The sequence below is a fragment of the Choloepus didactylus genome, chromosome 1, assembly GCF_015220235.1.
Source record: "Choloepus didactylus isolate mChoDid1 chromosome 1, mChoDid1.pri, whole genome shotgun sequence".
Classification (NCBI taxonomy): Eukaryota; Metazoa; Chordata; class Mammalia; order Pilosa; family Megalonychidae; genus Choloepus; species Choloepus didactylus.
The window spans coordinates 83,275,299-83,347,387 of record NC_051307.1 but is presented as its reverse complement, the minus strand read 5'-3'; the positions used below and the strand labels follow the sequence as shown (position 1 = coordinate 83,347,387).

Genomic DNA, 72,089 nt, shown 5'->3' with positions numbered 1-72,089 from the left:
TGCAAACAACTGCCAGAAAATTCAAGAGAATGCTTGTCCACCCTTATACACATATACCCAAGGATGTGCTTCATGGTCCAATGAAGTAGCTGAAATGAATAGTCATGGAAGGCCAAAGGCCAAAATTTTATTATCTGTTTATTATAGTCATATTGAATTGTATTATATATTTGAAAGTTCACCAGTGGCCAGTGGCCGCTGAGGGAATTTACTTTCAATTATGCTCTACTGTTGAATGATCTGACCATTTGAAATCTGTACATAAAATGAAATTATTATTTATGGTACTTGGTAAAAACTGACCTCCCTCAGCTCAGCAACACAGTCTTTATTCTGTGGCTTAAACTTTATCCATCATCATCCAGTATTTATTGATTGTCCATTTGATTCATAACATTATATAAAGGTGCATCAAGAAAAGCTTATTGAAATGAATCAAAGGAAAATTTGATCCATAGACTCAGAAAGAGGTAGGAACTTCCTTCAGCAGAGAACCTAGCAGTGATCATACTGAAAGTAAACAAGATATTTCTGAGAAACCTATGTGACAAAATTTAAGTATCCTATTTTCCCCACCATGTGTAAGGTGTGGGAGCGGAGTTGGGTACTGGTGGTGGACCCAGATAGGGATGGTGGGGAGATGGGGAATTTCCATATGATATTGCGGGGTGGTAAAAGAACATACAGGAAATGTTGGCATTCTCTGAAGCCATCCTTGGATGAAGCAAGACTTGTCCTCCTAAGTCAGTCCCCTTCTCCCCTCCTGAAGTGTGAATTAGTAGCACTGCAGGAGCAGAAGTAGAACCCCTCTTAGGTTGCTTATTCTTCCTATTGGTTAGGCTCTATTTGCACAGTAAGAAGTTACGCCTGCCTCATATCTGCTGGCTTTTACCCTTAAAGGACTTTTGATAATAAAAAATATAAGTTCCATTTCTAACCTATTTTAGTTTAGGTCTTTATTTTCCCATTGATACAGAGAAGCTGTTCATTCTGTGGAATACAGAACCAGGAGAAAGACCAGTTCAGAGTTCAGCAAGTTCCTTTAGGGAACCCAATGTCTCTGCATAAAATTTAGCAGAAGCCCCTGCCTGGGATTGCTGCACTCATGGGCTATTTCCATAGTCCTTATCTGTAGTGTCAGACTATGAAATATTAACTCTTTAACCCTAGTTCTTATTGCTGCTTTGTAGATATCTCAGATACTACAGGAACCTAGAAATTACAAACCTTGCTTCTTCACCTTTGTAACCTGGGTTCAGGGATACTTACCTGGATTATTCTCTATAACTTTTCCTTGACCTTTTGTGACCCACACTAACCGCCTAGCAAGATTCTACCTTTTGTTGGCTTACGACTCTGATCACTAACTGCTAGCTCGATAGCCACCAAAGTTCAGTGGCAGAAGTTTAGGTCACATTTTCTCCTAGAATATAAGGCGAAGTCTCTGACCAGAGCCAAGAACCATCTCCATTGTAAATAATTTATTCATAATGGCACAGATGAAAAAACGATATGACCACAGTCTAGGTATCATTCAAAGTACAAGAGAAATGCACAGATAAAAAAAAGTACCATAAAGGGCTCTTAATGAACTTTGTGATTGCACAAAAATATGTATCTTCTTCAGGTCCAAAATGGGAAAAGGGGAAGAAGTTGCTGAGGAGAGAGCTCATTCAACTCCTCATTCTGCAAGAATCAGTTTCCATAACAACCGGCTTTCTTTCTTGTATTTATATTCCCATGTTATCTTTTCTTGTCACTCTTAGACCATCCCTTGCCGTAACAACAAATAACATGCAAAAGACAGCTGAACTATTGTTGGTAAGTCACAACATCTTTTGCTTTGCAAGCAGATGCATTAGTCTCTCAAAAGATAAACAATACATGAATGACACTTGGCCATGCAAAAGTTTCACTAAATATCTGTGGAGATATTCATTCCTTCATTTGTTCATGTAAATTAGTGATTTTTAATGGTTTGCCCACTAAGTCATAGCAAAGTCCCATTAAATGTTTGAGCTAAATAGTTTTGTTTCCAAAGACTATTTTCTTTCTAGACCACCTTGCTGAAAACCATATAATTTCCCTGTTATTGTAACTAAGGCCCTCTCAGATATGCTATTTTTTATTTTTTACCACTTGTTTAATTAAGTCATTAAAGTTTATGATATTTTCACTTGTGAGCATTTGGAAACTATAATTTCTAAGGTGAAAGTTTGTATATAAGTATCTCTGTCATTAGTTTCTTTTTCCTGCCCCCAAGTCAGAAGAGCTAATGAATCAACTGACAGAGATCAAAGTTACCCATATAAAATAAACCCATTCAAGAATGTTACAGTGTGAGGAGAAAGCTTGTCTGGTAGATGTAAACACAAAGAAAAAACCATGCAGGCATGAAGTAGATTTCTGTTCAGACATCATATCCAATTTGAAGATCAGTTTAAATTATTTGATCATAAACTTCTAACCAAATGCGTGGTGTCAATCCTTAAACCCATGACACAAATGAGCAGCACAAACATAAATGTCTTTTAATCTATCCTGCTTAGCATATCACAAAGGAGGAGACATGACAAAGCACAAAGAGATGGGAAGCTTTACTCAAAGTCAAATACAACATAAATACTTACAAGGCATTTCTGTTCATTTTTAAGTCATTTATTCAGTTAGACAATCAGTCATCCCCTCAGTTTGTTGGGACTGGGGTAATCAAATGAAATGATTTATTCCTGCTTCTCAAGGGGAATATCCTCTTGTGGGAAGACAGGCATACAAATAGCCACAAAATGACTTCATATATACAAATTGCAATGGGTACAGAGCATGTCTGTGGCCTCCCATGATTGTGCAGAGGATATAAACATTGTAACCTAGAAGATACCCCTTAAGTATATGTAAAATGAATGGCTGAAACACTATGTGATTTCTTCCATATATTATGAATTTTTTCTCTCCGTCAATTTCTACATGTATCCAAAAGTATCTGAAAGCTTGAAGATTATTTCTGGATATAGTGACATGGTGACATCAAGGCCCTAGATGACAGTGGACATAGTTCCAGAAATAATCAAGCCAAGCCTCTTTCATGTTTTTTTTTAGCCCAGACTCCCTGGACCTACAAACTGTTTGACTAGGACAAAGCTGAAGATTGGAGATTTGGGTAGTACAACTCCTCTCTCTTTTTCATCAGGCCAATTATAGTTTATAGCACTCAGCTGAATATCCTGCAATGTTTTGACAACCTATTCTGCTCAATGGTTAATTTTGCTGCATTTGTTATGAAATTTCCATTCCCTGCAGGGAAAAAAGTACCTCTTTCTCATGGGGGAAAGAAAATGTAAATTTTCGTTTTTTGATTGTGGAACGATTTATCTTATTTTTAGGGTATAGGTGATGATACTTATACTTTTGGCAAATAATTCTTAAACTTAAGATCAGATAATAGATGTTAACTACATGGCTGGATCGGTAAAGGTATGGAATGGTTTACTGTTGGAAGGTTCAGGAGAGAAGTGGGAGAATGACTGAACTAAAAAACAACAACAATAATGACTTCTCATATATAGGGATTTTCCCCCATCATTTATATTCAAGAGCATATACAATGGAATGCACAGAGTTCAAATGAAGCTATAATGGTCAGGCCTATGTGTCCACATTTCATTCCTATATTACTAAAAACAAAAGAATATGTTGAAAGCATGGCATATGGAAGAGAATGATTTAAAATAAGAGTAGAAAAGAGAAATCATGTGAAAGATGGTACAAAGTGGAATTGTTTCCCTGAGGAAGAGAAGACTAAAAAGGAAACCTTTGAAGAGAATGCATAACAATTGCCCTACCTATCTGATAAGAATACAGTCTGTTGAGCCTACAGCCTCATTGACTGTAGAGATTGTAATATCAATCAAGCTATCAAGGAAAATATTTGAATAATTACCATAAAAAAATTCTTAAAATAAGACAGAAGCTGTATTCAGCTTAAGGTATTCATATACAATCATATATGTATATTTAATCAGGAAAAGACACTCACTTTTACCCTAAAGACTTGAGATTTCTAGGAACGGGGCTATTTTATTTCTCTGTAGCAAAGATCCTGAGAGGAGAAGAAAAGAAAACTACCACCTCTGGACTTGTGTCTCCCCTGCCTTTCAGGAATGCCCACAATTTACCGAGAGTTGAGAAAAAGTGTGGCACCTATCTTGAACATCACTGAAACCCCACCTACTATTTGCAGCCATCATTGTCAATATCAACCTGAACTTCTTGAGGTCCCTTCTAGTTCTAGATTTCTGCAATGTTGTGATTAAGGAGAAACCTACTGATTCTATGTTCAAGATGGAAAACTAATATACTTTTGTGGGGGATAGAGGAATAAAAACATGAGCGAAAATAGGGATATACGAAGATACATAGTGTTCCAGTTTGCTAATGCTGCCATTATACAAAACACTAGAAATGGACTGGCTTTTATAAAGGGGGTTTATTTGGTTACAAACTTACAGTCTTGAGGCCATAAAGTGTCCAAAGTAAGGCATTAATAATATGGTGCCTTCACTGGGGAAAGGCTATTAGCATCTGGAAAACCTCTGTTAGCTGGGAAGGCATGTGGCTGGTATCTGCTTGCTCCCAGGTTGCATTTCAAAATGGTATTCTCCAAAATTTTAATGTCAGCTTTCAACAGCTGTCTTCAAAATGTCTCTCTAAGCTTCAGCAGCTCTTTTATAGGACTCCAGTGATTCAATCAAGACCCACCCTGAATGGGTGGGGTCCATATCTCCATGGAAATAATTTAATCAAAACATGCCCACAATTGATTGAGTCACATCTCCATGGAAACAATCAAAGGATTTAAACCTCATCAACACTAACAGGTCTGCCCCCACAAGACTGCATTAAAGAACATGGCATTTTGGGGGACATAATACATCCAAACTGGCACATATAGAAAAGAAGAAAAAGATTAATTACATGATAAAGATCTGTGACAGGACTCTGAAAATGAAAAGTAGTTCAGATTTGGATACAGAAGAAAAAAAAAAAATAAGTTCTCTAGGAGATATATTCTGAATTTTGTACCATGAAAATATCTTATGCATTCCATATGGATGGACTGAGAAAAATGTGAGTTTTCAATAATTGTATTGAGAAGTAATCATTGCACAGGCAAATTAGACCATGTGGTGAAAAATAACAACCATTCCCCCAAGATCCCTAAACTAATCCAAAACACTGACAACATCAAATGCTGATTAGATGTTGTGAAGTAACAGGAACAGTCATTCATTCCTGGTGGGAATGAAAACTGATACAGCCACTTTGGAATATAGTTTGGTATTTTCTTGCAAAGTCAAACATAGGCTTACCATACAATCCAGTAGCTGAGCTCCTAGGTGTTCACCCAAAGAAAATGAAAATTTATGTCCACACACTTGCACATGAATGTTCATAGCTACTTTATTCATAATTGCCAAAATTTGGAAGCAACCAAGATGCCCTTCTATACAGGAATGAATAAACAAGCTGTGACATATCCATAAAATGGGACAGTACTCAGTGACAAAAAGAAATGAGCCATCATGCCATGAAAAAAACATAAAGGAACCTTAAATACATATTGCTAAGTGAAAGAATCCAGTCTACAAACTTCATGTTTCCAGTCTACAAACTTTATGATTCCAACTATATAACATTGTGGAAAGATAAAACTATAGAGACAGTAAAATGATCAGTGGTTGCCATGGGTTTAGTAGGGATGGGGAAGAAGGATGGATAGGTAGAATATAGGACATTCTTAGAGCAGTGAAATTTTATTGTATGAAACTGTAATGGTGAATACATGACAATATCCATCTGTTAAAATCCACAGAACTTCACAACACTGAGTGAACCCTAATCTAATAGTCTAATATAAACCATGGACTTTAGTTACTAATAATGTATCAATATTGCTTTATCAGTTGTAAGAAATCTACCACACTAATGCAATATGTTAATAATAAGGGAAATTTTGGGGGGTGGAGGAAAATGGGAACTCTGTACTTTTAGTGCAATTTTTCTATAAACCTAAAACTGTTTTAAAGGTAAAGTTTATTAATTAAAGAGCAAAAATAGTATGTAGCACACACACATACACACACAATCACAAAACACTGGGAATAATTACAGAAACTGGTTGGTCTCTGGAAAGACAGTAGGGACATGTACATACATAACAATATGGACTGAAAAACTGTGTTCTATATCATTCCGAAGTGTGGTCCCAGAAGGAAGTAATGTGCTTTAAAAGTGTACACTGTTCCTGGAAGGCTGTAGTGAGACCTCACTATATGCTGTGGTGTATAGCATGGGACTCAGCAGTGAAAGAGAAATAGAAAAAGTTTATGATTTTCTAGGAATAGGCGTATATTTGACTTGTGATATACTGAATTTAAGATGGCAGTGATGAACTTTTTAAAATACCCAATTAGGAGGTAAACAGTGTGTGTGTACATGTGTTGTGGGTGTGTGTTAGAGGGAGGGAAAGAAAGTGCGGGATGAAAGTGACAGAGAGAGAGAAACCTTTGGAAAGAAGAAAACAAATTGAAGCTGTAGTTATTTGAAAATTTTTCTGATGTGATTTTCACATAAGGTTTGTTCCTTTGTTCTTTTTATAATGGTAGATTTAAGAGGAAAAATAACTATTCAAAAAGCTGTGGTTAAATCATAATTCTTTATTCTGACAAATTAAATGAGAGTATTAAAAATGAGTCTACTTTTCCAGGAATAATACCTTGAAGACTAGAATTTATATTTTTCTTGATACATTAAATACCCTTTTCATTTTATCTCCAGAACAATCTCAGGGGATAAGTATATAAGATGCTTAGCACAAGACTTGGCACACTCTAAAAGCTAATAAAACATTGATATCTCAGATGGCAAAATGATGACAGAGAAGCCAGATGGGAGAGGCTTAAGAAATTATAGAGCTAAAAAACTGGTTATCTAAGACAATTGTGAGTCACTGAAACTTATTTTGTGACTATTACCAACAAGCAAAGCATGAATGTGGATTATGGAGGGAAGCCATGGGTTAGCTTATGCAGGGATAGTGGAATGAAACACTTTTACATCCAGAAGTTGAGAATGGAAAATATTCTTTTCTAGTGGGGAATGTGTTTCATGGTTAGAAGCTACAGAGTGAAAAGCAGGGAGTAATTAAATGTTTCTTCCCATCCCAGTCATCCACAGTTTATCATTTCCAGCTACCGTGATGATTCTGCATTCAGCATAAAGATGGCAATCTGGCAGGTTTGTGAGCCTTGAGACTCCAACAGATTGGGGCTGAATTCTTGCTTGTTTGTCAAGGCAACAGAGCATGCCCCTGTCAGTCAATACACCTTTTCTTGCCTTGTTGAAACCATTTCTATTTATGCCGGTGTCAGTTGCATTTTGCAGATATGATTTCAAAATATTGTAACAAAAGTTGCTATTAATTTGAGTCATTTTGGTAGGTAGGCTCTGCTGTTGTAAATTGTGATTCTAAATGTATGATCTACAGAAACAAGCCCTTGTTGAAATATGAAGGCTAGTTAACTACAAAGGAAGTAAAAAGCTATAGAATCAGTCATTCAGTCAGTCTGATGACAATATTTCTTGTGTTATTACTAAGCACCGAAATCATAACTTATGTTTTGGAGGAAAAAAAACAAAAACAAAAACACTGGTTTATCCCTCCAAGAAATTTCTCTAATCAGAGAGGAAGAATGTATCCCAAATGTACCCTGTTTTGGCATATTCCAGACTTAATCAAATTCTATAGGATGAGAAAAGTAGTGAATACAAAATACCATAATATGGTTCATTCTTGAATAAAAATGTAACTTGATGGGTTAAGGTCAAGGACATTATGTGATGATGAGGTTTCACTACTAAGTTCTCATATGTTGTATGACACAACTTACTGGTTTTCCAAATACTGAGGGAGAATGATTATAAATAAGTGTCTTCCTCTTACAATTGAATAAAGTTGTATATACTCCAAATAGTTACTTTCCTTAAGTGCCTAAAATTGTCTTTGACTAAGTAAGCATGAGCCTTCCAAGAGGCCTGGCCAAATCCACCAGTTGGAATAGTGAGGCAAAGGGGAGGTGTGACAGTTCACAGCACAGTCCTCTTACATCGTTGGGGCAATCATAAAGATGCAACATCTTCCCACTGTGCAACACACCCCTCCATAATACTGACCACCACAGTGGTTGAGGAGGAGGGCACAGGCATTAGTAGATAATATAGCACAATGTGCAAGGGTTGCTTGCTTCTGTTTCTATCAATTGTTCTATGCTAAAGGTTAGAATAATTGCTCTAGAAAACAATCAGTGAATATCTCCCTAGTGAAGTTGTAGTGTTTGGGAGGCATGAAGGAAAGGTAAAGAAATGAAGGAAAGAGAAAATCACTGTTTTGACCCCTCTCAGATGTTTGACTAGCAATCTCGACATCTTAAAATGAGTCTAATGTGATACACATTTTTCAGCCCTGTCCACCATTCTTGTTTCTTTTTCAAAAGCATTTTTTAGCAGGGACTCGAACAGATATTTGCATACTGACATTCATAGTAGCATTATTCACAATTGTCGAAAGATGGAAGTAACCCAAGTGTCCATCAACCAATGAATGGATAAACGAAATGTGGTATGTATACACAATGTAATATTATTCATCCATAAAAAGGAATGTGGTTCTGTTACATGTGATAGCATGAATGAATCCTGAAGACATGTTGAATGAAATAACCCAGACACAAAAGGAGAAATATTGTTATATCTCACTGATATGAGATAATTAGAATAATAAAACTCACAGAGTCAGAAACTAGAATATAGTTTACTAGGGGCTGGGTGAGGTAAGGAATGGGGAATTAATGTTTAAATTGCACAGAATTTCTCTTTTGGTCAATGGAAAAGTTTTGGTAATGGATGGTGGTGATGGTAGCAAAACATGAATGTAACTAATAGCACTAAATTACATATTTGAATGTGGTTAAAAGAGGAAATTTTAGGTTGTAAATATGTTACAAAAATAAAAATTAAAAAAACTAACAAACATAAGACTCTACTGTAAACAGGACTAAAGTTAATAGTAAATCTTTTATAAATGTTCTTTCCTGAATTGTAACAAATGCACCATATTAACGCAAGGTAGTATGGTACAAGTGAACTCTCTATTTTATGCATGATTTTTCTGCTAACTTACAACTTCTATAATAAGAAAAAACATTTTTTTCTAATTTTTTTCACTTGTATCTTGGCTTCCCTATCTTTCTGGGTTTCCAATACAACCCTTCCTTCTTCATTTTTATTCAACCATTCCCCTTGGTGAAAGCTTGAATGAGTTGACAAATTTTCTGAGTTTTTTTTCTGAAGTTAGTGTTTAAAATGGATAGTTGCTTGAGTTGGGTTATCTCCAGTGTCAACTGGTACCAACAGGTTGGAATTCTTTACTGAGAGAGAGTGAATATCTGGGACCCTCAAGGAGAATCAATATGTTTTGACCCTGTTTGAAATTGCCAGGGATGTGTAGAATATGCAACATGTAAAATGATTAGCATGTATACAGTGAAAAGTGGACCTGGTTTAAGAATTCTGCACTAAAGTTGGTACCAAGATTCTAGCACCTCATCTTCAGTGATTTCTCTCTAACTGTTACATGATAGATTAAGGGTTTATTAATAATGTATTACACTAATATGTGCATTTCCATTTAGAAAGTATCATCAGATAGAAAATCTCCTGTTGATTGTTTTTTATTAGAGAAGCTTTAGGTTTACAGAAAAATCATGTAGAAACTACAGAATTTCCATATAACCTTCCCATTATTAACACCTCACATTAATGTGGTATATTTGTTACAATTGATGAAAGAATATTATTATAAATGTACTGTTAACTGTAGTCCATGGTTAACTTAATGGTCACTGTTTGTGTTGTATAGTCCTATGGTTTTGTTTTTTTATTTCTATTCTATTAACATACACACAATCTAAAATTTCCCTTTTCTCACATTCAAATATATAATTCAGTGCTGTTAATCATATTCACAATGTCGTGCTACCATCACCACCATCCATCACTGAAACTCTTCCCTTACCCCAAATAGCAACTCTGTACAATTTAACCATTAACTCTCCATTCCTGACCCCCACCTTTGCCCCTGGGGACCTATATTCCAGTTTTTGTCTCTATAAATTTGTTTATTCTGTTTATTTCATATCAGTGAAATCCTACAATATGTGTTCTCTTGTGTCTGTCTTATTTCACTCAACATGATGTCAAGGTTTCATTTTATGGCTGAAAAATATTCCATTGTGTGGATATACCACATTTTGTTTATCCATTCATTGGTTGATAGGCACTTGGGTTGCTTGCATCTTTTGGCAATTGTGAATAAAGCCACTGTGAATATTGGTGTGCAAATATCTGTTGGAGTCCCTGCTTTCAATTATTTGGGGTATGTATCTAGAAGTAGGGTAACTGGGTCATAAGGTAATTCCATGCTTAACTTTCTGAGGAACTGCCTTCTTGGGGTGTAGTCTCATCAGTCATGACATCCAAACCCAATTGTGTGTAGGGAGGTCCACCTGTATGTGAAGAGTGACTGCCACACATACATTATCACTGATTTTGGCAACCAGGCAGATATGTTTATAAGGTAGTTATCATCATCTACATTTTACAGATGAGGAACCTGGAACACACATGAAGGGCTGTGTGCGTGTGTGTGTGTGTGCACGCACACAGGGTGTTATATTTGGCTAAAAAGCTTGAGGAAGAAACTGGAAAGGAATTTGTTCTTACAACCTTAAGCAAATCCTTTTTAGCTTTTCCTAAGAAACATTGACTTGAAATACCAAATGACTATGGTTGAGTTAGATGTTTTGTAAAAGTTTCATAAGGTCCTTGATAAAGTGTTCCACAGACAGGTGTAATGAAAATTGATATTTCACAAGTTCCTGCTTGTTCCGAATCAAATTGTGTCCTTCAAATATATAATAGCTCACTTTCAAAACAGTTTCTAGGTATGTTCCCTGAAGAAATAGATTGGGGAAACTAAACTACTGGCTGAATTTTCACTCCCTGCCGGCTTAGGGAAAGCTTAATTAAAATATGTTGCCTTTTAGAATCCTCATCAGAGCTTCAGTAGCAGTAGAATGGGATTTTCAGACACTTTCTTTTCCTTATCTTTCCTCCCTTCCCCCACTTTCAGGACACCATCAGAGCAGTGGAATGAGCTCCTGTTGTCATTAATAACTCCAAAGACATTGTCTATCTGGCATAAACATGGCATAAACAATCCTGTGGGTATTTTGGCCTCATCAGGTAGAAGAAGGCTTACCATGTGGGGCACAGAGGATATCAACAGTAAGAGATATTTGAGAACTGAAGCCAGAGCTCATGAAATGTGCTATACTTCTCAAAATTTTCCATAGAAACATTTCACAGTACTTTGTTAAATGACTGCTGATCAAGAAATATATCTTTCAAGCACATGACATTGTTTTTCGTACTATTTGCAGCTTGTTACTTTTAAAACACAGTGTCGTTTTCTAGATAACAATTTCTTTCCAAAGTATTAAATCACTTTAGTGATCATATTACTTTATAATTGTTTTCTTACACAAACATTGTTTGCCAACATCATAGTTTCCTCTTGTCCTTCTTAACTATATTCTATAGTTTTAGTCTTTGTGCATTTTCGTTCTACAAACTCACTTCCAAATGTCTACTCTTTTCACACTGTTGGCATGCCTAGTGCAAGGGAGTCTGTCTTAGGGCTTCTGCCCTTGCTCAGGAAAGAGTTTTCTTTTCAGAAGATTGTCATGACTTGGAATGGGATCAAAAAAACAGCCCCAAGTTGTATGTAGTAAATGTTTGACTGTAACTGATCAGGGGAGCTAGAAGACAGACAAGAAAAGTATACTTCCTTGAATTCCAAGAAATCTGACATTAATTGCTTCAGCATCAAATAAAATGAAAAAGGAGATGACTATTAAATGCCAGATTATTATATTATGCAGTGCCAAAGTAAATCGTTGTACTATACTTGTAGCTGTCTGCCTGTGGTATCTACCTAATTACTCGTGATCTCTATGCATTCACTGTAGTAGAACAAGCATTGTAATCTGTGCATGTAGTAAACTAAAGAGGAAGGTACTGCGGAAGAGATGAGGAAAATGGGCTTTCAACAATTGAGAACACATTTATTGAGAACCTACTCCTGGAGACTTTAGAGTATGATTGATTTCCTGCTAGTGACTTCAGAAAGTTCCTCAAAAAGGCCATGGAACATTGACTTTGGGAACAGTACTAGGTATGTTTTATCAGAGCATTTTATGTACTTTTTTATTAAATACAGAACACATCACTTCCACCAACCTACTCTCCAATGCTTTGTGTGTCAGAGTTGAAAACAAGATATTCAGATTTAGAATATGCCTCTTCATCTAGTTTTTGCATAACTCTAAGGCAAGTCACTTAATTCCTCTGAACCACAATTTTCTCATCTTGAAAATAGGCATATTATACTCTACCTATCTCACAGAATCTGTGTAAAAATTGAGTAAAATAATGCTTTGAGACTGTAAGCTCTACACAAATATTAATTGTTGTTATTTTTCTCCAATGTAGAATTTCAGAGTTGGAATCAACTTATTATTTTGGTGGTCACTTTTTATTGGATACAAGTTTGTTTGGTTTGGTAGTAGTGCAGTGGTTGTTGAAAGTAGCAATGTTTTAAAGTATTCATTTTATGAAATTTAGCTAAACAAATAAACCCTCCTTTTCTTATTTTCTGAACTATGTTAAAATGAGGCCTGGACACTATGACCTAAGGAAGGGGCAAATACATACTAGACTGCATACTTTAACCTAAAACAAAGAGCACTATCTCTATACAGCTGCAGCACCATTAATTAAATCAAAATTTAATGAGCTGCAAAAGACTTTGTTCCCTGTGGACTAGCCCCAAGCTATTAACATTAAGAATGCCCTGAAGATCTCAAAATTATTATCAAAAATTGGTGAGCTTCCAGAAGTACCATAGAGGCACTTAGCTTACAAAAATTAGGAAGGGTAAGGGTGGAAGAAACATATATTTATACCAGCTTTCACATCACAATGAAAACTAAAACATTTATACAAATCTTATTGCTGACATTTAGGGAATCAAAATGTAATGGATTCAAATCAGCTTTGTTTTGAAAGGACTAAGCTTTCAAATCAAAGAATAAATTAATCCATCAATTAGTTAATTAAATTCAGTGAAGTGGGCTGATATAAATTCAGGGGTCTAGTGTAGGGAAGGATCAAAAGCATACTTCCTAAGTGTCATAAATGTGATTTTTTTTTCCTAGGCAAAGTGTTTCAGTTGAAACACTGAACTCCTATACTCATCATTTCATCTAATTTAGTCCCAGAATTTTGGGCACTCAGGTATTATTCTCACTAAGTAAATGAGGTAGCAATGCCTAGAGGTGCAAAGTGACTTCACCAAGGAGATACAGCTACCGAGTTCCAGAACGCAGTGCCAGAATTCAAGCTTTCTAACTGAGTAGTTTCTCTCCACATTAGAAAAATTTTAATGACGGGGAGAAAGCAGCTTTTCTTGGATAATTTCAGTAATAGCATTCTCAGAAAAATAAAGTCATATCTTCCTAGAAGATTCAGGTGAGTTTACCCCAGAAGATAATGAAACATTTGCCTGGTGACCTGCATCTGTGACATGACCACGAATGGATGCAGTTGCATCAAACTGTATGATTCACTCCCTGTCTGGTGATCTGGCACCCAAGAATCCCACCAGGGAGTGTCGAGCTCTTTTTTTAATATGTCTGTGATTCAAGTCCCAGTGGTTCACCTGTTATAACTACCACAGCTGCTTTGGTAAACTAGAAACAATTTCATAGACTCATAATCTTTACCCAATCTCACTCTAAGGAAACATCAGAGAAAGTATGTTTAGTATTATTATTTCCATTGTTAAAACATACTGTTCATGTGATACATGTTTTTAACAAAAGTATTTTAAAACAACTTCTTCATATTTAACCCTGGAATTACACTTTTTACTGAGACCCAATAGATCTCAGACAAGTAAATGTGTGAAACATTTATACATTTATGTTGGTTTTTTCCCTTGTTAAAATATATTGGATTTACTCATCTAATATTTTGTTTTGAGACACCAAGTGGATTATTCTGAAATTGAACTGATTTCTTAATTGAGATGAAAAAAATGAATTTTATTACAAAACATTGCCATTATAAAGGAATATGAAAATAAACAATAAGAATGCAAATAAAATATTATCCTTGTTTGACCTTTAGTCAATTGATTCATCAAGCCAGAAGGCCTTGATTTATCTGTCCTTCATGTGGATTCAGTGATAGATGCCCAAATGCAACTGTAGACCCTCCAAGCTCTCATCTTATCATTTGTGCTTTACTTCTTTAGCAGAATTTGAGATGAAGATCCCACTTGTGCTGACCTTCTAGATAAATCTTTGGATGGTAAATAAGTCCAAAATCCCAATCTTGGGTTAAAATGGTGCCTTAATATTTCTTCACATAGCTGTTAGCATAGGGTAAGGAAAGACAAGCACTAATAGCTTAGGCTTAAGTGTATCCTGCGTTTCTCTCATCAAAAGAAAGATAAATTTATTGAGAAAATTTCTTCATAAAGTAAACATTGTGAGAAGTTTTCTGTGTTTCTTAGATACATTATGGTTTTAGAAGCCATTAGAATTAGACCCAAAGGTAGATAGAGGAAGTGGCATGATAGAATAGAGAAGTTACCAGCTTTGAATGAACAGAGATGAAATCCCGACTTTCTATCTGAATATTCCTGAACATGTTCCTTAACCTCTTGAACGCTTGGTTTCCTCATCTACAATGCCAGCAATGTCATTTTGCAGAGTAATTGTTAAGGGTAAATGGTACTTGTCTTAAACATTCAGTACAGGTTCAATTTTATTATTGATAACTCTAAGACTAGGTCTTCCTTGTGCAACCATAATACTACAAATTGACGCTAACAATCACCGCAACAATTGAACCATCCATCATCATCCCTTCTTTGGGCATGCGGTTCGACTACTGAATACCTACATGCAAAACCTCCCCTAGGTACAGATTTTAGAATAAATTGTTCTAATCAAAGTGATGAATATATTGTTATAGCAGTTATTTTCTTCTTTCTTATGAAAACAACAATAACTAAGTTAAGTTTGTTTTTCGAACTGCCATTCTCAAAGCCATCAATTCACATACCAGGGCAGACTCGCTCAAGAATTAGTTCACCCTCCATGCAGGCACTGTGGTACATTTTGAGGCAAATAAAGTGTCAAATACAAAACTCCCAAAACCTTGAGCCTTATCTCCAAATCATTCTGGGAAAACAGTACCAAATCAAAACCTGCTTTTCCCCTTTGAATATGGCCCATGTAAACCTTCTCTATCAGAGGTCAAACCCAAGAACCTTCTGAAAAGGAGTCAACACCTTTTCCTGTCTGTCCCTTCCGCCCTCATTTCTTTTTTCTATAGCAAAAGTACCTTACTAAAGCATCCTGCCGCTTGAAATTTGGAGTAAAAGTTGTGGCTGACTAAAGAGGGCAATAAACATAAATGATACCTGTGGGTAATAGATTTGAAATTGCTGTATTCCTTGGTAAATGAACATAATTACAAGTACCCTGATTCCACCGGGCTACAATACAATTATTACTCTCATTTCCAGAATAAAAGGGAAGAATTACAACAGTGTTGCCACAATTCCGCAACATGAGAAAAGAGATCTCACCAGAAAGATAGCAGTAGTTCTGCAAAATTTTCTTAGCTCTCATTTCACATTGGGAGACTGTGTATTTATTTATAAGTCTAAAAGAACACAAATCTACATGATTAAATCTGTGTAAATTACAATACATCACCATTATAGTAAGGCTACTGCAGGGTTCCTTAGTAAGTAAAAAAAGAAAAAAAGAGGAAAGTAATGAGTGATATCGCTTCACTGTAGCAGTGGGCAGGTTACCATATATTTTGGAAGTAATTAAAGACAACTGAGTGATACTTCCCAGCCTAATGAGTGATTCTGCCACAGCCTCTCAGCAGGGAGGCCCCTGTGTGTTACTGCGCATTTCAATAGTATTTACTGTGGTAATGAGTGTTATTGCCGTGGTGTAACAGCAGGGTGCACTGCGTACTGTGTTTCCCAAGAGCTCTGTCATAATTAGAAGTCAAAATGGGATTGCTGTTTTGCTAGACACCAATCAGGATCTATTCCTATATTATTCCATAGTAATTAGCAAATGACATAGTGCTATTTCCCAGGGTATTTACTTTGGACAAACAAGGGCAATATTTTTAAATTCAATTGATTAATTACTTTTTTCCCCTCTTGAGGTCTAATGACATTGTTTCTAATTTTGTTATAAAATATATCATGTAAAATTGTTATTGACTTGTAATCACTGGCTCTTATTCCATCTTTGCCCTTGTTTCTCCCGGGCCTCAGGGTGAGGTTGCCATAGCATTGGCAGCCTGGTTCAACTCTACAGTGCAGGCAGGAAGGGAGAAGTGGAAGATGGAAGGATAAAATAGACCTGTCACATGTGGTCTTCCGTTAAAATTTACTTTACCAGTTGCATTTGAATATTCTGCATTTCCATGCCCCTCCTTGGTTTCTAAGAAGAGTGGTAATATATCAATCCAGGGATGTTTAGTCAGAACAAAGCCTTGAATAGGTCAATATTTTGATTTGTCCCCAAATGATGTAAATACAGAGAACTGTCTTGGTTTCAAATATTTTGATCTATTGTCCACATGGATGACTAAAACGTCCCATGAATTCTCATGTTTTCACTTTTGAATCATTGCTGTCTTTTTCCCTTGATGATAGTATGGGGAAAATGTGCTCCACATCAGCACAGGGGAGCTATTTTGGGTGGGGGGTCTGGTTCTGGTTCTACCATGGTAGAGGTTTCATTTGACCAGAGAGCATCATGGTGACAGGTGTGTGTGCTAGAGTTGGACCACCTGGGTTCAAGTCCCAACTTCACCACTATGAGCCGGGGTCAAGGGCAAATTCCTCAAAGTTCCTAAGCCTCAATTTCCTTAGTTGTAAAAATGGGGGACATAAGAGTACCTGTTCATAGGTTTGTTAGAAGTTTCATGAGTATATGTATGATAAATGCTTGTCAAAATACCTGTACAGAGGAAATTCTCATTAATTTATTTAATTTTTTTACACAAATTTATTTATTTATTTATTTGTTTATTTATTTATAGCATAATTAAGGCTGCTTCCACAATCCTGACATGAAGTGTCTTGTTTCCTCAGTTTTCCACTTCACTCTACACACAAGACAGGCAATAAGTCTGAATCCCTCCTGTGGTGGAAATAAGAGAGGAAAGAAGCTCAGAATGATCAAATACAAAGTAAGGAAAATCAATCCACCTGTTACGCTACTGTTTATAGCACTCTGTGGAATTAAAATCTGCAGTGGCAGCCAAATGAGAGAAAGCCGGTATGAGGCAAACCAAAGAGTTATGCAAGATGCTCTCCTCTAAGTGCCTGTGCGAGGGAAACTGAGTTCTCTCACTTACTTAGGCTTTATTCAAAGAAATGGTTTTAAGTCAAACAACACTTATCTGTCTAATTTTACCATATACTATGTAGTACCCCCATAAATTTCTTCACTTGAAACTGCTTTATATGTTCAAAAATCTTGAAGCTAAAAAAAAAATGTCCTCCCTTTGCATTATACCACAGAGAGACTGAGAAAGTGAAAGTCTCAGAACAGAGAGGCTGGAGCTTCTAGTCTGTTCCTGACAACAAACTGCCAAGAACAAGAAAGTGAACCTTCTAAACTGATGTTTCTGTGCAATGCTAGACCTAAGGCATCTTATGGAATCTCCACACTTGTGGAGAACTGAGACACTTGAAAAAGGACTCCGAATTCCCTGCAGTTAGTGTTGAAACTCTCTAAGGAAGGAAGCCGTTGCTGACAGCAAACAACTCATGAACTGAATGCCAAGGGATCCAGAGCAATCAGTTGATGACACAAACTGGGCAGATCAGAAAATTAGGAAGACCTAGACATTCTTCCCTGGAGCCCCGAGTCTATGGCTTGCAACACCCCACTATAGAGCATCTAGAAGTGTTTAACATTAACATTTAGACTAATTGTTCAGTAAATCCAATGTTTTTTTAATTCCAAGAGTGGCTTCTTATAGTCTTAGTTAACCCTTTTATTGTCTTTATAAAAATCTGGATAGAGATTTAAACCAAGCAGACCAAGATGACAGCTGATGCGACAAGGTTTCATACATGCAGAGATGCCAGGTTTGGTGGGCAGGACTCTTGCAGGGTTGTTCCTTCATGCAGCTTATTTCTTGTCTAGGTGTGCCACGTGGCCCATGGAGCCCTGCAAATCTAGTCCCTCCTAATGCTGGGCCCTCCGTCATTTCACTGTGGCATGTCTGTCCATCTTCGTGAGCACGATTTTTTATTAATCAGAGAAACGTTTGGGCCTTTAAAATTGAAATGGATTTCAGTCTTCTTTATATATTAATTATTGATAAATGGAGCCTGGGAGACAAGGAAGAAGCCTGGCATGATTAAAGACAGATAGTTTTTAATTTTATGTCTCTCACAGTGACAGAGAAATTTAGTTTAATAGGAGCAATTTTTCAAAGAAGATGCCATTATGAGAGAGGGTGTGTAGAAAATGAGCAAAGTACTCTGAGAAAGAAAGAACTTGTAAGGGACCGTGGATGCTCCCGTAGAAATTTCCTAGAAGGTGTTATCAAGAGGTAGGGATAGAAGTCTCTTGACAATTGTATCTGTCCTTTTGCTGATGTGAACTGTAACACTGGAACTAGATCCCGATTGCATTATTTTCAAAAGGCCTATATTTCCAACTAAGACAATTTACTATCTTTTACATTATTTCATTCACTACTAAACTGTACAAAGTCTTAAACAGCCTGGATTATACAACATCCCAAGCATCACATAAAAATGTCATGTAACATAGTAGAAAAACTACTGCGTAAATAGGATTGCTGAGCTCTGATCTAGCCTCACCATTTATTAACTTGCTTTGTGGAAGTCACTTAACCTTCTGTAGTCTCAGTTTCTCCAAATGGAGACTAGAGATATTATCCCTTCCACCTGAGCCATAGATAGCTTCTGAGGATCAAATGAAGAAATTACCCTGAATAGTTCTGAGCTCCTTAGCTCAAACAATCTGAGATTTTCTGGTAAATGAGAAATAAATCTCTATAAAAACAAACCGGCCAGCAGCATAGGTACATCAATTACCAATCATTTCATGCCAAAATATTTCTTTTTTTATGCTCCAATAAAAAAGACTTAATCCAGTTGAGCATCACAACTATATTTAAGTCCTGCTATATTCCAGGGTCTGTACTGGGGTCTGGAGATTAAAACAAACAAAAAATACAAAACAGAACTATATTCTCCACCCTGAAGGAACTCACCTCCTCAGATCTCATTCAATGTTGAAGTGTCTTCCTTTTTCTGAGTTTCTATAAAATTCAGAGGATCGCCTCTCTGCCTTTAAAACAATGAGCCCTCCAGAGTTGTATTTTAAAGGGTGAAAAGCAGAAAGGGTAAAACATTAAGATGGAGAGCAAAGGAAGAAGGAAGAAGGAAGAAAGAGGAGATGGGGTGTCATTTGCTCTTGTTTAGAAGCTGGAGTTCAGCAGGGTGCTGGGGCATCACTTCAACTCCGACTACGTGATTGACAGATTAAAAAGTTCCTAAACATAACCCTGCCCTGCCCATTTTACTGATTATTTCTTAACTGCTCTTCCATAATAATCTTCCTAAAACCTTTTCATTCTGTTCTTAAATGCTGCTCAAAAGCCTTCAATGGCTCTCACTGGCAACATGTTAAATCCCGTCTTTCCGTCCTCTTTTCCTCCTTCCAGTTTCTCTCCCTCTTCAATTTATTTTATGTTTGGACATGTATCATACCTCCTCAATAGTATTGTCAGCTTCCTTAGAGTGTGAAGCCTGCCTTGCACAATTATCCCCCTATAACTTGCATCTACTAGGGAATCAATAAGTATTTCTGGATTGATTACAACCCTGTAATTTAGCACTTGGTTTTCGTAGTTATATTCCCTTCTAATTTTGGCATACATAACTATTTTCACATTGGATTGTAGTTTTTTTTGAAAATAATAATGTTGCTTGAACTTTTTATGCACCTGAAGGCCCTATCAGCATTAGATTTTAAAGATGTATTTGTCAATTGATTGATACTAGACTGTAATTTTTCTTGGTAATAAAGCCATTTTCTTTAGTGAAGTTCACAGAAAGTATTAATGAGATGACCTTTCTAGGTCTCCCCTTTTCCTTTCTTCTAGCAACACTACATATATGTGCACACAGAGATGCACGCAAATTAAGCTGGAATTAATTATTATTAAAGCTGCATTCTGCTCAATGTGCCACAGCCCCAAGTTTGCTGTTCTGGGCACCAGAGCCTCTATCTGTGGTCTGCTGAGCTCCACCCAGCCCAGTTCCTATTTATAACAACACCTGAAAGCATACTCTAACTGGGACTTTATGACAACAATAAATGTAGTTGTTGAGAAAGACTAAACCTACACATGTAATGAGAAGTGCATGCAGTTTATCACACAGATAGCTTAAACATACAACTAATTACAGACACTGTTTAAAACTCAGACAGAAATGGGAAAGAGATTAATTGTCCTTCTGGCCTAGTCTGAATTCTTATTTTTATTGTTTAAGTTCTGCATATCTTCTTTTGTGCGTTCCACCTTCTTCTTGTTCCCTGCCATACATGCTGGGATTGGTCAGGTCCTTGTACTGAGTTCTTATTACTATTTTCAGAAAATTCTAATACTTTATCACTGTATTGCCAAGGAGGCTTTGCTTCCCTCCAATGAGCTTTGCATAATATTGGCTGCCAGCCTTACTTATTAGGCTAGAAAATGCTGTGCTGTGCTCCAGTTCACCCTTTCTCTTATCTGAGGTTTCTGGGTTCTAGCCAGCAGCATCTAAGCTCATCTTCCTTTTTTTTTTTTTTTTTTGTTTTTTTCCTCTCCATAAGTTAAGTTGGAGTTAGCTGGAATATGAGCTGAAAATAAAATACATTCATCCTCTAGACAGACAGTCACAAGCATAGTTCCTGTGCCACACTATGAGAGAACTTCCTTACAGCAAATGTCCATATGTGTGCATTTGTGTAGATGTAGTGTGCGTGTGTGTGTGTGTGTGTGTGTGTGTGTGTGTATGATACCGTTTAATTATTGCTTGTGGTATTGGGTGCACATGCAGAGGAAATGAGCTCTTTGTGAGTTACCAAGGCAAGACAGTTTCTAAGGGCTCTCAGACTTTGAATATAGACAAAGCACTTCTCATTACTTTCGTTACTACCCCTGAGGGTGAGTGAAGAAGTACAGGCCCAAAAGATACTCGAACTTAAGAACAAGGAGTATAGGGCATTTGGCTCATTGGTAGTTACAGGTTTGATTTTAAAATGCAGAAGAAAGATACCCTAGGTCCAATGTAAGCTAAACCCCAGTAAAAATTGTGACCTATACCTAATGCAACATTTGTATGGAGCCCAGTGAAAGGCTGGCTCTGACTCAGTAATTTCAAACACAGTTGGCCTCTTTCATTCTTTAATTATCCTCACCAATTTCAAGAACTAACATCAAATTTAATTATGTAGACTTCATCCTTTGGTTTTGTGTTACAAATGCTGGCTTATCTAAATGTTAGATGGTAGGGGTTTTTTGTTTTGCTTTGTTTTGTTTTTCCCTTTCCTCTGAATGGAGGTATTTGTTCCCAGTTATTATTGTCATAATGACCCTGCCAAAAAATAATAATATTAGAGGCTGTGAGGGTCTCCAGCCAAGCTATTGTGGGACCCCTGATGCCAGAGCTAGATTGCCTGGCCGAAAATCATATCTCAACATAACTGGCTACAATGACAAAAAGAGAGAGCGAGAAAGAAAAGAAAGAGAAAGTCAGCAGGTCTGATAGGAAGGTTGCAGGCATTTATATCTAAATGGTCTCCGAAAGTACCATTTTTCTCCTAATGACACAGGATTAGGAAGGGAATATAACTGAGGTTTTATCAAATGTTCAAATAAATGGCCTGACCACCCTCCCTCCTCCCACTACCCCTTTTTCTACCTTATATAGATTTAAGCGTAATGGCGTTTAAGGATTAAGAAAAGCAAATTTAGCAGGAGGCTGAGTGTCTTTTTTGGTCTTTTTTTACCCTTCCCTGCTTGTAAAGTAATTAACTTTTTGAATAATCTCTCTTGCAATGCTGGTTAAACTACTCTTCTTTTTCCCATTGCTCAACATTCTTAAGGCAAGGCTTGGCCAAGCACCTTGACAAAGTATGACAGAGAGGGCTTTCTGGAAAGTGTATGAATTTATCCTGGGTATGCATTAGTGTACTTTTGAGGTGAGACAGGAGGATCTGAGTATGATTTTGTTTTTTTGGTTTTTTTTTTTTGGCTTAGTGACTCTCTCCAGACAGCTTTCTGTGGTGTCTGAGCAATGCAGATGAGTGAGGAGGGAGGAATGAGTGACAGATGATTAAAATTTGACCTTCGTTAACTTTTAGGATTTGAAACCTCTTCTTATATCTTCATATCCTGTCTTATTTCCCCTAATTTTCTCCTAATTATTTCTTCCTCTAAAAATACTGTACCAAGTAATATATTATAGAATATATTATAGAATGGTTGTTCATGGGCTGTATGATTTTAGGAAAAAATTCCTAAATTTCTCTGGATCTTAGTTTTTCATCTATAAAATAGGGATACTGTTCTAGTTTGCTAATGCTGCCAGAATGCAAAACACCAGAGATGGATTGGCTTTTATAAAAGGGGGTTTATTTGGTTACACAGTTACAGTCTTAAGGTCATAAAGTGTCCAAGGTAAGTCATCAACAATCGGGTACCTTCACTGGAGTATGGCCAATGTTGTCCAGAAAACCTCTGTTAGCTGGGAAGGCACATGGCTGGCGTCTGCTCCAAAGTGCTGGTTTCAAAATGGCTTTCTCCCAGGACGTTCCTCTCTAGGCTGCAGTTCCTCAAAAATGTCACCCTCAGTTGCACTTGGGATATTTGTCCTCTCTCTCAGTTTCTGTGGAGCAAAAGTCTGTTTTCAACAGCCATTTTCAAAACCGTCTCTCATCTGCAGCACCTCTCTCGGCTTCTGTGCATTCTTCAAAGTATCCCTCTTGGCTGTAGCTCCTCTTCAAAATATACTCTCAGCTGCACTGAGTTCCTTCTGTTTGTCAACCTAATCCAAACATTCCAACTTAATCCCCAATAATATATGTCTGCCTCACAAAATCGCATCAAAGAATATGGCTTTTTCTGGGGGACATAATACATTCAAACCAGCACAGATACCAAGAGCAATCTCAATAAGACCCATGTCAGAGTAAAGTGTCCCTTCATTATATTAAGTGTCCAGCAGACAAATGTTAGTTCCCATCCCCAAACCATGCTACTATCTTTTTCTCTTTATTCCTCAATAATGTTATCTACCACTAAATTGAATTTCAGGTAAATATTACATAGGTAGAAGGTACAACTACACTAAGATTTCATCTATGCTATTTTATATCCATTGCTCATGTTTCAATTTATTCAAAAAAAAAATAGAGCTAAAGCTAGGTAGTGGTTCCACAAAACCTATTCATTGTGGTTGAGAGCTGGAAACAATCAGGTTTTGGCTTTCTTTTCTCCATCACTTGCCAAGTATCCTTGGAAAGGAATCTTTTGCTTCTGATCCCAGTTACAAAGATACCATCCACTTCTGTGGTTACTGTGCCTTTGGTTAAGAATAGAGTTTCTGAAGGTCTAATGAGATTATATATATATATATATATATATATATATATGTCCTGAAGAGTGACCATTTCCTTTATTGATTTCTTCATTACACAGAAAGGAAGAAATTAAACTGAGATCTAAATATATATATATATGCCTTATTGAATCTCCTCGAAATATTATGTTCACTGATTTTTATATGAAATTTTGAGTACTTTATTTTCACCTAGTGATGTGAAATGGAAAATTAGTTTGACGATTGCCAGTGGCAAGTCCTCTGGTTATGTAGATAACTGAACAAGTCTCTCTGTGGTGATCTAAGCCTCTGAAGACGGCCTCAGCAGCCCAGGTATCCAGCCAGCACTTGGATGGAGATGCGTGTAAATATTTGTAAAAGAAACCTCAAGAGCTGGGACCTATTAGCATGTGCTTTCATTTCTTATCTTCACTAGCAAAACTCTTCTCTGTGGTACCCCTCCCAGCCAAATACCCTATTTGTTTTTCCAACAACTTACCTTCTCCTTATTGCACCTATTCCTTTCCATCTCTCCATCACTGCGGTTCTCTAGATACAATGCTCTGGATTCCCCCTGTAAATATTATCCTTCCTTCATTCATTTCTTTGCATTCCCTCTCATTTCCAGGTACACAACTATCATAACCACAATGTCACATTCATTTACTGTTGTATTTATGTGTCTCTGTCTTCCTTTGGTGAGCTGAATTCCTTGACCATGACTCATCCATGTTTCTATCACCAACAACTAGTATGATGTACAACACATAGTAGGCCCTCAACAAATCCTAGTTTACCAGGCAATTAAGATAACTTCAAACACCATTAGAACTGTTGTTTCACTCATGTCACAGGCACCTATATTTGCTCCCTTTACTGATAGGCCTCTCAAGTCCCTGAGTTTGGAAAGTGGAAGCTGCACCAGTTGTGAGTGCAGATCGGTGTATGGGTTGGGAAAATGGGTATTTTGCTTTAATTTTTCTAATAAGGTGAAATTACCTATAACTTGGTAAGGTGTAAAACACTCTCCTACACGTTTCCTTTTCTTTATTGATATGTAATCCTGCCCTTTACTTATAAATCAAAGCTACAAATATTAATTCAGTTATGCATAAGTAAAAAACCATTGAGTGAAATTTAAAAGAGCTCTGATGTTATGTTGGTATCTACTGTCACAGCTATCAGAGCCTCTGCTCACTAGTGTGTGAGAATGTGTGAGTAGGTAGATGCGTATGGAATATATTTGGGCTTACATCTTGCAAATCTGGAATCCTGCAAAGTTGCTAGGACTTGGGGCAGGAGCCCTGGAATGAGCTCTTTCTTAAAAACATGATTATCCTTTGGAAATTCACCAGCTGTGTGATGTCTCAGTTTCCTGAGACTGCTTCCTCATCCTTAAAGAGAGGCTAATGATATATTTACTGAACAAAATTTGGGGGATAATTATGAGGTAAGCAAATGACAAGTATTCTGTAAAATAATATTATATATAATATCAGTTATGGGGTCAATATGTGGACTTCTACACTGATGTACTTACAAAAAGAGTCTCATTGTGAAACACTCATATATCCTCTTCCAAGGGAGGGAGGTAGTGAAGAGAGAAGCCAAAATTTAGTGAATGTCTATGTGGAAAATGCATCGTGTATGAATGAGTCACTTGTTCTGAGAAGTTCCTTGCTGAATTTTTAAGTAATTCTACACAGACAGCCCACTCATTGACATCCAGTTCTAGCTCGTTTTAATTCTTTACTTTCTTAAATATTAAGTGCATCTCTCCCTGGTTAGTAATAACTGCTTAATTGTTAAATTGATGTTAGCTCTGTCTGAGCACTCCAGTAAATCTTAAAATCTTTTTTTGATAGGAATTTCTTGAAATCCTTATTTCTTTAGGAGTGTGCAGGAAAGTACAGAGTCAGGTTCCTTAAATAAGAGGGTTGCAATGTGTACCACTTGGTTACTGATTTCTGGCTGCTGACTGGAGAGAAATGGTGCAAATCTAGATATCACGATACTCCAGAGTAAAGCTATAGGCTTGGAAAATGAGAGAAAGAGAATGAAATTGACCTCACTCTTCTATCTTCTTTCCTTTTGTAGCTACTGCTGTAACCTGTTCTCTTCCAATAGCAGCGTATGTAGTTTATCCAATTGGGGGAGAAAAAAGAAAACCTCATGTTTCCCTGTGGGTGACTTAATTAAAATTATTTTCAGTTCTGTAATGCTGTATGTTTTATTGCTCTTCGTGGGACTCTGACATTGATAACCCTGAGTACCTCATTTTAGGTACAATTTAGCATCATTTCAATTATACCCACTGCTATCTAGATAGAGTTAACAACCTGGAGTTATTGAAGAATGCTAGCTGTAAAGGCTGTGAAGTGGCAGAGAAATTAGGGGCAACCATTTTTAACCTTATAAGGTCTTTGTCACTAATGTTCTCCTAAAGAGAACAATATGAACTGAACTGTCTGCAGAACCCCTTGTGTAGCAGAGGCCCTAAGGCAAGAGTCATTGTCTAGATAAATAGCAGGAAAGGCTGGGATGAAGGAATGCATTGATCCTCCTCCTTGGTGAAATGCATGGAAGTTCAGTCTATGTGGGATTGCACAGAACCCAGATGTCCTGGCTACATGTGCATCTCAATGAACAGTATCTGCAGGGCCCTTACCTCCTAGGACAGCACAGAGCAGAACTCGCAAGTCTTCTAAGAGATGGAACAGCAATTTCCAGGCATTCGTTTTAGCATTTGAAGTTAATAAATATCCCATGCTTGGAGGCACTATTTTGATTATTTGGCAATGCTAGATCAAGGAAATAATTTGCTCATTTATTTATATACATACACACATGCACACAGTACATACACATTCACACACACACACACACAACCCCATTATATGCTAGGCATAGACACTTTGGGAATTCAAAAAAGGAAATTGACATGGTTCCTTTCCTCACAATTATAATTTAGTAGATTCTTGCATCATCTGCATAAAAGGATTGTTAGAGTCATGGAGTGGCTAATGTCCTAGAGAGAATGTAATGGGAAAAGAGCAGAAGGCAGAGTTCAGAACTGTGGGGGTCAGCCTGCGTTTAAAATGCAAGATGAGGGAAAAAGCCAGTAGAGAGACAAATAAGAATTGGCTGAAATGACAGCAAACAATGTAGTATCAGAGAAATGCTAGAGGAAGAAAGAGTTCAAGAAGGACGTAGGCATAACAAAGTTTCAGAGAGGCCAAAGAGATTCAAAACTGACCAAATGCTATTGCATTTGTCAATCAGGAAAACGTCGGTATCTTTGAGAAGAGTATTTTGTGTTTTTTTGTTTGTTTTTAATAGATTGTGGGACTGTAGATGACTTACATACAGTTAAAGAGTGAATTATGGATGTGGAAATAGATATGCTGAATAGATTCTTTTAAGAAGTTTGGTGTTAAGGGGGAAAGTTTATAAGAGGTAAAGATCATATGACAGAGTAAGTGGACATGGATGCTGTGCTGGGTATGTGGTGTGTGGTGGGTGTCACACTTGTACTATGGACATATTGGGGATGGGAGTGTGGTATGTGTGGTGTACTGAAGCCTGTATGTACCCCAGAAAACCATGTTCTTAAATCTAATCCATTCCTGTGGGTGTGAACCCATTGTAAGTAGGATCTTTTGTTGAGGTTACTTCAGTTAAGGTGTGGCCCACCTCAGTCAGGATGGGTCTTAACCCTATTACTGGAGTCTCTTATAAGAGAAGGAAATTCAGACACAGAGAAAGAAAGCCAGAGAGAACAGTCAGAAGTTGAACATCAAGGGAACTCAGAACAAAGGGAGAGACCAGGAGATGCTGCCAATGTGCCTTGCTATATGATAAACTAAGGACCAAGGATTGTGAGCAGTCAACCCCAAAACACCCATCTTCAGGAAGAAAGCATTGCTTTGATGACACTTTGATGTGGACTTTTTCCCAGCTTTAAACTACGAACAAAGAAATTCCCATTGTTTAACAGAACCCATTTCATAAAATTTGCTTGAGCAGCCTAGAAAATAAAACAGATTTTGGTACCAGGAGAATGGGTGCTACTATTAAAAATACCAAAAATATGGAAATGGCTTTGTAATTGGGTAATGAGTAGAGGCTGGAAGAATTGTGAGGTGCTTGAAAGAAATGGCCTAGATTGCTTCGAAGAGATTGTTGGTAGAAATATGGATGTTAATAGTACTTCTGATGAGGCTTAGCAGAAAATGATGAACGTGTGATTGTAAACTGGAGGAAACATGCTTTCAAGTGGCAGATAACTTGGCAAAATTGAGTTCTTAAGTGGGATGGAAGGCAGGACTCAAAAGTAATGAACTTGGATATTTAGCTGAGATGTTCAAGCTAAATGTGGAAAGTACCACCTAGTTTCTCCTTGCAGCTTATAGTAAAATGCAAGAGGAAAGGGATAAACTGAGAACTGAACTCCTGGACATAAAGAAATCAGAAATTGATGGTGCAGAAAATTCTGAGCTTTTGTAAAGCGAATCCCAAAGAACAGTGCTCCATATGAGGATTGAACTGAACGTGGAAACAGTCATTTCGGGGGAAGTCAAGATTGGAAATGATGTTATGCAGGAAAGACCTATGGAAGGCTTTATTGTCTGATGGCTTGGACCCCTGTGAACTACATGCAAAACCAACATGTTTTATGCAAAACTTGTATGATCAGAACCATGGCCAGCCTGAACTAAAAGGGACAAAGAGGGGACAAATTAAAGGAAGAGTAGCTTCAAAGGCAGAACTGTGGATGCCAACATGTGGACTGAAGAGATTTCCTCAGGAAAAGAGAGCAGGCCCACCCATATGTGTGGAAAAGGTGAGCCTGCCCAAAGCTCAGATGAGATGAGCCTCTGTTCCCAGGATTACAGAAAGTCTGGCTCCTACTCCAATGCTTGGAGAGGGTGGAGGCTTTGTCCCAGAGTTCTGGGAAAAACATTGTTTCTGCACAAGCACTTGGAAGGGGTGAGGCTGCCACTTCATCAGGTCTGGAAAACAAAACATAATTCCGTAGATAACTCTCAGACCTTAAAAGCTAATGGTGCTTACCCTGTTGGGTTTTATAATTGTGTGGGACCCATGACTTGTGTCTTCCTTCTGATTTCTCCCTGTGGGAGTAGAAAGGTTTATCATATGCCTGTTCATCCATTGTATGTTGGAAGCAGATAACTTGTTCTCTAGGGTTCACAGGTCCACAGAGAGGGGGGAGTTGTATCCCAGGACAGACCACACCCATAACCAATTTTGATGAGACTTTGTATTAAGCATTGTTTCTGAAATGACTTAAGGTTTGGGGGATATTGTTGTGGAATGAATGTATTTTGCATGTGGAAAGAACATGTCTTTTGGGGGAGCAGAGGATGGGGTGTGGTGGTTAGAATGTGTGAAAGCATGTTCTTAAAACTAACCTATTCCTGTGGGTGTGAACTCATTGTAAGTAGAACATTTTGATGAGGTTGTGTCTGTTAAGGTGTGGCCCACCTCAGTCAAGCTTGGTATTAATCTTGTTACTGGAGACCTTTATTCGAAGAATGAAATTCAAACAGAGAGAAAGAAAGCCAGAGGAAGCAAACAGAAGCTGAACATCAGCAGAACCTGAAAGAGAAGGGAGAGACCAGGAGATGCCACCATTTGCCTTGCCATATGACAAGCCCAGGACAGTCGGTCTTTGGGAAGAAAGCATCACCTTGAGGGCACCTTGATTTGAACTTTTTGTCAGCCTCAAATTGTGAGCAAATAAATTCACATTGTTTAACCCAACACATTTCATGATATCTGCTTGAGCAGCCTAGGAAACTGAAACAGTGGGAGAGACAAGAAAGTCATGGGAGGAAACAGAGAAGGGAAGAAAAGGAGAGAGGAAGAGAGAGAGAGAATGTAAAATGCAATGGAGTGGTTGATAGAGCCAGGTCTGGGATGAAGTGGAGGATATGGACTTTAGTGGGAATAATTTATATGCTTGGGAATGGGAGAATTCTTTTCCTTTGATAAAAAGATGGAGAAAGAGCAATGACATTTGTGAAATGTGGATGTCAGTTGACAGGTTTGAATCATCCACTGAGCCTTCTGGGCTTGAGGAATGCCTAGAGTTGTGGTGTGAATTGCAATAGACAACAGACATGGACAAATGAAAGGATTATTGATATTGTATGGATCCATTTGAAGATATAGGGTAAGCATTTTCACAGCTTTATGCTTATTCCTGTGATAATAATAGGAACCAGTAGTCGTGTGTATACAGCCAGGAGGATGAGCAAATCTAGAGGTCTTGATTTTTATTTAATAGATATTCTGAGTACCTACTACATATTTCAAACACTGAATTTGGCTCTGTTAAACTCTTACTTTTTTTTTTTAATGACAGCCATGTCAGATAACATTCATATTGTTTGATGAATGGGAAACTAGACCTAGAGAGGTAAAGCAACAAGCTTCAGATTTCCCAATCAGTAGGTAACAGATATAGAATAGTGTGCCTCTTTGAATGTATTATGTCCCCCAGAAAAAGCCATATTCTTTGATGCAGTCTTGTGGGGCAGACTTTTTGGTGCTGATTAGATTTGCATGGAAATGCACCCCACCCAAATGTAGGTGATAACTCTGATGAGATATTTCCATAGAGGCGTGGCCCCACCCATTCAGGGTGGGCCTTGGTCAGTGGAGCCATATAAATGAGCTGACAAACAGAAGGAACTCAGTGCAGCTGAGAGTAACATTTTGAAGAGGAGCTACAGCCAAGAGGGACACTTTGAAGAAAGCACAGGAGCTGCAGATGAGAGACAGTTTGAAGACGGCCATTGAAAGCAGACTCTTGCTCCAGGGAAGCTAAGAGAGGACAAATACCCCAAGTGCAACTAAGAGTGACATTTTTGAGGAACTGCAGCCTAGAAGGGAACGTCCTGGGAGAAAGCCATTTTGAAACCAGAACTTTGGAGCAGACGCCAGTCATGTGCCTTCCCAGCTAACAGAGGTTTTCTGGACACCATTGGCCATCCTCCAGTGAAGGAACCCAATTGCTGATGTGTTACCTTGGACACTTTATGGCCTTAAGACTGTAACTGTGTAACCAAATAAACCCCCTTTTATAAAAGCCAATCCATCTCTGGTGTTTTGCATTCTGGCAGCATTAGCAAACTAGAACAAATAGCATAGTGGCTAAAAGCTTCCTGTCTGCAGTCTGGTTGCCTGGGATCAAATTCCACTCAGTTCTGTTATGTGACTTTGGGCAAATTACTTAATCTCTGTGAGTCTTAGTTTCTGTATTTGTAGAATGAAGCTAATAATAGTATTTCATTTTTTTTATGTGAGATTAAACGTGTTAATACTTATAAATCACTTGTAACAATACTTGGCATATTTTAAATGCATAATATTAGCTACTAATATCTTCATCATTATCATCATCAATTTCCCAAGTTTAAATTCAGTATTTTTTCTACTTTGCCATAATTTCCCAAGCTGTGCCCCACAAACCATAAATTACCTGAAGTATTATCCGATAAAAGGTGAAACCATGGTCACAAAAACTTGGGAATTGAGAAGTTAGTCAAATTCACCTAACTCCTCTACTGCAGGACTTCTTAAAACCAATTAGGCTATTATATACTAGTGATTCCTAGGTTAAGAATGTAATTTAAAACACTATTTACAAAAAACCTACATAGATTTATTTTTTCCCTTCAGAAAACCTATTAAAATTTTGAGAATTATTATTTTCTGCGGAACATACTTGCAAAAAATGTTTTTTTGCACTACAGCTGCAAGAGAGAAAAATTTCAAAAAGACCATCCCATGCTTGGCATGAGCTAGGTTTGTTGGAAAGCAAAGTCAGAGAAGGGCTGACAAGCCTCTAAGAACTGTCAGCGTTTGTAGGAGTCATGCTTACAATGAGGGCAGAGAGCAGATTCAAGAGATGGCAGAGTAGGAGAAGGAAGTGAGAAGGTAGGAAAAGAGATAAAACTACAATATCAATATCCCGGAGGTGGACCCATTCCTCAAAACGGAAAGGCCTGCTGTGTGAAGTCTTGTGTGCATCTCAGTTTTAAAGGAGGTAAAAGTCACTGGAGTTGAAAATGCGAAGGAAATGTGAGGTCAGGGTTACAGATGTTTCAACATATGCATACAGATAGATTATGAATACCTGTTATTTCATAATTGTGTAAAGACAAAGATAGACAGACACAGAGGCAGGGATAGAGAGCCAGAGAGCTAGAGTGAGAAATCAAGAGTGAGAGAATGGGAGAGAGGAAAGAGAGGGAGACAGGCTGGCTTGTACAAATCTAATTTTTAAAATGGCATTTGAAATTTATTAATTATTGTAATCAAGATCTAATAAAACATCTCATTTCTTTTTGCAGCTTTTACTCACCTTTAAGTAATTCCCTTCTTTGTTTATGAATCTGGGGCCAATTTTTAAATTGGAGAAATGAATTTGAAAGCACTTGGTGTCAGAATTTAAAGATTTTTTTCTTGTATGTGTCTGGCTTGCTAAAGCTGCCAGAATGCAAAATACCAGAAATGGATTGACTTTTACAATGGAGGTTTATTAGTTCACAAAATTGCAGTTCTAAGGCCATGAAAATGTACTAATTAAGGCATCAAGAGGTAGATACCTTCTCTGAGTAATGGCTGATGGCATCTGGGGTTCCTCTGGCACATGGGAAGGCACGTGGCTGATTCTGCTAAACCTTCTCTCCCGGGTTTAGCTTCTGGTTTCAGTGGCTTTCTCCAAAATGTCTCTGGGCTTGTCTTGGCTTCTTTCTTAGCTTTTTCCAGTGGGCAAAATCCTTACATATCTTGGCTTCTCTTAGATGTCTCCAAAATGTCTCTGCCTTTTATCCTCTCAGAGAGGACTCCAGTAAAGGTGATTAAGACCCACCTTGAATGGGTGGGGTCACATCTCCATGGAAACAACCTAATCAGAAGGTCCCACTCACAATAGGTCTTCCCCCACAAGTTTGGTTCAAAAGAACATGACTTTTCTGGGGTACATAACAGATTCAAAGCAGCACAGTATGTATGACAGTGTACCATGCAAACTGAAGATGTTGGTAGTTATGTGAAGAATTTTGGGATAGAGATACTCAAAATAAAGTATTCTCAATTATCTGACAAAATTTTAGCAAATAAGGCAGGAGATGAAACTGTCAGCAGGTAGCTTTTTGTATGGTTAATCTAGACTGCCAGCACAGAAAGGATGTCTGAGAAGTCAGAGAATGACAGGACAACTTTATGTCTTTACCATCAAAAACTACATTCATTATAGAAACCTATAGCAATGTCAGAGATATTCTGGCTTTGTGATATTTCAGTAGATGTGTTTATTAACCAAAATGGTTATCTACAGTTTTGGGAGGAAAGCAAGTAATCTAGCATGGACACAATCTCTGAAAGTTATAGAATTTAGAAATAACAGATATTTATTGAAGTATAACAATAATGAGAGTCTGTTAGCTATAATTAGTATTTCCTTCCTTCCTTCCAATAATACACTTGTCTCAAATACCAACCTTCATCCAGACACTGTAGAGTGGGCACTTGGGATCCAAGGTGAGTAACACTTAGCTTCTCATTTTAAGCAACTCGAAATCCAATGAGGAGTTAAGCCTGATTTAAATTTTGCTTTAATTATTGAATGCTGTCTATGTATCAGGCACTATTCTAGGATTGTGAAAGGGTAGTTACTACTATTTATTATAAAATAATATCAAAGTCATAGTTGAGGTGGTATCAAAAGCTAAGGAAGTATAGAGAAGGAATGCCTAAATTAATCTTGGAAAATGCAAAAACATGACATTTTAGTTTCAAGAAGGGTATAAGCAAAAACATGAAGACTTCAAAGAGCTAGATATATTTTGGGAACTGCAGGTAATTCTGTGAACCAGGAACAGAGGAGAGGATGTGATCGGAAGTGACAGGAAATGAGGCTTGTTTTGGTTTCCTAAGCTGCCAAGCAAATACCATGAAATGGGTTGGCTTGAACAATGGGAGTGTATTAGCTTACAGGTTTGAGGCTAGCAGAAAGTCCAAATCAAGCATCAGCAAGGCAATGCTTTCTCTCGAAGACTGTGGCATCCTGGAGCTGGCTGCCAGTGATCCCTAGGTCCTTTGTCACATGGCAAGGCATATGGTGGCGTCTCCAGGTCTCTCCCTTCTCTTCTAAGTTTCATTGCTTTCAGCTCCTAACTTCCTGTAGCTTTCTCTTTCTCTGTCTAGATTCATTTTGTTTATAAGGGACTACAGTAAATAGGATTAAGACCCATCCTGATTGACTGGGCCACACACCTTATCTGAAGTAACCTCTTCAAAATGTCCTGCTTACAATGGGTTCACACCCACAGGAATGGATTAAATTTTAGAACATGTTTTTCTTGGGTACATACAGCTTCAAACCAGTGTAAGGCTGAAGTGGTGAGAGTAGAGGGGTGGGAGTTGGTATTGGGAACTGGCCGTGATGTAGAAACTTTAGAGAAGAAGGGTACAAATTAAATTCAAAATGAGTCAAAGGATGCAGAAAGGCTGAAAGGAAATGGGTAAGCATAGAGAACTACTTGAGAGAAAAAGTGGCTGCAGGAAATGGATGGTTCTATAAGTGTATAAGTTAACCTGTGTGGGTTGGAGGCTATAGAGCAGATATATAGGAAAGATGGATGCATTTAAGGGTCATAGACCAAGACAGAGATCTTAAAACTGCACAGAGCACAAGTTTTACTTCACCGAGTAAATGACAAGGAATTCTTAGGACATTAGAGGAGATGTGTTGGATCTGAAGTCTATGTACTCTAGACTATGTGTCCCACGTGTATTTGACGAGAACGCAAGGCGTCAGGCAGGAACCTAACTGGTGCCTAAGGGAGTTGAAAGATCACATATAATTCAAGGATTCCACCTAATTAATTCCCTAGGGCAGCCCCAAATAAGCTCCACAGACTGATGCTATTCCTTAAATAGCATTAACATTGGCTTCTGTAAATTGATTAGGGAATTAATGAGCAGTTAAAGTGGCCACTCTTAAAAAATTGGTCATTTATGATGATTACTATGTTGTTTGTATACTGTAATGTACCAAAATAGCTATTTTTCAGCACTAAGAAGTAAAATATTCAAGATAACAGTAGCCAGCAAGAGAAATTTCCTACCATAAAATTATCATTTGGGAAAAAATCCACTTCTACAATAATTATTGCAAATATCTTAGCCCAGGCTTGAAAATAAACCTTCCTCTATGGGCCTAAGACAAATAATGATTTATTTAGTCTGAATGTGTAGAAATAAACTGATACTGTGTGTTTTTTTAACAGTACAAAAGGAGAGGCTGATTCTCCCCCCATCCCCCTGCCAAATAAATATGTGGAACAATAAAATATTGAAACAATATACACATATATGTTTCAGTGCTGAGCTAACACTCAAATAACCATTGTTTTACATGTCAGGCTTATACAGATACATTAGTAAATAAAATAATTCATTTTCATTTTTATGAGCTAAAAAAAGAGTTACCCTTGGCTCTGATTTTGGCTTTCTGCTTATGGTCAAGCCATTTTCCAGCAGGCAAAACCCTTGCTAACCAACAGAAAAATTGCATGCTGTTGTCAGTAATAAAATGGGCTTTCAGTATTGTAGACTGAAAGAAAGTGTCATTGGTTAACGTTTTTATAGAGAGATAATTATGAGAGTAGATCTTGTGTAATGTGTTTCTTAGTCACTACCCTCGAATAACAGAATTTACTCTTGTATAAGTTTTTGTAGTCGGTTCCTGTAAGGTGGCATGGGTGACAGAAGGTCTTCCCTATATATTTACTTTGGAAAAGTTAAAATGGATTACTTTCAACAGAAAAAGAATATGTGTTAAGATTCTAAGTGGTGAGTAAAAAAATAATAATAATGCAAAAGTACTTTTAAAAACATTCTTGAAATTTAACATAAAAAAATTCACAGGACCAAATGAAAGACATTGTGTATGTTATGTGTGTGTTCATGCATGTTCAATTATTAGATAAAATATCCAAAGTCCTGGGTTCTATCTTGACCTTGCCATACATCCATTTATGTAATTCATTTTCCTGTTACCTGAGCTTTGATTTATAAATTAGAAATGCATATTATTCTTGGGATTGAAAAAATAATGCCTGAGGATTTCAGACCATTCTAAGACTCACTTTCTACTTCAAATAGGCCCTTTAAGAAAAAAAATAAAGAGAGCAAGAGAGAAATTAGCTATTTGTACCATCTATGTTAATATGAAATCATATGAGAGATGAGCATCTGTATATTCCCTCAAAGCCTAGAAATTTAAGTCAGTTTAAAGAACAATGAAAAAGTAGCCTGTAATTATTCTGCCTGCCTTACTGATTCCTCTCTTCCTTCTTTGCTCAGTAGAAGAGAGAATTAAGGATGTGTTACATCCCTCTGGAAAGAGGGAATGGAAGAGAACATAGAAACCCAATGCCTACATAAAGTTTTGCTAGGCTGCCTCAGTCTCCCTGCAAAAGATAGGATGTAGTTAGCAAGAGTTAACACTTAGCTAAGACATTCCGCATATGCTTTTAGTAGTAAAGTTTCCGTAAACTGGCCTTGCATTCCGTAAACTGTCATTACAGATGAAACTCAACTCATTGTTTCTTTTGCTCCCTCCCTGTATTCTGGGGAAATAGGGTAATCTGTCAGCAGATAGGTAGTGTCTACTTGTGTAGGTTTTTTCAGGGGTAAGAGACTAGAGAGACCTGATTTCCAGTTAGATGAGAGTTCTTGGAATGACCACTCCAAGCTCCAGGGAGCTGTCTTCCTTCATTGCCATCTCCCATTGGCTCAGTTTTAAACGCATTTGATAATATTTATGGTTTATGGACAGTAACTTAGTATTTTTAACATTTATGAGACTTATGAAATTGTTCTTTAGATTTCTCAGGGATAGAGAGACAACAGTAGAATAAAACAATTAACATTACAAACTCCATGTCTTGCTAAACCTGATGGTGTCCTACTTGAAAATCAATGAGGAGGCCAAACATTAACAAAATGGAAAAGTGTTACAATTGTGAATCATGATAAGCCTTTCTGAGAGCTTTAAACAGCCCAGTTAGTTTGAAACTAGATACTTTAAGGAACCGGAGTCTGCTCATGATCCACTCCTAACCTTCTTACATTTTGGTGGCTGTTGAAAATACTTAGTTTCTGCATTTATCACTGTGAGTTACATCTTCCTCTGAGAAGCAGTAGAGAGGCCGCATTTCTAATTCCACTGAGGATTTTACTAATACAAAGGACTCTATACACTCTACATAAAATAAACACCTGATTCTTGTACATATACTTCTTAGGTTGAATAGAGTTAGCTAAAAGAATTTTATTTTCCGCCTTCTCTCCTTTGCTGGCTTTAACCCCATGTAGATGGACTTGGGTCACTTCTTGCCATCTTAGAATGTATTAAACAATATGTCTTCACTGTTACCCTTTCTTACTTACTGTTTTAATTTCTTTTTTTCTCTCTTTCTTTCTTCCAGGTAAGTCCTGCTGCTTTCTAAATCTTTCCAGAATGTCCATTAGAAAAACGGTAAGTCTCCCCTGTAATGTGGCTTCATTTTCCAGGGTGCAAAGAGACTACCATGTTTTGTTTTGTTTTACTTTGCATTTTCAAGCTGCATTTGGACAACTTATTTCTTGGCTTTTGTTCATTCTCACTAAAGAACACTCAGCCATGAGTGGGGTGACAATTTTCTGTTTGATACTTTGATAGATCCTTGCTACTTTAAGCTTTCAGAGAGTCATTCTTAAAACTTCCTAGACAATTGAGAGTCTGATGATGCATCCTGAATTAGAAGGCTGCTCAGCTTCTCCCAGGCATTGAACTTTGGCTGGTCAAAGATTACAGATGGTACATGATTGGTTTGGAGTATTAAAGGAGCTTGCATTTTTGAGCATCAGACTTTAGAACCCAGGAGGTAATTACTATCCTAGCATTGGCAGATAAATAAAACTTTTTCTTCAAACATTCCATGACAAGGCTGGTGAAGAAAATGTGAAAAGTAACAGTGAAAATTTGAAGCCAAAAAATCATAAAACCTGTCTATTTGTTTAGTGCTTCTGAAGGAAGGATATTGGCACTGCAGTTTTCATCTACTGGAATTAGCTTTATGGTCCATTTAAGGAAACACAAATTTAGCTTTGAATATTGCAGTCCTTCATATTCAGAGATGACGCAAGTTGCAAGGAATTTTGATTCATCTTCCTTAAGATGAAAGTGTGTATAACAAGCTAAATTATGACTTCTTACTGTTGTCAGCTATTTTATTTTGTATCCTTGGTTTCACTGCTGTGTTGACATAATTATACTTATACTAGAATCACATTTCTGTGCAGTTCCATGAGACCATTTCAAAAGCTTCTCTCATGAGGTTGAGCATTGATTTGATGGCATGAAAACAAAATAACAAGGAAATGAAAGAAGATTTAGTTGAGATCACAAGGAGCAAAATAAGAGAAACTTCAAGTCTCAATCCTTTTTTTTTTTCTGGAATTATCTTTTAGAGAAAGAAAAGAAAACATTAATGTTTAGATGGTAGCTCATGGCGTTTATATTGCATATGATAATTTCATCAAGTCACATATATTTTGTAATAACTGCTTCCAATAACTCACTTAAAGACAAATCACAGACAATATGTATACTTCTGCATGCTACTCTTAAAAGGTAACATTGAGTAGGAAAATCAAGAACTGACTGGAATACTTACCCTGTTATTTCAGTCTCTTTCATCCTTGTATAATTTTCTTGTGGGTTAACAAATATCAAGGTCTTCAGTTCCTCATACATTTTTCTTCCAGTATCATTTAGTCCTCTATCTCTTGCAAATAACAGAAAATTCAATACAAACTTGTTTAAACAAAAGGTATATTTATGGGATCGTGTAGCTAAAACAATGCAGGGGTAAACTGGTTTCAGGTACAGCTTTACATAAATACTCAAATAACTCCATCAGGACCTTTACTGTTTCTCAACCTTGCAAATGTGTTACTCTGGGGTTGGCCTCTTGGTTTCTATAAACTTGGTTTCAAATCCTACAGAGGAAAGAAAATGAGAGTCGCTGTGATAGTAGTCCCCTCCAGAGACCCACGGTATCTCATTGGCTCTGATTTTGTTCTAAACTTGTCTTTAAGGGGAATAAAATGAACTGATTGACTTAGGTTTAAGCTATGTGCTTTATTCCTGGTACCATAGGGTGGGTAGAGCCCACCCAACCTCAGGAACAAAAACGAAAACTGGTGAATCCCTAAAAGGCTGGACTTGAACTATGGTGAATGGATGCTGAAAAGCCAAGATATAAATTAATTAGTATCTTCCTCATAAACTACCACTGTTTAGAGAATTCAGCAGTCAACAAATTCCTGAGGATGTTATAGGCCTATTTAGAATGTGGTTACTGCTAGATTTTAGCAATCTACTTAGGTGAAATTAGGCATTATTATATTGTCTTTGAACATCATATCTAGATGAAGCCAAGCTGCATAGTTCATTGAAGGCTCTAATTTGTCAAAGACTTGCTGAAAGACCATTTATTCCCTTTGATCTAGATTATTCAATTTTCGTGTAATCTCTCAGTTTTTCTTCTTAAAAAATGCAGTGTTTTTTTGGACATAGGAAGATTATACCAAGATTAATAATGTAAAAGTTAGGTGAATAAGGTTAAAACTGATTTATTGCATTAATATTTTATCTACACGATGTATTTTTAAAAGAAAAGTTACGTTGTAGTACTAAAAATATATTTTTTTCAATATCTTATTAGGTATAGGATTCTTAAAATATATCCAGCATTAAAGATTCTGCTTGAAAAGATTCATCTTTTCATTCCCCAAAGCACCTTAAACCATGTTTTGCACATGATATGTACACTGTATTCTTGATTAATAAATAAAGAATGAGGAATAAATTTTCTGGAAGGCATTTTCATATATGAATTTACAATTAAAATATCAGAAATTTTAAAAATATATATAATAAACAAACCGTTTATGTGTATGTGTGACTTTTAATCATAAAAAAATAAAACTTACGTTCAAATTATGAGATTTGGCAACAACTCTTTTTGAAAAAGAGAACTTAAAATATGAGAAGACTAAAATAACACAGAACAGCTATAAAACGGCTAGGAAAATTAAAAGCAGTTAAGAAAAATCAGTCCTAAATCCTAGTGAAATATACCCAGCCCAGGGCCTTCTCCATAGCAAAGGCCTTCTATTCAGGGGAAAATGTTTTTCCAGAACCTTGTCCCAGAGTTGCAGGGAAGAGCATTTCTCTCATGGGAGGCTGCTCCAGCTTTTCTCTCTTTTCTGAGGGGTGATAGAGGCAGGGGCCATACAAGAAGAAACATTTGTGAAGGTCATAGGCCAGAAACAAAAGCCTGTTAAAAGACTGAGATGTATTTGGAAGATATTAAACATCCCCTCTCCCCCATATCTTACCACCAACAGAGTTCTGATATAATAATATTAGGTTACAACTGAAAGAGCTCTAAGACTGATTCTCTCTAAAAAAGGCCAAAAAAAGGACTGTATAGGAATATTTAAATTTTGCACCTAAAGCTATAACAAATGTTAAACAAAACTCATTTCCTAGCCAGATGAACAAAAACCTTCACACTAGAAGACTATTTACCTCAGTTCCTATGACCCAACACAACATGTCCAGTTTGAACAAAAAAAATTATGAAGCATGCCAAAAAAAGAAAAGCAAGGAAAACACAGCCTGAAGAGACAAAACAGGGATCAGAATCAGACTCAGGTATGACACAAGTGGTGGAATTATCAGACAGTCAATTTAAAATAACAATGATTCCTATGTCAAAGGCTCTAAAGGAAAATGTGGACAACATGCAAGAACAGATGGGTAATCTGGAAGACTGAAGTTCAAAGTATCAAAGGGAAATACAAGAAATCAGAAACACTGGAAGAAGATTGAAGAATGTCTTTGATGGGCATATTTGTAGACTTGACATGGCTGAGGAAAGAATTACTGACCTTGAAGATAGGTCTAGAGAAACTTCCCAAACTGAAATGCAAAAAGGAAAATATAATGAAAAAAATAATTAAGATGAAAAATGTGTATATACTTTACAAAATGTATTAATATTTGTAAGTTCAATATAAAGATGTTTAACAAATCCCATGAGTAGGCTACTCTGCATGTTTGAGAATGGAACATTGGGGCCCCAAAACACATGGAATTATTATTAGAAATTATGATAGAGGTTTAAACTCATGCATGACAGATTCTTAAAAGATTAAAGGTAGAGCTACTTTTGATGTTCTGTTGTGGAGAAAAGTGGTGCATTTCTGGAAAACATCTCTCAGTTCTACTGGAAAGAATGGGTATAGCCTGGTCTGCAGCTTCTTATCTCTCAACAGTTTATTACAATAGGAGACTCGACCAGATCAGAGTAAAATGACTGATCAGCAGAGATTTCTATGGACATCTGTGATGGTATAGGGCCCAAATGGCCTTCCAGGATGTACAGGATTGACTTCAAAAGAGGGTTCGGGAAGCATAGAGATAGGAAGAAGACCAGTGGAAATGAGATAGTTCAGAAGACAGCTGAGTGTGGGTGGCAATTGTTTAAGGAGCTATAAAGCCTTAATAAGTAACAGTTTCTTGTAATTTCTAAAAAAGAATTATGTAAAAACTTTGGTATATAAAATTAATCTTAGTGATGCCCCACAAAAATGTATGCTTTTATTTTCCCAGCAGAACAAGTATGTTTGTGCTGAACTATAGACACCACCTCACTGAACCGTTAGTGATCAGTTGGCCACATTCACATGGTAGCTAACTATATAAATTCCATAAAGCACTACCCACACAAGGGCTTACAACATGTGATCTTTGCCTCATTAGTATGACATTTTAATTACTTTCAGTATGTGTAAAACATTGCACTCTTTATCACACAGCTAATGATCTGAAACTTATTTTGATAATATATTCCTCAAAAGTGGAGGTAGAGTGGTAGCAGTATATTTAATGACATATCTTTGAAATTCCAAGTAGTAGAAAATATTTCCATTTTATTAAGTTCTTAAGGGAATTATGAATTTTAAATATTGTTTTACTGTGTAGTTTCCTCCCAAAATTGGGGGATGCAATCTAAACTTTAAAATCTATTGAAATACAACTAGAAAATTTAAATCTATGTAGAACGTAGAGGGTAAGAAAGGAAACAATTCATCTAGGGTAACGTAGTTATTGTGATTGGTTAATGAATTTAGCCCTGAGCTTCCTAGCAGTACAGGCAATAAAAGCAAATACAGTGGATTACGGAATTCATATTATTAATTAAAGAAAACATGTCATTTCTTGCAACATTTTTCCTTGCACTATATTTTGAAATAAAGTATTTATGTTGGTATTGGAAAACATAGAGATTATTTCCTTTATCGATAAATTCTGTAGGAAATGGGGAGATGGCCTTTGATTAAGGCCAAGTCCATTATTATAACTCACAGGTGCCTCTCTACATGGCCTAAGCTAACAAGGTCCAGGTATATTGCTTTCATTTGCTCTAACTTGATATAAACCTGGAGAAGAAGATGGATAGCGTGTCCTTTAGACTGTCTTTGTGGCACTAGTTCTTACAGTTGCTAGAAAACCCTCCCTGGTCAGTGTATGGATAGTTTCCTTTTGTGATGCTGATTGCTTTGAATTGGGTAAGGAATTGTGTAGAGATCCTACATAGCTTAAAACTATCTCTCATAAATGTAGACTTTAAGTCCCCCAGAATATTCAGTTACTTATTTTTATTTTTAATTTTTTAGAAAACCATTACAACATATTTATTTCAAACAGACCATACATATTAAAAACGATCCCTGGTTTTTCTTTTGAAAGGAAGGAGTTGATGACAAAACGTGCCAGTGATTTTTATGAGGGTCATTTTCAGGGAAATGGAGGATGTGGTAAGGGTCATTTGGGCGGCAGCTCATTAATTTTCAGATTCTTCCATGATCCGGATGATTGGTATTAACTCGGAACAGTGAATAGCACCTCTCGCCTCAATTATCTTCACCTATGTCTCATTCCTTTCCTGAATTGTTTCTCAGGGACTTGTTTCTGCTTGAAATACAGGAGGGGAAGAGGATTTCCCAATTCAAATGTAGAGGCGTATATCCTTTGACACAAGGCAGTTTTCATAGGCTTGTGATAATGAAGGGCAGGGGGTGGGTTTACTTGTGACTTTTCTTGTGTCATATTCTACTCCCTCACAGCCTCTCTCATTTCTCCTTCATAGCCCTAGTGTCTCTTTGTTAAAATAATTATTTTTCTCTGTGTGAGATTCTGTCATTAGATGAAAGGTCATGGTTATAATATGAATCCTAGCTAATAAATACAGTGCAAAATGGATTGAAATGCATGCAGCAAAAAGGCTTTCCAATTAAACAACACTTTTCCAAGCCTACACCAAACAAGCAACCATATAGACTCTGATTTCTCTTTACTTATAATTAGCTGCCACTGAAAGTTAATTACTTTCAGGATCAAAGCAAGCAAAACTAGAAATAAAATGGAAGAATTCCTTTTAGATTTAAAGTTTAAATAAATGTTTGCCTTAGGAGCAGACCATATGCTGAATCCATCCCAGAGGGAAAATGAATTTAAGGTTCTTCAATATATATAGACCAACTTTAAAGTTCAGTGCAGGTGGTCATAGAAATAAGGCAGATTTTATTTCCTTTGGGAGTACCAACTGAGAGATTTTGTAAGGGAGTAGCAAAGACTCTTTACATATCCCTTTTTTTTTTTTTTAATTTTATTTTTTAAATTTTATCAACAGAACTGAGAAAGATTGTGCCTTTTGGAAGATTTCTTTTTGAAATGCTTTCTTCTAGGAATACTACTAGAAAAACTCTGATTTGATTTTGGATTTCTCTGAATAACAGATCTGCCTTTTCATAAAAAGTTAATTAATTGTCAGGGGGTGAGTGATTCTAATCATGCACTCGTCTACTTCTAACCAGTATTCTTTGGGTCATGGTAAACATTTTTATTGTTTCATGTTCCTAAACTTACTTTACCTTTGTTTCCCAAGAAATTGGCCCCAAAAACCAAATCTGGAAAGCCAAATGACAAGTCAGTAATCACATTTTTTCAGTTTTTTTCTTAAAGCAGGTTAGGATCTTTTTCAAAATGCATGATGAAATAGAATGAGCAGACCATGTGATGATTATGGCACAATTAAGAGGCTGTATGCCCAAGGATGTTCAAAATCTGGGACTAAGTATAGATGAGTTGGAGGTCACACTGCTTGTCTCTCTATCCTAATGTTAAGTTAAGGTGCTTATTCTGAGGTCTGGGCTGGTCAGTAATGTGAATATAACTAGTCTTTAAATACTTATTTAGCCATCATTCCCATCATCCCCAGAGCTTTCAAGAGGCTGCCACTCTTCATCCCCAATTCTTCAGTCATATTCTGCCTGACCATTAAGCTACTAATAACATTAAACTAAGATTGAATGAGTACTTGCCATGTATGTGCCTGGCTCTGAGCTCAATTTTTTCACATGTATCCAAAAAAATTCTAATAATAATTACACAATACAAAAACAGTCATTATCCCCATTTTATCAAATGGGAATCCTGGCTTAGAGGATAAGTAATTTACTAGTCTGCACGACTAGTATAATATTCAGTCCAGATTTAAGACTAGGCTTGTTGGGATGGAAAACTTGTAACCACTGTGCTACCAGAACAGTATAGTCTTGTTTTAAAACACAAAAGCAGTCTGATCTAAAAATAGCTGGTGCATTGGGATCATGGATAGCAGTTAACATATTACTGAAATTTTGCCTTAAACTTAGATGGTTAAAAGCACAGAGAGAGAGAAAGAGAGAGAGAGAGAGAGAGAGAGAGAGAAAGTTTGGAGTTTTTGAGTGACCAAAGATTTAGCCAATTACCAATAGATCCTGATACAATAAGCAACAAATGTGCTTTTGTCATACTTTTCTAGTTAGAAAAACCTAGGATAATTTAATAAGGAATTTATTGCTGAAAATTATTTAAGTCTGAGAGAAGACATAATGCTTTTGAAATCTTCCAGATATGTTTTAAATGGCTTATGAGAGAGCTGTGAGTTTTACAAATCATTTTCATTAAATGTGGTCTATGTAGGACCAGGCTTGTTCTGTCTCCAGTTATTCATGAACAGAAGAATGTTATGGATGTGCTAGAAAAGCACCTAAATGCTTGGTAGATACAGATTCAAAGGCAAGAGTGGTGACAGAAGTTAAGAAAGATCTGGTCAGGGACACTGTGAAAACTAGGGAGGTGAAATAAGGGGAAAGAGGAATTACAGTAGGAAATTTGGGACAATAGGAAGAGCTCAAAGACGTAGCTGATAGATAAATTCTCCTTTCTGGAGAAGAGAGGTTCTGTCCCAATGTCAGAGCAGAAGTCACATCCAGCACCACAGCTGCCCTTCTCAGCAAATGGCTCCTTGGAAGCAAACATGCTAATGGTCGTCAGTCTCCTCATGTGTCCAACCTCCAGGACTGGCTCTCCCAAAAGCAATCTTGGAGAATAGTAAAACTGTCCCCAGAGACTATAATTCCTTCAGTTACATCTGGGACAACAAAGAGGGTTTGGGAAACTGTCTCCTCCAGAGTCAACAGCAAAAAGTTCCTGAAAAAAGAAATTACCCAAATTGTAACAGCTGTTCTACTATCATTTATTTCTCAATTAAAGTTGAAAAGGTCTAGAGCTTCTTGATCAAGATGAGATGGACTTTTCTGATTGGCTGATGGCTCCCCAGGAACTCCAGAAGCTAGAGAAGCCTGAGGATGGCAGCTGTGAAACCAGTGAGAAATTTAAGTAAGTTCTTTTCCCAGATTTTTCAGGAGCCCTATAGTGTGAGTGAGTGGCTTATCAAGCCCTATCCCTGTACCAGTTGTCAGGACAACTAGCCCAAAGGTATGGAGATTGAAAACCTGGGCAATCTGAATTGTCTGAATGACCTTTTAGAGGCCAAGAAACCATTGTCCACCCCCAGCAAGATTACCGAGGATTGGCTTATCCAGACACATCTAGAACCATATAGAGGAGGTATGCAAAGCCAAAGAGCCCTGCACAAGGTTTTCAGAGTTAGTGTGTGGTGCAAATTGTGAGAAGGAAGCTCTGTGTAAGTGGTTTCTGAAGAAAGAAGGAAAGGATAAAAATGGGATGTCTGTGGATCCAAAACCTGAGCCCGAGAAGCTTCAAGATTCCCTGAATATGTGGCTCAGTCTTTCCAGAAAGAAGCAACAGACTAGGCTAAGGCACCAAAGGCAAAGGATCCCTCTAGAATTGCTGTTTCCTTCCAAGTCATAAGGAACAGTCCCTTTTCAGAATGGTTCATCAGATCTTCATGCAAAGAAGGAAATCCCAAGCAAGTGCCTAATACTGAGGACAGAGCTGCTAAGGAAGTGGTATCCCCAAGCAAACAAATGTTTGTGAGACCCATAGCCACTTCCTGGTATCATTTTAGTATAGCTGACTAGGTCTTGCCAGGAAAGAATACAGAAAATTTCAGCCAAATATCCTCTGGAGAAGACAAGTAGCTGCTTTAAAAGAAAGCCAAGGGATTATTACTTACTTCTCCCCTACTGGAAGAACACATAACTTGCCCCCAGACTGTTATGGCCTCCCAGCAGTTTGCTATCTCTTTGCCAATATGTAGCTTAAAGTTGATAAAGAAAAGTGGTTGTATCAAACTTCTCTGCAGATGTGAAGAATGGAATACTAGAGTCGAGCAACTTTTCTACACGAGCTGAGTGACTGCAGCTTGCCAAATCACTGTTTCTGGGTTTGACCAGTCAGCTTTTTTCCTTTCCTGCCAAATTTTGAACTAGTGAAGTGAAAAGTCTTGAAATTATTAATTACCCTTATAAAAGAAAAAGGCTGTTTGTTAAATTGATGCTGAGGTGATTCAGTTCCTTCTTACACACATAATATTTAATTCAGTCCTACAGTAGAGACACAGCATCTTCTTCCTAAGCCTCCTTAGATTGGGTTGTTACTAGAAGAATATTAAAGCACTGTAGTTTTAAAATGAAGGATAATATATGAAATAATGAGAAAGAGCATGAGATAATAGATACCCATGAAAATAAAGAATTGAAAAATAGAAAAATTCAATTTAATAAAATTAACATAAAAACACCTCATGTTCATTCTCCTAAAAAGCCAGTGACATGTTCACAACCAGTCATGTTATAAAAACCAAACACTACGTTAATGATAAACTTACCAATCTGTCATCAGACTACTAAGAGACCATATGGGAAAATGGCTTTTTAAATTTGTTAATAGCAAATCTTTCTTTATAATAAAAAAAAAAGATCTGAAGACTGTGAGAAAGAGTCCTTTTCCCTAGATTGGCTTTATACAAAGCCTTCATTTCAAATTAATGACATTCACAAGAACAGTTAGATTTCTTCCTTCGATTTATTATCATTCCATGATATTCCTTTTTCCCCATGCATCCAGTAATCCCTGTTAGGCAGGGAGAGACACTCTCACTAGCATTTCAAAGATTAACACTTAACCAGAAAGGCTCAGATACCAGTATTCCTGGAGGAGGAACCCAGTGAATTAAAGAAAGAATAGACCTATGCTAAGAGTTAGGCAATTTGGGGATGTCTGGGTTGTAGGCCTAACTCTGCCACTTACTAGCTATGAGACTTTCCTTAAGCTACCTAAGATTTCTATGCCTTTATGTGTCTAATGGCATAATAATGAATATTTTCAGTAGAAAATAAACAAAAATGACTGAATATGAATTATTCTAAATCCCTCCATCTGGAGGCAAGAATTATTGATAGTCACTTATTGTATCTATTTCCAGTGTTAGCCTATAAATGCACACATACACATAGAGTATGTGCTTCCTCAGTGTGTTCATAAAATAGAATTGTGATGTACCTACGCTTTTTTCCTCTTAACACAATATCATCAATAACTTTCCTCCATTTCATGCACACAATCACCATCATTATTTAATACACATAAAATATTCCTTTTTATTTATTAACATAATTTATCTAGCCAATCCTCATGCAATAGACATTTAGTTTGTTAACTACATTTTGCTGTTACAAACATAGCTTAAGTGAATGCCTGCTGGAATACTTCTGTGAAAATTTATCTCCAAATGGTAAATTCCTAGATAAAGATTCTGATGCCAAAGAGTATTCCCATTTTTAAACATATGATGCAAATTGTAAACAATCAAAAAGAAAACTAGATTAAAAGACATGAACCAGCATTTTACAAGGAACTTAGATTAAAAAAAGGAAGCTAATATGAAATTTAATGACTGAGGAAAGGCAAATAAAGACTATGGTGATACAACATTTTACACCTATTCAGTTGGCAAACATGTAAAACTCTGACAATGCCAGGTGCTGAAGATGATCATCTGGATCTTTCACACAATACTATTGGAAGTTTAAACAGATGTAACTACTTTGGAGGACAGTTTTGCTTTACATTCTAAAGTTGAACATTTACACACCTAATGATTAAGTGATTCCACTCCCAAGTATATAACTAAGAGAATCATTGCTTATATACAGCAGGATACGTGGGAAAGAATGTTCACAGTAACAAAAATCTGGTAACATTCCAAGTGCCCATTAATTCGAGAATTGAAGAATAAACTGTAGTATATCTTCCCAATGAAATAATATATAAAAAAAACAATGAAAACAAATGAACTATACTGGCATGCAACATATGTATGACAATAAAACATTATAATATAGTATAACAATACTGTTCAGTAGTATGTGAAAAAAGTAAATCCTCAAAGTACAGAACAACTAAAATTAATTCTTTCTCTCTATTTCTGTCTCTCTGTCTCTCTTACATACTGTGTTTATGTGTGCATGTGTGAGTGAGTATCTATCTACATGTAGGCATAAACAATAAATTAAATAAAAAAGAAAACATTGGGATTATTAACATAAGATTCAGATATGGGGAGGAAGGAGGAAGAGATGAAACAGAAACACTTATGCCAAAAGAATACCACCAGCAAGAATTTAAGAGTATCTGTTTCACTAAACTGCAGAATACTATAGAGATTTTCTTTCTTTCTTTTTTTTTTTTTTTTACCATCAACCAATCTGATGGTTGAAAAAGATAATTCATTTACTGTTGCTTTTATTTGCCTTTGTGTGGTTGGTTTGCACATTTTTTTCAAGTGTTCACTTGAATAAGGGAGGAAGCTATTGGTAATGAACCAAGCACTAATATGGGGCAAAGACTATATTGGAGCTTTGTGTACATTATTGTCTCAAGAATTCAAAGAGATGAGGTTGTTATTGTTATACTTATCACTTTAAAGACAATGAAATGCTGAGAGGTTAGCTAAATGATCCAAGGTCAAATGGTTAATGTGGCTGTACCAGGAATCTGTTTGACTCCAGAACCTGAGCATTTAAGTATCGGTCCATGCTGCTTCCATGGTTCCATGTTTTCAACCCACTTTTTCAATATTAGAGTGATGGAAACTTTTTTCACATGCAATTCTTATTGAAGGGTTTTCATGTCATTATATACCTGGAGGACAATAATCAAGTGTTTCATAATTGAAAGAAGAGATTGAAGTAGTTAAAAAGGTATGAGAGTTATCAGAAAGCAATTTTGCACTTTTCTATTCCAGTAGACCTCTTTGTATTTTGAAGGATTTAATAGCATGGAATCACAGGGAAATCTGAAAATATCTGAAAGTGAGCCTCGAGTAAGGAGGTAGTGACTCCTCTGACAAATGAGAACATCTGAGAAATGATTTGGTGAGACAAAAATAAATGAATACAGACTTTTGTAAAAACAAACAAACAAACAAAAAAAACGACTGCCTGGTGAACAATTCAAAAGACACTGATCCTCTGAGTCATAGCCTTATGGTAATATTTTTCCAGACTGTAGTTAGGAACCAATAATGACCCATAGATATGAAGAGTTAGTAGTGCCTGCCAAAATATTGTTGGTTTTATCACAAAAGACACAGAGAACTAGGAAGGATCGTAAGAGTCCTGGGTGATGAGTGAGAGTATTGATTGAATATGGATTAGAAAATATGCAAACTCTAACCAAAAGAGCATCATTAGGCAACTTCGAAATAATAGTTTAAAAAACAGTCAAATTCAAGATGATCCTTGAGACATGATCACCATGACACCATGATTATAAACACACATGTACATGCATATATATCCACAAATATGGCACTAATTAGTTAGAATCACTCAGAGGAAATATTTGCAAAGCCTAATTTGCAACAAAATTATATTCGAAATAGCAGAGAGAAGTACTGGATGTACTTGAAAAATGGATATAGTTTTCCTATTGCAATTTTATTCATTGTTCTGTATGAAGGATATTTTAGATAGAGAGTTCCTTGGAGAGCCAGGAAACATTTACCTGCCACAGTACCACATACCTAATGTCTGTTAGGAAACAAGGTAACAAGGTCTTAACATTAGCATCTACATGAGTCCTTTACTGAGGCATGGGATTAAAGACATCCTATCAGTTGTTGTGACAAAACTGTACTGCAATTCTTCAAAAGTCAACCCATTACCCTATTTCAAGACATGCTGATCCTACTGAACAGGCAAAATGAAACAAACAAACAAAAAAAAAAACAAAAAAACTGTAAGCTGGTATGGAGCAAATAGCCTGATTTCATGAATTAAGCTTTGGATTTTGTTATCCTGGATTCAAATTATGGTTTGGGCTTTAACCTTAAGCAAGGTTCTTCATCTTTCATACACCTGGGTTCCATGTCTCAAAAGAGTAATAATGGTTCCTATTTCTCTAACTTCCAAAGATGTGAGGATTGCATAGGGTAAAGCACATAAAGTACAGTGCCTGGCCTACAATATATATTCAGAAAGACAATGGCTATTTTAGTGACAAGAACCCAGGGTTGGGGATAGCAACACGGCAAGTGGAACTCTGACACCAATCATTCTTCTTCACATAGGTGAATCCCTGAGCCCTTCAGGGCATCCATTTCTCCATCTATAAGTATAAGGAAAGATTTTTACTCAATCACTTTCCAGAACTCAAATTCTGTGATCTATATATTATGTCTACTCAGTAGAAAATAGCACATTTTTTTTCCATTAACAGATGCAGCATCTACTAGCCCTCAGAACATAATCAATTGAGATGTCCAAAATTTAAAATAGAAAATAAGGATTATTTATGTATCTGTAGCTTTGGTGTGAAGCTTTGTAGACTCTCCACAAATGAGTTCCTTCACTGGTGTGACTCTGCAGTGTGTAGGAATAGTGACAGTGACAGCCACACTGAAATCCAGAATTCCATGGTCCTGTTCCATTCTAATCCTTATTACCCTCCTCCATATACCCTTGGCCAACCTGAAATTTAAAGCAACTCAAAAGCCTCTTAGATGGGTAGAGAGAGACAGAGAGGAGGAGTCCACAGGGGTGATCTTTTATGAACAATCGAAAGCAATGATTATGAAGGGGAAAATACAGTAATTGAGGAAAAAAAATTGACAGGGATCATTTTTTGGTTCCCAGGAAAGATTTTGGGACAGCTAAATGTCTAATGGTAGCAGAGCAAGCTGGTGGAAAAACTGATTACTTGAAGAGAAAGCCTTTTGATTTCTGTGATGCTAAGCCTGGAATGAGCACTAAAGTTAATGGTTTCATAGAAAGAAAAACAAAACAAAACATAAACATCAGCAACAAAAGAGAAAGGGCTGAATAATTTATCAACAAAATAAGAACAGACACATTCCATTCTTAGGCAAATATAATACTAATAGTGATTATTAGTGTGTAAATTCCTAGACAGTGGTAGTGAAGCAGTAGCATGGTGTTGCTATTAGTCTTCATTCATCGACATTGAGTATCCATAGACTTGTAGAACACATGGATGATACCAAAGAAAGAAAAGCTGCAAGGTTTTTGAAATAAAGACATTAAAAAAAAAAAACCCACAAACCCTTAAGCATATTTGTATATTGCCAAAAAGTGAAAAGATAGAAAAAAAGGACCAGTTGGAGAAATAGACAAATTAAAGGGGAGGGCATTTCCTTGTTGACCTGAACTTAATCTGTATTGAATGGAAACTGAGGCATGATGTAGCAGAAGGGAGAAAAAAGAAAATCTGTGGCATAAAGATGAACAAGTGTGAAAGTGTAGAGGTAGGAATGAGCAAATTCTGTTTTTTAAAAATGAGAAAAAGTCAATAATTTTGCATGGACTAGAGAAATCAAGTTGAATTTTAATGATACATGATTGGTAAATATTACACATGCTACTTCAAAGGTTTTGAATGAATAAATAGAAATTCTGTAGTTAATAGGTATTTGATGAGTAGCTTGATACAGACCCAGCCTAAGAACCTTGTTCCAGAAGTTTCGTGTTGGAGAAGAATGTAAGATTGTTACTGTAATCTGAGTTGGATCCAAGGGAAAAAGTGAAAACTCTATAAAGTATTTGCAGAGGTTGCTGATTCACTCAGAAAGCGTGCATTTGAGAATTTGGGGGTTCATAATAATGTTTGCCTTTCTGTAGGATGTTTTTTGCAACTTTTATTTTATTACTATATTTTATTGCATCAATTTAGCTAAAGGGGGAAACCCAATAACCCCCAAACCACAACGTGTGGTGTGATAGGCTGTAGCATGATCTAAGATGATTTTCTGCCTGAGAACAGAACAGACTTCATGAATCCAGCTCCAATCCAGGGCCCAGTATCTCAGGTCAGAATGGAGTCTGAGGAGTTAGTGTGTTAGCTTTCTAAAGAATTCTTTTAAAATATCCCTTTAATCATTACATCCATAACTTCTTTCCTATTCTTAAACTTTTGTTCTCTCTTTTGCTCTGCATTTCCCACAGTAGATGTTTCTAGATTAGTCTCAGTAAAATAAATAATATAAAATATTTCTCTTGAGTTATTTTATTTTAATAGATTTTATTTGTTTCAAAGATGGTTCATAAGAATCAAAATTAAATTGTGAATTTGGGCGAGTCTGACCTTACTAAATTAATATCAACTATGATTTACTCATCTGCTGGCCTACAAAAAGAATGTAAAAAGTGAAGCCTAACAGAGTAAGGGTCTTTCCATCTCACCACAGATATTTTGTGTGTTTGTTTAATTTTTTTAATCGTCATGATTTTCTTCATTACAAACAATTTCTCAAAGCTTAGGCTTATCTCAGAGTCTTCATAAACCATAAAAATTCACATCACAGTTTTTCTTATTCTTTTTTAATGAGTTCTATTCTTAAAACTGTTCTTTTGTGCTAAAATCACTGGGCTGCTTCTAGAAGGAAAAGAGTGCCCATTTAAGCCAACATTTACCAGGGTGTAGTCTGCCATTTCTGAAATAGAAATAGTTTTCTTTGTGTTGGGCTTCATATTACATATTTTAACTTTTGACTTATTATCTTAGTCATGTAGGGAATGAAAAATGGGTCTCTCTAGGGACTTCCAACATGTCAGTTTGAAAAATCATCTCTTTTGACTGCTTGGAGCACAACTGTATGTTCAAAGGCCTTTTGCCTCATTTCTTGCAGTATTCTGTGTGGCTATGCTGTCTTTCTGTTTTCAGGCCCATTTCCATTGCTGATGACAAATCTCACACTCGGGGGTTAGACCAGTTCCATGGGTACACAATAATCCTCAAGCAATTGGCAATGATTTATTCATAAGTTTGATTATTTAAATATTCCCATTACCTAAAGCTATCTACTCACTGAAATGTGTGTTTGTATACATATGTAACTGTAAAGTAGAATTATTTTCTAGACATCAACACATATGTATTAAGTTGGGGCAAAGGTCACATGGGATGTGGTGATTTGAAACTGTGTTTACTCCAGAAAAGCATGTTCTTAAATCTAATCCATTCTTGTGTGTCTAAAGCCACTGTAAGTAGGATCTTTTGATGAGGCTATTTGAGTTAAGTTGTGACCCACCTCATTCAGGATGGGACTTAATTCCATTACTGGAATTCTTTATAAAGGGAATGAATACAGAGAGAGAAAGTCATGGTAGCAAGAGCTGAAAGCAGTAAAACCCAGAAGAGAAGGGAGAAACCAGCAGATGCCGCCATGTGCCTTGCCATGTGGCAGAGGAGCAAAGGATCACCAGCAGCCAGTCTTCAGGGAGAAAGCATTGCCTTGATGATGCCTGGATTTGGACACTATCATTGGTCTCAAACTGAGCTAATAAATTCCCATTACTTAAAGCCAACCCATTTCATGATATCTGCTTTGAGCAGCCTAGGAAACTAAAACATGGAGTATGGTGATTTGGAGATACATGCCCCAGAAAAACAGGTTCTTAAACTTAACCCATTCCTGTTGGTATGAATTCTTACAAATAGGGTTTTTTGATAAGATTACTTCAGTTAAGGTGTGACCCAACTGAATCAGAAAGGGTCTTAATCCTATTACCAAAGGCCTTATAGGGAAAGTTACACAGAGAGAGAAAGCCAGAAAGTCAATGAAACACAGAAGAGAAGAGACAAGCCAGGAGATACCACATGTGCACTGCCACATGACAGAAAAGCCAAGCTACAAGGATCACTGGCAGCCAGCCCCGAAAGGTCACAGTGTTCTGGGAGAAAGCCTCACCTTGGACTTTTCCTACTCTCAAAACCGTGAGCCAATAAATTCCTGTTGTTCAAGCTGAACCATGGCATGGTATTAGCTTTGGCAGCCAGGAAACTAAAACATGGGGAAAATTTTTTTTTCTTAAAAAAAACATATTAGCGATTTACTGTTAGGATACACTGCATGAGCTTTCCATTCCTTGTAGTAGTTAATCTCAGAAGTGATTTAGGAAACTGTTGAATTGTTCTTCAGATGATTGCAGTGCTCTTCCTAGGAGACCTGGAGGGCAAATTCAGTTCCTAGGACCTAGAAACGATGGGAGAGATTGTATGGCCGTATCAGTGTTCCCAATGATCTGACATTCTCTCTGTCCCCATCACCTTCTCAACATTCTTATTCTCCTACCACTTATGACCACTTACAGTAGGCATGAGAGGCAGGAAGGATAGGAAGATGTGTGGGAGAAAGTTTTCTCATCTGCCTTCCTTATCCTTCCCATTCATACTATCCAAGTCACCACGAATATAGCTTGTGCCTTAAGGTCCGTGTCCTTCAATTTTACCTCTTGGTATCCCTACCTATCCTCTGAGGCTTTTGTCAAATCTTCCTCTTCTCTGATAGCTTCCTGATCACTCAAGCCACAAGGGATTTCTTCTTCCCCAGCCCTATGATAGTATTTCTTTTGAATCACTTACATGACCTTGGAACCATTCTATTTGTAACACAGTTATTTGTCTGCAGATCCTATTGGTTTTTCTAGATGGTCAACCCTTTGAGAACTTGTGTGACTTCATACACTAAACAACACCTACCTTAGAGCTTTGTAGTTATGGCTGTTTGTTTTCACAATAGCTGTTCACTGAATGACTGCATCAGGGGAAGTCAGGGAGATAGTGATAAATTAATGAGACTGGTAAACAGGAAAATTTAACTACAGCATCCAGTGTGATGGAATGCTCATCAAAATGTAATGATTCATTCTTGAATTTGAAAAAAAGGGAGCATATATGTTTAAAGGGCATTTTAGTTGGTAAAAAGTCACTGAAGCATTAAACATTATTATAGTGACCCTTATTACTGAAAATTGGCATTTCTCCTTAAATGGCACTCTATATAATTAGATTTTTCAATCACTTAGTTGGCAAACATACTATTCTATAAGTTAAATTTGAGATTCTTTAGAATTGAAAAGAGTAGAACAAAGGAGGAAACCCCAAACTAATAATATAACTATTGATTTTACCTTATGTTTAATGGTAAACATGAAACTGAGACTTACAAGCAAGGAAATTATAAAATAATTTTTTTTTTTTCCTTGAGTTGCTCCATAGAATTAGTAAATTTCATTTTTGATTAATCTTTGGAGCTCATCTTATCTGAATACCTTATTTTATGTATGAAAAAATATTTGAGGTTTAAAGATGACAAGTGACTTTACCAGTGTCATTGGCTTGAATCAAGAACAGAAGGCACAAATAACCATTTTCCACTGTTCTGGTTTGCTAAAGCTGACATTATGAAAAATGCCAAAAATGGACTGGCTTTTATAAAGGAGATTTATTAGGTTATAAAATTACAGTTATAAGGCCATAGAAGTTTTCAAACTAAGGTATCAACAAGAGGATACCTTCACTGAAGAAAGGCTGATGGAACCTCTGTTAGCTGAGAAGACACATGGCTGGCATCTACTGGTCCTTTGCTCCAGGATTCTGGTTTCAAAATGGCTTTGTCCAAAATGTCTTTGTGCTTCCGTCTCTCATAGCTTCTCTCTCTTAGCTTCTGTGCATCCTTGCTTGTTCTCCCAGGGCATTTCTCTAAGCTTCTGGGGGTCCTCTCTGAGCTTCTCTAGGGCAAACTCTGGGCTTTATCTCCTACCTTAGCATCATCAAATGTCTTTCTGTCTGCATCCCTCAGTCTCTGGGTCTGTGTTGGCCCCTGAGCTCTCTTAAGGACTCTGGTAAACTAATTAAGACCCACCCTGAATGGGTGTCACCCCTCCATGGAAATAATTTAATAAAAATGTCCCATCCAACTGAGGGTGTCAGTTCTCCATAGAAACATAGGTGTCACATCTCCATGGAAACAACCTAATCGAAAGGTCCCTCCCATAATGTCTGTCCCCAAAAGACTGGGGTAAAAGAACATGGCCTTTCCTGGAGTACATAACAGTTTCAAACTGGCACATCCACCTACACTTTTTGCTAGAAAAGTTTATGTTTTGTTCTATATGGCTATTATGTGGATAAGATAAAATAAGCAAACCAGCAAAACCAGATGGGACAAAATAAAATCCCTCCTTCATGTACACTTTTATATGAAAAATAATTTTAATATAAAAATATGTTGGAGTTTTTTTGCTTTGGGATCACCTGGCCATGTTCATTGAAGCCTTCCACAGAAGAGAGGAAAGAGTGAGGGAACATGTAAAAAGCAGTAATGATCTCACTGGGTCTGTCTTGGTCAGTTTGCCTGGACACAGAAGTTGCTTATCCTTGAAGTTCATGTTGGTAATAAGGAAAAGGAATTAAAAAAGAAAATGGTGTCTTTATAGATTTCACTCATTCATTAAAAAATTATTTTTTGAGTGGCATTGAACAAAGTAGATAAAATCCTCACTCTCATTAAGCTTGCACTCCTGGTGGGGAAGACACAGGAAACAATAGGCAATAAATAAATCATTGTATGTGTCAGGAGGTGGTAAGTACTATGAAGACTTCACATGAAGAGTGGCAGGGTAAGGCTGTGCTGTTTTAGAGAAGAGGGTCAGGGAAGGCCTATCTGATAAGATAAGAGACATAATGGTATTCACAAACTTGCAGTTTTATTTCATATGTGATTAGGAGAAATTATTTGTCTTTGAAAAGAAAGATTAACCTGAAGTAAAAAAAAAAAAATGGGAAATGAAAACCATTAATGGAAAGAAGATGAGTCTCCTGGTTCGTAGTTTCATTCCCATCACCCACTGTGCCTCAGGGCACCATGCAAATAGTGGCTTATCTTGGAATGAGAAATTAGCATATGTGAGCAGAAGGCAGATTTGTAGAGTGAGATTTAAGTAACCTGTCCTGTTTGGTTACCTGCTAACCAGTATTATCCCCAACCTACCAGAAGAAAGCAGATTTCAGAATAGTACATTATCCATAGTTCAAACCTTTTAAAATATTAATTTAGAAACACATTTGAAATCAAACATGCATAATCACTTGTCTCAGCATGTTTGTGCCCTCAGTGGGATGGAAAAAAAACAAACAAACAAAAAAACTCAACAAACTTGTTCTTTCCCTTTCCTTTTCTCTTCTCCCACATGATTCTTTCTCTTCCATGGCACAGCACATAGCCTTTTAGTTTTTTAGTTTTTTTTTTTTAACTTAATAAAACAAAGACAGGCTTTTATGCATATTCATGGATACTTGATTAATAATTGATGAGAAGGCCTAGGGCAGGTGGTTGAGAATAAAAAACATTTAGCAGGGAGCAGAGTAGAAGAAGGAGATCTCATACTAGCCTCAGTCCCGAGGGGAATAGAAGGAGAGAGAAAAAAGGAGGAGGAAGTTGGGGCAGAAGTAGTTCTGAATGTCATCAGTGCAGTGTAATTTCTTTGATTTACATATTTAATTGCTTCCTGTCTTTAGCAGTTGGGCTCTAGGATTCTGACACACTTTCTGTGAAATTCATTTGAGAGTTGGAGAAGCTACAGTTGTGTGGGAGGGGAAAGTGAGCCTGAGCCTGCTAGTTGTTCTAGGGAGGTAGAGAAAGGTCATTGCCATTACTTCTTGGATTATCAAGGGGCTCTATCAACAGATTTACTTCCCAGACCTGGTTCTCACAGAAAAGACCTTGTTGTGATAGTAAAGGATAGGCCTGCATCATAGAGACCATGAGTCTCATGGTTGGCTAAAAATTTATTTACCCTAATGTCTTATTAAATCATAATTCCTTTCATTTATATGTTCATTTATGGTTTAGAAAACACTTTCATTTAATCCTCATAACAAGTCTCTGATGTAGCCATTATCATCTCCATTTTTCACATGAGAGAATTTAAATGTAAAGAGGTTAAATAACTTCTCCAAATTCCCTGTAGGATACAGGCCAGGTTTTAAATGCCGTCCCTCTGGATTCTTGTGCAAGGCTTTATCTACCATGAGCCTGGCTCACAGTGTCAGAATTCAGCCCAACCAGACAGCTTCACATCTGTTTGGACATAGATAAAGATCTTGGTGTGAATTCCCAGGGATGTCACATTATAGTTTGTTGATGTTCGAAGTATGGTTCAATCTTATTGAGCCAAGTAAAATACAAACATTTGAAGAAGTGTCACATGAATATTCACTATTAGCAGTAGCAGTTGCATTATTTTAAAACCCCAAATCAAAACCTATAAAATCCTACAGATTGAGCAAATAATGTAGGGAAGGTACGTATCCTAATTTTCTGGACACCTTTTAAAAAATAACCTCAATTTCACAAGTATGTTCGGTAATCCTTCCTCATTTGCAGAAATGTATTCGAGCTACTGCTAGCATGGCCAAATTATGCTAGAAAGATAGGAGAGATGTAAATTGACCATGGTACAAATGCTCACGGGTGAGAAGTGGCAAAAGAATATGAATGATCTGGGTATTTGTTTTCATTATTATGTTCTTCACTTCAAATCAGCACACTGTACTCAGTGTTTTTCTAAATATGGGAGCTGATGTTTGAAGCTTAGTTCATTTGAAAAATAAAGTAGGCCAGGTCAATGTTAATTCATCATTGTGATTTTTCCAGTGCTAAAGATGATCACTTATAAGATATAGGCAGTGAAAATCAAAGTAATATTTAAAAAATAATGGCAATTCTGGCCATTCAGTCTCATTTTCTGTTGTGAAGGCAATGATAAATAATAAATAAGCAGTTGATGCATATTTTAACAGATGTGAATCATTGCATAAATGTTAACTACATATTTATTAATACTTAACTATTGTATATAGTACTTAATGACAAGTACTAAAACAAAAGATTTTCTTTTACTTTGTCCCCTTAAAATGCTCAAACGATGTTCTGAACCCTCTATCATGGGACTTGCCCTTATGAAGCTTGTTACTGCAAAGGAGAGGCTAAACTTGCATATAATTGTGGCTAAGAGTCTCCCCGGGTGCCTCTTTGTTGCTCAGATGTGGCCCTCTCTCTGTCTAACTGAATCACCTCGGCAGGTGAACTAACTGCCCTCCCCCCTACATGGGACCCGACTCCCAGGGGTGTAAATCTCCCTGGCAACAAACGACATGACTCCTGGGGATAAATCTGGACCTGGCATCATGGAATTGAGAATATCTTCTTGACCAAAAGGGGGATGCAAAATGAAACGAAATAAAGTTTCAGTGGCTGAGAGATTTCAAACGGAGTCGAGATGTCACTCTGGTGGACACTTACTTGCTATATAGATAACACCTCTTAGGTTTTAATGTATTGGAATAGCTAGAAGTAAATACCTGAAACTATCAAACTCCAACTCAGTAGTCTGGACTCCTGTAGACGACTGTATAACAATGTAGATTATAAGGGGTTACAGTGTGATTGTGAAAACCTTGTGGATCACTCCCTTTTTCTAGTGTATGGATGGATGAGTAGAGAAATGGGGGCAAAAACTGAATGAAAAATAGAGTGAGATGGCGGGGGATGACTTGGGTGTTCTTTTTTACTTTTATTTTTTATTCTGATTCTGATTCATTCTGATGTAAGGAAAATGTTCAGAAATAGATTGTGGTGATGAATGCATTACTATGTGATGGTACTGTGAACAGTGGATTGTACACCATGGATGACTGTACGGTGTGTGGATATATTTCAATAAAACTGAAAAAAAAAATGCTCAAACAAGCTAAGAAAATTCACCCAAATTTCCAGTGGTTAGTGTTCCACCATGATTCTTTCAACAACTATTTCATAAAGTTTTTATTTTACTGTTTTCCCAGGGGTAACTGAGTTGAATATACTTTTATTGTCTTATTGTCTGAAGGGTATGAATGAATGTCAGTGTAGCAAAATCCTGATTTTACACTAATCCTTCTCAATACAAGCGCCATTTTTAAAGTAATTTCATCAAGCTATAGTTTCAGATTTGCTTGATACTCGGGTAACAGTGGTGCATTTCAGTGACGAAGCGACTTTGACACATTTGAAATGCCTTTTGAACATATTTGCTCCCATGCTCCCCTAGTCCAAGTCCTTCTTCAGTAATAACTCCAACTCGATGCTGACTTCCTGTTCATCCTAATGACCTTGACACTTGCTAGTATATGCCATTTTAAGTGGAATTAGCTTTACAATTGGTCCATCTCTTTTCTCAAGATCTTCAAGGTCCAGGGGTTATTTCCTCTTTTCTGACTCATTACAGATTGCCTAATGTAAATGGGAGTCTTTGTCTCAAAATTGAGCATTTTAGCAATCAGGAAATTCCTACAGAAAACAAATCTTTTCTTATTGATAGCCTAGTTCAAGAAGGATTGAGTGGCTGCAGGGACCTGGTATAGAGGTATGTTTTGAAGGACGCTCTAAGCCTTTGCAAAGCATTTCTGCAACCTTCTGCTACTGAGTGGCTTGTGTTTTAAAGACAGCGGTTTCCACCATGGTGGTCCTCCTTCGTGATTGTGTCCACAGCTCTTAGAGTCATAGCGCAACAAACCAAAATCAGTTACTACTTTAGTTTCCTAGGCTTCTCCAGCAAATACCATAAAATGGGTTGGTTTTTAACAATGAGAATTTATTAGCTTACAAGGTTATAGTTTTGAGGCCCTGAAAATGTCCAAATCAAGACACCGTCAAGGCAATGCTTTCTTCCTGAAGACTGATTGCCCTTGACCCTGGACATCCATCACATGTCAAAGCACACTTTCTCTTCTGGGTTTCCTTGCTTCTTGCTTTGCTGGCTTTCTCTCTGTCTGAATTTCATTCTTTCATAAAGGAATCTATTAAGAGTATTAAGACCCACTCTGGGCCACACCTTAACTGAAATAACCTCATCAAAAGATCCTACCTACAATGGGTCTACACTCACAGGAATGGATTAGCTTTAAGAACATGATTTTCTGTGGTGCATTCAGTTTCAAACCACCACAGTTACTAATATCTTCAGTTGATGTGTAAGGATCTGTGAGTGCCTCTTAGCTTTTGTACTGTATTTTTAATGTAAGTTGCAAGTTTTCATTTTAAGGGAAAAAAAAAAAAAGCTTCCTTTCTGCCCAAGGATAATCTGGGCAAAACTTTCCTGTCTTTTTGCCATAAATCTCTTTTCTTGGAAACAATGGTTCACAGGTAACCTCTGGCTTCTTAGAGTTTTGCCCTTCCCTGATCCACTAGGCTGCTTTGTGCTCCCTGCTACAGATATTCCACAGACACTTCACAGAATCAAAAGAATTCTATAAACTAGTGACTGCTAAACATGACCTCACATTACAATTATATATTATATGCCTTTAAAAAGGAAGATTATTAATGACTTCCCAATGAAGTCCAAGCATCTGTTAACTATTAGAGAGCTCCTGAGCTCATTCTGAGGTATGGACAGATTTGAGAACTACTGCCTTATATGGCTACCTAGACTGTGCTTTTTTACATAATGACTTAGGATCCATTGCAAAATTGAATCCTCTCTGATTTAATTCACAAAATAATTTCTGTTCTGCCCCATTATTAATTTATCTATAGAGCTTCCTCATTTTTCATTCTTTCTTTCTCTCTCTTTTTTTTTTTTTGTATTTAAACAATGGATATATAGGATTTTTGACTAACAAATGCAAACATTATTGTAACCACCTGCACCTTCACACCTATTAAAAATATTTATAATCATTGAAGAGAAAGGGAAATCTTTATGGTTTAATTTAATTTAATTTAATGTATAAGGAATATAAAATATTACAGCAAAGATTTATTCATAAGTGGAATAACCTGGGCCAGTATGAGGCTCTGGGATTAGGAAAAAGTGAGGAACTGACTGCTTCCATAACTCTGGCAAGACAGAAATTAGCAAAGATAATGAAAGGGTCAAAGAGACTTGTGTGGAAATAATTGTAGCACCCTATCTGGTAGACTTTATCTCAAATGAACGTGGAACTTCCGTCTAAGCTTTGGGTCTTCTATTTAGGGTAGAGAAGGCATCTTCAGGTGAAAAATGGTCCTTCATCTTCCACTTACTCTGAAACCCTCCTTTCCTTCTCTGGTGCTGGTATACAAAATGAGTTTACATGTCTACTATAGAAACTGCTAATTTACAAGGTTAAAGGAAGAATTGAATATACTTCATAATAATCATCCTACAAAAGGAAGTTCAGCTCTCCACAATCAATGTATGCTAAATCAAACTTTCTAAAAAGAGGAAATCTTTCTTTTCTGTCTCTGAATTGGGTTGAAACTAAAGAAGGAGGTAGCCAGAGTGAGCCTATAAAAAAGGCAAAATGGGAACACTATTGAGAGTGAGGCACGTGGAGTGGGGCCAAGGGATGTACTAAAATAGCTGAATGTGCTCGCTTTAATATGAAAAAGCCCCTTGAGTATGTAAGCTAACTTAGCAGTTTGCAATGTAATCTATGTACATGGAACTGGATGGCACTATATGTAGTAAATAAGACCTGGGCTTCATTTGTCTCTTGGTCTAACAAGCTGAACAAAACTCATAGCCTCTCTATCATCACCACAATAGTCCCATAAATGCATGTAGCATACAAGGCAACAGGGTTCATAACAAATACTTTCTCAAAATGTCTCATTGGGGAGAACTGAAAATGGGGTGAGGCAAGATTAGAAAGTGAAAAATGAAATGTTAAAAAAATGGATCGTCCAAAACTAGGGAAAGGAGAGGGCAGTCAAGATCAGTAAGCTAATACCAGCTGTCAAATGCTAGAAATATTTTCACCCTTCTCTGCTTTGCTACCCTCTCACCTCCATACTGCTAATGTTCTTCTACCACCTTCTCCCAGTACTCTGTGCTCCAAGCATGATACCATTTCCAGATTTGCTTTCTCTAAGAAAGACCCTATTTTATAGTGAAATCTTAATTCTTGACATTCTCACCCTCATAAGATAATGGGATATAAGGTTCTTAGTTTGTAAATGTAAAATGGATATATCTCCTACATGCATTAGTTTGCATATCCAGTATAGGTCAAATATTTAAACCAATCCTTCCATATTTTCTTGCCCAAATCCTTTTTTATTCATTTGACAATATTTGAGTGCTTTTTTTTCTTAGCTAACTCACTTATGAGCAATCACCAGTCCAGTGTGATCACACATCTTATATTTTAGAAGGGTACACCTGAGGCCAGGTTTACTTATATTAACACAAACAAATGAATTTTTAATGCAAATATTTCAAAAATAGGTCCAAAAGGAGATCTTTCTAATGGGAACATCAGCAGAGAGAGGGATTTCTAGAACATCTCAACTCTCCCCAAAAGGCAGATGCCTACTGTACTTTTAACAAGGCTCCCAACAGTGGGATAATGAGCCAAGTACAGTTGAACATAGGTAACATATCAATTTCTACTTGTTCTCATTCGCACATTGTTCCAACTAAGTGAGCTGACTAAACCAGCCCAAACTACGAGACCCAGAGTACAGCATCCCTCAGAACCCTAATCATTGCAGCGTTTAACAATGTGAGCTCTGGAGCCAGCCTGCTTGGGTCTGAATTCTGTCTTTATCACTTTCTGGATTTGCAGCCTTAGGCAAATTACTTTCCCCTTCCCATCTCAGTTACTTCATGTGTAAAATTGGGTTAATAGCAGTACATACCTCATTAGAATATTGTGAGGATTAAATTATTAATCCACATAAAGCAATTAGAAGACTGCATATTGAAAAGAGTCTTCTTTATTATTATTATTACTCATGACCCAAACTAGAGTGCATGTTCCTGGTGAACAACAAGCATGGTTTGCATCTTCATATTTCTCGCAGTTAGGCACTTGCTCAGATGTTTGTGAATTTAACAGGTTTCATTTCATAGATACAGAAGACGCTGGTTGTGCCTCCTTCTTTGGGTATCCAACATATATTCAAAGCTTTCTGATTCAAATACCACTTAGGACTCTTCCTTCCTGCTCTGCATCTTATGTAATAAGGCCTATCAGAAACTATGGGAGGACAAAGTAAAAGGTAACAGGCAAACATTGAGAGCCTTATGCACATTGATTCACCCATTCTTTAATAATGAAGACAATAAGTAATACTTGTTTGAGAACAGGCTTGACAGAATTTTCTAAACAGTCATATATTTGTTATATTTTGTCAAGTTAAATAATATGAAAATGTGCCCATAGCAATGTGTGACATACAAAGAGTGTGACCTTTTATACAAAAGGGTAATGAAGTGAGATTAGCATTGGTGGAAGGTGCTAGTCTGACTGCCCTACAGGCTGCAATTCTTTATCTGGAGAGTAAAAATAGTATGGCAGCCTCAGCAGCTGCAGAAACTTTCCCAACAAATTACCTCCTCTGCAGAGAGGAAGTGTAAGAGATAAATGAATTTTCTGAAAGTTGAAGATTCTGTTCAGATAAACGCCCACATATTTCAGACTTCTAGAGATGTTGGTATGCATTAGATTTAAGTGTATTTGACTTTGCAATGTCATTTTATGTTTTCAAAAAATTACTTGCTATTTTATTACCATCAGAGATGTAAAATGGTATTTATTGGACATTCACGTTGCCAGAGAAGCATATTAGGAATTGTAGAGGTTGCTCCTCTCCCCATTATACATTCCCCGTTCTAGGAATGCATAAACTAAAGGGAAAAGATTTATACATGTCTTGTTCTATTTATGCTGGTGAGGTAAGGGCTGGAATGGTATGTTTGTGTATGTTTTATCCCAGAGGAGTGTGGCATATTGTTTCTGTTTGTAGTGTTAGTAATTCACACTTTATTTCTTAACAAGGGAGGCTGAATGGAGGAGGAGTGACTGAATACTCACATTAATGAAAAATAATAGAAGTTTAATAGGTTTGACATGTGATGAGAGGTGGCCTCAAAGAAAAAAAATTGACAGAGTAGATTATGAGAGCTCCGGAAAAAAAATGAAGTGAAATAAGGTAGCAAGGGAGATTAGAGATAGAGATAGAGACAGAGATAGAGATAGAGATAGAGGTAGAAATATAGAGATAGAGATAGAGATGCTGGGGGGGGGGGAGGGAGAAGGAGAGAGAGAATAACAAGTATTTAACAATAGCTCCAAATACAACAGCGTAAACTATAATTTCTACTAGTAAGGGATTTGTAAGGGTAACATACATGAGATATGGTAACAATATAGAATAATACATGATAAGTGCATAAAATCTACAATGTGCATTATTCTTGCTGTAGATGAGACATATAAAAAAGAATAAACTTATGATACCAGATTAAGAGTGGGATTTCAAACTGGTTCTGACATCACAAATTTAAATGGTTTAATCCCAAAGCAGGAAAGGACAGTCAAGGTTATTCACAGAAACTTCATCCTAGGTATGAAATATTGGTTCTCACAATGTGACCAGTGAGAAGAGAGTAAAGTGGCACGAATATTATTCATATTCCATTTATGCATAATCTCATAGAAGATGAGTGGGAGAAGAAGTGTTAGGTTTGTAAGGAAAATTTAGTCATCTGCATTCTACAGGTCAAATTTAAATAAAGGGAATGTACATATAATGGATAATAGATGATGCTGAAGATACAAATACTTAAAATCTATACTAGGGAGCCTCTTCAGACTGTGAACTGAGAAGATGAAAAGGAACTGATTCTGAAACTGAAGTAAATGCCCAAGAAATCAGAAGACTAAAAGGAAGAGACTCACAAACCTACATTAGTCTCAGGATGACAGACCTGGAGAGAACTTGGAGTTTAATTATTCCAAGTGTATACTGAATGTTCTAGTTTTACACTCTGATACACCATCAGTCTGCTTAACTGTTATTTTGTACCAAACCACATTTTCATCTTGTGATAAGATCCTATTCCTTTTCGATTCCTTATGACCTATTGGCATGATGTTGCCTTAGAGCGTCTATCAAATATTTAAATTAGGAAAAATTACTAATAGTCATAAAATTTATGACAGTAGTAGTCATTTATAGTTATTGTTGTAAATTGCTATTAAAAATTTGAAAGATGGGAAATTTCTTATACTTCTTGAGGAAGCCAAATAATTCTAACTATATATAAATTATTTCATTGGTTGGATGCCAACTCACTGAAGCACAGAGTACAATACTATCACTACCTAGAGTTTATTTCTCCTTTGATAAGACCCCAGAGAGGATGAGGAATTGTTGGGAAGAAAACCGTGGTGAAAATTTTGAAAACATTGGGTCAGATTCATGATATGCCAAGCTTCATAGTCTGATTTCAACATAATTTGTGGGCATGATCTGTATTGCATGACATTTATCCTCCACCTGAAAAGATTAGATCTTTGCCAACCTTCCCTAACTTCTAAACAACTTATTTTAGATCTATTATCTTTATTATCCACATATTTATTACAGAAATTTAGATTCTGACTTTTATTTTCATGTTTTGATGATATCTTTGGGATAAAGGGAGTCAACGTCAAGTATTAGAAAAATCACTGAACTAAAAATCAGAATAATTGAGTTCAAGTCCCAACTCTTCTATTCACCACATATTTTAGGTCACTAAACATCACTCTTATCTGTAAAATGAGATCAATGAAATAGGTAATATTTGAGTTTTCTGTTGGATCTAAAAGGAAACAATGTCAAACTTATCACTCATTGGGTAAATGAGAAATTGTTTCCATTTACGCTAAAGGAATGATTTTTAGCTTTCAACATGTGATCCCCAAGTCTAAGATACAGTGACTATTTCTATAGGCTTTCTGTTTATCCTTTTTATATAAATTTCGACTGTTGCTTCCCAGCCTTTTTCTTACATACACAAGAGTACAAGTTTTGCAAATGGTCCTCTACATAAACGCTCAAGTATCAAGGTGTGAAGGCCACATGCCTGCAATAGAGCGATTGCCAGAATTGGTTTGTTTGGGGTCTTCTGCTTGCCTTACACTTCAAGAAAAAGCCCTTCTCAGAGAGAGCATACCCAATGGATGGTATGTGAGCCTCGCTGTCTTGCCCTGTTTTTGACCATTTATATTATTTCTTGTCTTTTCATTTCCCTTCCCTGCTTTGTGCTGTAGTGATCCAAGCGGCATATAGCCCTATACATTTTAAAAACTACTATGTGTTGAACTACAGAAAGGTAAAAACTATGGTTTTATTGGCTCTTCTTCAGTCACATTGGGCTGAGGTCTGTAGAGAATCATCAACAATTTTTATTCCCTTTTTCCTGAGATATAACATGGCTCTAGTCCATTGAATGAAACTTGAATTGCTTTTTTCTAGACATATTAATTACTATGCACCCACCTGTAATAAAATACTTCTGACACCTTCTGCAGCATGATCTGTTCCTACAGTTTATTTCTCTTTGCCTTGTTATTTCCCTGTGCAAAGGGCATGCTGACATCAGAGTGTCATATATGTATATGTGTGTATGTGTGTTTTTGGAGAAATGTTTTTGAGGAATTAATTGACAGAAAAGTCAGAATGGAAAAAAAGAATTCTTCTATCCCCAGGAAGTAACTGGATCTGTGTTTTTGTTGTTGTTGTAGTTTACCTTGGTCTCATTTATGACTAGTGACCACCACTGCCAAGGTTTCTTTCTATCAATTTCTTTTTTATGGAGAAATAGATTAAGCCCAATTATATTTTTATCATTAAGTGACAGTAAAGAGCGGATATTGTTGTCTGTGAAAAGATCCTCATCTACATATCTGTTTTCACTATGTTAATCCCGTTAGAAAATTGTGTATTGTAATATTGATACTATAGGTACAGCATCTCTAGCTACAGCTGTAACATCACTAGCTACTGTAGAACAGTATTTTATACTTCATAGTCCCTGCAGATATGACCTCTTGGACCATAAGGAAAGGGAACATATACAGTCTGAGCCACTCACTATTTGGATATATTAGCAACTGATTTGTTTCCATTCCCAATACTGTTGCATTCTTGAATTGTAACAGTTAAATCAGAATTTTATATAAGTACATAATTACAAAGTTTTCAATTATATCATTAACCACTCAAATAGTAAAGTTCTGTCATTCAAGCAGATCTCTTCAGAAAACCTGGGACTCGTTTCTCCTGTATTTCTTTCCAGCACAATCGTTATTTCCTCTTATTCTTCCTATTTTATTCTTATTAAATTATATGTCCTGTTGGATATGTTCTAAGCCTGCAGACAGGTGGAAATCATCAAGGTATGGATTCAGAGTGATTATGCAAATTTTGCTTTGGTTTTCCCTCCCTACACTTTTGTCCTGTCTAGATTTCTCTTTTAATTTCCAGTTTGAGCTTCCACAAAACCTCTCTGTAACACTTAACTTCTGTCTCTAAGTTTTACCTGGCTTTCATATGACAGCAGAGACAAACTAATTTTCTTTGAAATGGAAAGAAACTTAGCTCATATTTTCCAAAAAGTTTTGTGACATTTCAAAGTATACTACAAAAATGTCAGAGTTTGCTAGGTTCTAGTTTTATCAAGAAATTCTGGTCTATTCTAATACAGCCTGACCCAAGGTAGAGAATATTTTTTTAAATGGGCTAATGTCACATGCAGCAGACCCAGACAGAAATAAGCCTTGTTAAAATCAAATTCTTTAAGGGTAGCTACTTCTCTTGTTGGCTATTCAGGACATTTGAAGCTTGACTGCAACAGGGCAGTCTCCAGCCACCCCAGAAGTCTGGGTGTCAATGTTTGTGTGTTTGTACCTGGTGAGATACACCTGGGTGTAGGTCTATATCTTTGTTAGGTCTTTATGGAGACAAAAAAATAATCTATTGAAAATTATTGAATCCACACTCTCTTTTAAGAATGCAATGCATTTTATTTTATACACATTGAATTACTATTAAGATATAATTTCCAGTTTGTTCCAACTAAAGAACCAATGATAACACTTACTTTTGGCTGAGTGGAGCTCTAGTCTTTGTCGCTGAGTTACTGAATCTCGTATGTCACCAGATGTTTATTGTTGTCCCATGTTTATGGGCTAATGTGGGTGGATATGTGGGTATGTATGTATGTATCACACACTTACTCTTTATAATGAGCAAGTAGAAATTTACTCTTAGTTACTTTCTTAAACAGCAATGAAACTAAGCTACTTATTACTCATATAATCCAGGAAACTCATTGATTCCCCCTTCTACTCCCTCCCCACCCTGTCAAATACTGTCTCTCAATAGAAAAAGATTCTCCCAACTTTGTTCTTTGGGTTTCTAAACCCAGTGTTTGTAATGGTTTTCATTTATATTTTTTAAAGTCATTATATATTAAAAAGAAGAAGAAAGAAAAGAAAAAGATAAAAATGACATCTGATCTAAGGCATTTCTTGGTCACGTTAAACAAGATATAATTAGGATGATCTTGCCACATCTGGTTCTTAATTCAGAGCCTCATCTGTGGGTTTATTAACCTCTAGGGGAGAATAGAGATCAACAGAGCTCTAATTGTGCTTTGTTAATGTGATCATTTAAACGATTCTTTTTCTAACACATTATTTTCAATAGTTATTGTATCTTTTTATGATCTGATACAAATTGTTCTTTTTTCTTTCTACCTTTACATTGGCTGTTGAAATTTGAGCAAGGTACATAAATGCCCAATGGTTTTAAGAAATCCTTAATTATTAACTATATTGTCCACCATGCTTTAAGCCTGTGTATGGGATATCTGCTGGACATTCTGCTGGGTCAGAAATTATGCTGATGACTGTTGGTAAGCCACCTCAATGACACCAAATGCCTATTCTTTTCTGGACCTTTTACGGAAAAAAAAAAGAGAGGTAGTATGGGGTAGAAAAGAGATGAATTGTTTCCATGGAGGCAGAAACTCTTTACTGCTAGAATTGACTTTTCTTCCATTCATTTGGATTCAGAAGTATGCTTTAGAAAGTCACCTTTGAATAAATGAGGCTAAAAAAAATTCTGCCTTAATTATCCTTAATATTTTCTCTCACATTGTCTTTCTCCACCCTCTTCCTTCTCCTCCATCTCCTATTCTTTCCCTTCTCTATCTCCTTTTCTTGCCCATTTTTCCCAATCTCTTCCCTTTTTCTCTCTCCCTTTCTAACCTCTCAGTAAACTCTTCTTTTGATAAATTTTATGGGAATGAGATGTATCAGAAATAGCAGAGAGATTGACAGAAATTAACAACCAGATATCATCACCTGTGGCACCTACTTTTAAAGAAAAATAGTGAATTCTATGTTAGCCCTGAATAGTTTTTGTGGAATTTCTTCAGATCAGGCAACTAAAAAAAGATTTCTAAGGGAATATAATATGCTGGCCTCATTATTATGGACAGTAGCCCATGAGGCACCTCTTAAGGGGATATTATTATCATTATTACTATATTGTAGCATTATTAATTATGGAGTTTGGGGAAGGAAGTTAACATCTCTAAAGGAGATGCTAATCATCGAGGAGAACATTGGCTAGCAGTGGTTTTCCACACAGACTGCACATTAAAATCACATAGGGAGGTTTTATAATACCAATGATTGAGCCTCACCCCAGACCAATTAAATCAGAATATATGGGTATAGGCTCCAGCATTGTATTTTTAGATCATTCCCAGGTTGATCTATTGTTCAGCCAGGGTTGTGAATCTTTGGCCAAACGGTGAAAGGTAAACCCCTTTGTTTCCACAATTTTGAATTAATCCAAATTGAAACACCTTTTATCTCAATTGGGATGGATTTTGTGCATGTATAATTCAGGCAAAGTAAAGGAGAAATTGGCTTTCCACCATGTGGCCCCCTACTGCTCCCTTTAGAGAAGTTTTGAATTTGTGGTTTAAGGCTTTAGCACAGAAACCACAGGGACAAGTGCAGCCAGTGGATAGGCGTGTTCTACTTCTCATTGTTCTTGGCTGTTTCTACATCCCAGATGGTGGCTTTGCCATCCTTCCCATGTTGCTGGTGCCTCAGACTACAGATTGCGGTGCTGAGCATAAGCTGATCAGGGCTGGCCAAAGAGAGTCTGGGGAGATGACAGCTGTAGCTCTTCAGAGACTTGCAGAACAAATTGGGGATTAAAATGAAAAGGAGAGGACACAGGGGGAGGGCTGTCAGGTTAAATAGAGGATGCCCAGTTAATTTCAATATTAGATAAATAATGGATAATATTTTGGTGCAAGTATGTCTCATGCAATATTTGGACCATACTTACACTAAAAAAAAGGCTATTTAAAATTCAAGTTTAAGTAAACCTCCTGTATTTTTATTTGCTAAATCTGGCAACCCTAAGCAAGGCACTAAAAAAGAGGGCAACAGAACTTACAAATGCTCAGACACTCAGGATAACAAAGAATCAGAACTCAAAGATGGTATAAACATAAGCATTAGACAAGGTCAAAAAATACAGAATTATGATTATTTGACTTATTACTTTTGCTA

General features: G+C 36.8%; 1 pseudogene; it reads left to right on the top strand.

Moving 5' to 3' along the window:
* Window positions 1-21,907: 21,907 nt before the first annotated feature.
* LOC119517459 lies at window positions 21,908-46,741 on the top strand (annotated as a pseudogene).
* The last annotated feature ends 25,348 nt before the right edge of the window (window positions 46,742-72,089 follow it).